This window comes from Gossypium arboreum, chromosome 1, assembly GCF_025698485.1.
Source record: "Gossypium arboreum isolate Shixiya-1 chromosome 1, ASM2569848v2, whole genome shotgun sequence".
Taxonomy (NCBI): domain Eukaryota; kingdom Viridiplantae; phylum Streptophyta; class Magnoliopsida; order Malvales; family Malvaceae; genus Gossypium; species Gossypium arboreum.
The window spans coordinates 9371413-9443501 of NC_069070.1; the positions used below are offsets into that span (position 1 = coordinate 9371413).

Sequence of the window (72089 nt, forward strand, 5' to 3'; positions counted from 1 at the left end):
CACATCATGCAATGAAGTGTCTCTGTCACTTGGAGTGATCTTAGACAGATAAACAAACTCTTTCAAAGGCTTACTTTGGGTCGTTAAATATGGTTAAACTATTAGAATCTGGATTGATAATTGGTTTGAACTTGGTGCACCTAGGCATATTATTTTAGGACCAATTATACCAGGTGAGGATGAGAAAACTTTCCGACAAGTTAAAGAAGATAGGAACAAAAGTTGTCACCCAGCTCTTCATCAAACTTCCCATTGAGGTCCTAAATCGATTCTTGAGCACTCTTTCACTAAGTCATGCATTCGATTGGGATCAATTTGTTAGTCTAGATCAAAGAATGAAGTCTCTATTCTTTCTAGTTGTTATGATTTTGCGGATGAAAAGAGACCATTTGCTTGTGAAAACAGCAGGCTTCTTTGGTCAACCATTTGGAAGATTTATCTCCTCTCTCCCCTTTCTTCCAAGTTGAAAATCTTTATGTGGAAATGCAATATTAGCATTCTCTCCACCAATCCTATCTAGTCAAGGTACGGTGGTGGATCTTTCATGCTCTTTCTGTAACAATCATGAGGAAAACATTGATCATATACTTTGTGGATGTCCAATTAACTATCTCTGGTGGAGTAGACTTCATCATGAAGGGAATATCCACATTTCTAATGATGTTGAATGGAAAAGTTGACTCTACAAATGGTTCTTTTGATGGAGAATGGAAACGTTGCAACCAAGTGAACAAGATGGACTAGAAGAAGGCGAAGAGGAAGACTGAAGCAAATTCGAAAACACTAAACGCAGTGACAGGTTGTGATTGGTAAGGTGGAGAAAAGGAAATGTGATTGACTATAAGGCTAAGCAAAGAAAATAAGTTAAGAGAACCTTAGAGAGGACTTTGAGATCTAGAATTCTAAAGTCCTTAAAGTCCTTTCACCAGTTGTGAAAGGCTCCTATTTATAATGTCTCAAAATGAGAGTTAAAAAATTGGTAATAAATAGGAATAATGGAATAAATTTTAGTTACAATGGAATTAATGGTTAATATGGGATGATGAAGAGTTTTTGTTGGTAATAGTGATGGTAAATAGTGAAGAAGAGCTCACTATATTTCAGAAAGAAGGGAGAAGCACTTAGTGTTATAGGAAAAGGTAAAGAGGAAAGCCTCTTAACTATTTTTATATCTGATCCACCAAGTCAAACTCTTTGGAACATCCCAAGAGTGCAAATAACCTAAGAACCTTGTCATATTCTTGTTCGAAAAATCTGGTTTAAAAAACGTTTTTTAAAATAATTTATACTATTATAATAATACAAACCGTGATTTTCTCAAGTTTACTCTTCGATAATCTTCTCTTTTCTCTTCTGTGTCGATGCCTCTGGTTCTTTGCTAGCTACATAAATTAAAATATTTTATACTATTAATACAACACTAATTTATATTAAATAATTAAATTTCTATTCAACTTCTACCTTAATTTCAATTTGATCCTAACTAAATTTACTTACTTTTCTATCTCAATTCATACCTTATTTCTACTCAATTTTCTACCAAATTCAACTTAACTATCTAATGTTCACCATAAAACCCTAATTTCAAATTTATTTCAATTTATTCCCTCTAACACAGGACTTATAGCTTACTTTACATGCAACAGCCTAATTTTCAGTGGTGTCGGAACAGTGATTCGAGATCACTAAATCCGAAAAATGAGTAGGAAATATTATTAATTTAGTGAGTATAAGTTAAATGTGAAGTTAGGAAAAATTTTAAAATAGTGAATAGTGTACTAAAAATAAATATTAAAATAATTAGAATCGAGAACGAGGTATCGAGACCTCGGGAATTTTAAATCGAGCCATAAATATTTTAAATTTTTAAAATATGTTAGTATTAAAGTTTCGTGAAGAAATTTTAAAGTTCTGATAGTTAATCGAACAAAAAGGACTAAATTGTATCAAATGCAAAATTATGGGGAATGATTAAATAGCTTAATTGATAAAAGAAAAAGGGTTTAAAAGGAAAATAGACCCAAGGTCTATTTGGGCTGGACGGCAAGGGCATGAAATCAGCAAGAAAACAAGGCGAATTAAGGGTAAAATTGGAAAATTGCAAAATTTACTTAATAAAGCTAGGACTAAAGTGGAATTATCTAGATTTCTCTTTATTTTTCTGCATTCTCATCAGCCAAAACACCATGGAAGAGTTCCCTTAAGCTGGTTTTTCATATTTTTACTTCAAGTAAGTTCAATTCTTGATTATTTCTTGAATTTTTTTTGTGTTTTTGTGACTTTTACAACTAGGTCCACTTGTTAAATTCATTAGTTTTTGATTCTGTGAAAGAAATTGAAAGTTTCTATGAATATTTTTTGGAATTATATGATTATTTGGCATGGAATTAGAGCTTTAAATTGTTTATATGCTGATTTTATTGAAATAATTGAATAGAAAGTGAATGTTTGGGACCTAATTGTAAAAGAGTTTGAAGTTAGAGTTTTATGTAGAAATTATGAATTTCAATAGTTATGAAATAACTTATAATGTCTAGGAAAAGTGTTAATTGAGAAAATTATCTTAATTGAGGGGTTAATTGAGCAAGAACTGAATTGTATGAATTGTGAAATTTGGGGCAAAATGGAAATCAACATTTTGCACTAAAACTGTTTTGGACAGCAGCAGTAGTCTAACTTTGAAAAATCACCAAAAATTTTAGAAATGGAATTAGAGGATGAATAAAACATGAAATTAAAGCTTATTAAGTCTAGTTTCTTATAGAATAAATTATGTAAGCAATGGAATTGTAAATCATGAGATATGATCAATTTTGTGAGACAAGGTCAGAATGATTTCGGGTTCCCCTGTTTTGACTTTGTAAAATCATAAAAAATTAGATAAAAATAATTAGGGGTGTAAATTTATATGTTTAGAATCCTTAATGAGTCTATTTTCAATAGAAACAAACAAGAACATCATTCGAATCCTGTACTAGGAGATAATTAATTTTTAGTGAAGAAGGGTCGGAACTATCAGACAGCAGAACAGGGGAGACTTCAATGAATAAACTGTATTAATTGGCCCAACCAAAAATTATGAAAATTTTATGGTAAGAAGATATGTGAATCTAGTTTTATGAAAAATTAGCGGATATTAATTTGAATTTTCGTAGCTTCAGATATAAATAATTTAGTGACTATGACACGGGTGGATAGCTTGAATATTCACATAAGTAATTAGTGAAAATTATGGATAAGGTTACTTACAAGTGTGTTATTTATACCAAGGATGTGGATGGAGAGGAGGAGGAGGAAAAATATATGAATGACTCGTGTATAAATTGATCACATGCCCGATTATAATCGATAAGTGTTGAATTAGAAACGATATAATGTTTTATTTGGAATATTTATTATGAAATTATGATTATCGCTATAATACAAAAATCGAACTTGTGAGTTTATATAACTAAATTTAGTGACCATTTGTTAATATTATTAAATTTCAATATTATTTTATGAATGGTGATTAATATTTATGTATGTTAATTGTTGAAAATAAGTAAATTATGTACAAAACTTATGAAATTGAACTGAGAATTTCGAAGGAACGGAACGCAGGAAATGAGTACGATCTTTCAGTGAAAAAGATGAATTGACGGTAAATTACCCAAGTAAACAGAGATTCAGCATTTGTTGCGAATTCGTGTTTGCTTTCCGCTTAGCTCTTATGAGCTTCGTTAACTCATATGAGTTTCGATTAACCCTTTTGGGGTTTCATTCACTCGATAAGCTTGATTAGCCTTTGGGCTTCCGTTTAGCACTTATGTGCTTCAGTTAGCCTTCGGGCTTCCGTTTAGCACTTATGTGCTTCAGCTAGACTTCGGGCTTCAGTTTAGCACTTATGTGCTTCAACTAGACTTCGGGCTTCAGATCACGATGTACTCAAATCCGTAAGCCGTTCCTTGAATGGACAAGTTGGTAAGTCATAAATGTAACGTGTGGAAAAAAAGAAATGTAAGTAATGTTATCATTATTATTGTTGAGCTCAATTATGTGATTTTGTCATTCAGAGATTGTGTTTGACAGGATATGTTAGTAAATTATGAGTATGTGAATCAAAGTGACAGAATTTAAACACCTAATGAGGATGAGCTCATTCACACGAATTTGTCATTTGAAATTGTGATTAATAGGAAGAAACAGTGAATTGCATGCTTATCAATGGTTACACATAATTATCTAAAAAACAAGAAAAATGATGGTTATTGATATATGGAAACGTGAGACATTGATATATGAATGTGGAATATATTTGATAAATGTGTTCATTTTTAATTATGGAATTATGTACCTCATGTGTGCTATTTGCATAAAGATGATATTTCAAATACTTTGGTGAGTAAAGCTTAAATATGAAATAGTATGAAATCGAGACAAGTTGTTATGAAAATATATTTAAATTATCTGTAAGTGTTTTGTACTCCTTGGTAATGCCTCATACTCTATTCCGGCGACGGATACGGGTAGGGGGTGTTACATTACAATTTAATCCTTTTATCAATTTTAACTAGAAATTCTATCAATTAAACCCTTAATTCATCAATTTGTTCAACATGAATTATGTTAAAAAACCTAAGAACTTTCAAAATCTTAATATAAATTCAACAAAACTTTGTTCTAAAGCTTATAAAACATCAAAATTAAAAGAAAATGGCTTAATTGACTTACCAAATAAAAGCTTAAAGCCTCAAACCCTAGTTTTTCCTTCTATTTTTCTTTCTTTCTTTTTCCTTCCCTATTTGAATAATCTATGTTTCTTTTCTTCTTTGTTTCTTTTATTCTTTTACTTTATTTCTTTTATGTATTAGTTAATAAAATTAATAATAATAATAATAATAATAATAATAATAATATAACAATATTTAATAATATTATTATAAATATCTTTTACTTATTATTTAAGAAAATATATAAATATTTTACAAGTGTATAAATACAAACATTACTCATGTATTTTATCATCACCATACATTTGTCACTATTTGATTTAATTTATAATATAATATCATAATTTTAATTAATATAAATTATATTATATAATAAAATAATAATATTCATTATAATTATTAAGATATTTATATAATTAAATCATAAAAATCTAAGATTTTTATGAAGTAATTGCCATTTAAATTCTTAAATAGGCTTAATTCCCTATTTGGGCCCTTTTATTTTCTATTAATCTATAATTCAATTTTTACCCCTTATTCAATTTAATCATTTTTACTATTTACTCTTACTTAGACTAAATTCACCTAATCAAGACCTAATTAAACATATCACTAGGCTCATAGATATTTCTAGTAATTATTTATGAACCCATTTCGCTAAGACAGAGGCCCGATAATGTACTTTTCTGATGCCCGTGAATTTTGGGTCATTACATTATGTTGAAAAATTCTGGTTTAAAAAATGGTTTTCTATCTAAGTAAAAAGTTAAAATTTTGAAAACTAATTCAGTTTGTGATATTTATAGCAATAAACTTTTTTTCAAAAAAGAGTACCTATGCTTTGACCGGGACAGATTCTAGACGTTCCCGACTTTCAACCGAACGATCTTCTCTACTATTCTCGTACCACAAACTTCTTTGAGTGTAGGCTCAAACCAATTGAATCGAAACACATAACTAGAAAAAAAAAAGTTTTTTCTCTTTTATTTAAGGTGAAAACGAAAATTCTCTCTTTTTAATAAAAACTAGTAGAATTGTCATTCTGGAAAAATATATTTGATAGTTGAGAATAAATTTTCTCTATTTTAAGGTAGAGTAACAATCTCTTAAAGTTATGTTAATAGTTCTTCTGATGCCATCTATTTATAAGAAGAGAAGGCAAAACCATTGTTGAGTTGTAGTGATTTATTTCAAATAGAAAATCAACTTCCTACTTAGAGTAGGAGTGGGGTGGACAGCACACTCTCGTATTCCTACTAGGGTTATCACCCCTTACATGTTATATGAGGGGCTTGGGGCCTCTCTCACATCGGATCCAATTACGAGTACTTCCTAGGCTTTTTGACCCAGTACTCTGTAATGTGATCCAACCCGATTCGATTTTTCTATTTCTCAAAATAAACGTTAATATTCTATATTAAACAATTTTCTCATTCCTATTTTACCCTAGTAAAAATTTGACGATTTTACGCTTAGTAAAATTTTGAGAAAATATGTTCAATATTTCATAACTCAACATGTTCACTATGACCGAATGGTTTATTTTCATTTTCGGGCTTCAAACCAGCTCAAAAATATAAACTGATTATTCCAATCATTTTTAAGCAATCCATATAGAATAACAAATGGATCATTTCCATTTTCATTTTTGGAAACCTAAATTGATTTCCAAATATTCCATTTCCATTTTGGGAAAAACCATAATCATTCATGAATGTTTTCTATTTCTCTATTTCTATTCATTCTATTCATTTCTATTCAAACTCACAATTCATTTCTAGTTTCAACGAGCTAGTGGAGGGACAGATTGGACATATGTAATTAGGGATCAAATGATTTATAATTAAGTTTCGGCTTTTTGCTTATTAATTATAAACACATTTAGTCACGAATTCATTCTATTATAGTATCATGATTGAGCTATCCCAAAAAACATACAATTACTATCTATGTCTCTATTTTTTGGGAGTTATCCACTCTGTTGCCCAATATAAGACATCTCCCCAATTGGACTTGATAGATACATATTTGTCTTTCAATCGGTTTTCTCATTTTCTATTAGACTAAGGACATGTTTAGGTTCGTCTACTAATACAAGCCGTCTTTTCGTATTATGATCTAGCCACGTAATACCGCTTAGTATTAGTTAAATATTAGACAACCAATGAGCACCATTTGCTTCCATTTTGCTTTTCGTGCAAAAACCTTGTGAGGACAATATACAAAGTATTAATGCAATTAATGAATAATTTTATTAACCAATAAGTTCAAAAAATTATAAGTGTAATTAGAAAAAAATACTACACTTAGGGCACCAAATCCAACAGTGTCAAGTCTAAGATATGAGATTTGAAAATTGAGTCTGTTGTTTATATAGATTGAAATGCTAGAATAAGTACCATGTTGATTAGTCCCATGTGGACGTGATATAATTAATGATTGGTCTATTGAGGATGAGATGTGATTAATGATTAGCTTAGTAAGCGTTGTTCTTTAGTACCTTGCTAAGATATAGTGTAAAAAATCCTTAAAGGTATAGTAGTCTCAAAAAAAGATGATGGCAATGAATTTTGTATATTTTATTATTACTGGTTAATGATTGAGTAATATAACTTGTGAATGCATTGGTACTAAATGTACTTGAATCATGCTATATGATAGTTGAATGTGTATAGACTTGATAAGTGTTGATTTGAATGATGAAAGTGTGGTGCATATTATATAAATCATAGCTGTAACAACCCAATTTCAATGGTGTTGGAAACAGTGGTTTCAGGACCATAATTCTGATGAGTGAGTTATCATTTTAATATTTATTTAATGTCTACGAGATTATTTTAAGGTCATATTAAAGTTTCGTTAAGAAATTTTGAAGTTTAAATTATTAATTAGATAAAAAGGACTAAATTGAAAAATATGCAAAAGATGGATTCTAGTAATTAAATGGATTAAATGGCTTTAGAATTATAAACTGAAGGATGTATTTGGTAAATATACCATATTGTATGTTAGTGGATTGCATGGATAGGTTTTGTTGTAAATAAAGTGAATTTTAAAGGTGAAATTTGTGATTAAATAAAACAAGTAAAAGTTGTTAATTACAGATGAATTAAAACATCATTTTCATCATTTTGATAGCCCTAAAAGCGATTAGCTGTTTTTAAAAGAGGGGAAGCTTTCAATCATGGAGTTTCTTCATGCATGGTAGGTTTCTAAGCCTTGTTTTTAGTTTTTGAGCTTGTATTAGCTTAATCTAGCTAGCCCGTGGGTTAATTTGCAAAATTGTTAAAGGTTCAGGGACTTAACATGATTATTTTTTAATGTTTTTTCATGTTATTCGATAGATTATTAACTTTAGTTGTTAAACAAACATGTTTTGTTAAGTGATTTTTGGTGAAATTGTATTTAAGGATCTATTTGTGAAAATAGTAAAATTTCATGGTAAAATTATGAAATGATAATTTAAGTAGGTTGGTATGAGTCCCTAAGCAATTTGGCTAGCTTATATGGAGGGTTAAAGTAGTTAAATTTCAAATTACGAGCTCAAGGACTAAATTATGAAAAGTTAAAATATTGGGGGTAATTTCATAATTTTACATAAATATGAATTATGGATTGAATTGAATACTTGAAGTACTTAATTGAATGAAATTATCTATTTAGATAAAAATAAACAACAAACGGACTTAAATCAAGGAAAGACGAAAGCTTCAGATTAGTTTCAAATTCTATTTCTTCGACCATAATTGTTGAGGTAAGTTCGTATAAATTATGATCATATTAATGATAGAGAAATTGATTATTTGCTATATTGTGTTAATATAAACGGACTTGAAATTGCATATGTATCGATGTTTTGAGTAATTGACGGATAACGAATCTCGTTTGAACCTCAAGAATTCTTAGGATACGAATGACATGCCATTAGGGATTTCATGTTTCAGGTACTGGTCTTGAATGTCCTACTGATGGCTAAGGTCCTGCATTCATTGCGGATTCTCTATAGCTCGTGTGAGCAGCATTGTGTAGCTAATATTTCGACCTACAGCTCGGTAGTTTTTGAGTATTTTGGCCAATGTTATAGATGGCATGTATAGGACTTTGTGTAATGGTAGTTCTTGAATGTGTTAATGGTCAATTTGGTATGTATTTGCTTTTGATGTTTATGTTTGGTTTAATGTACTTTAATGCTGTAACACCCTGAAAATTTCTACAGTAAGATATTATCCTTAATATAGTAAAATAAGAAAATAAAGTGACAATAAGAGGAAAATTGAGTTATGTCACTGGGAAGTATATTATGACATATTGATTCAAGAAAGGACTAAATTGTAAAAGTGAGAAAAGTTTTGTGGCCCAAGAGTAAATACTCAAAATTTAAGGGATTAAAGTGTAAATATGAAAAGTTAAAGGACTAATAGTGCAAATATTTTAAGGGTGGAATGATCTATAAACTAAGAAAAATTGATAAATTAGAACCAAATTGAATAGGTGAAAAATTATGAGGGACTAAATTGTAATTTTACCAAATTAAGTGATGGCTCTAGAATGGAATTTTAAAAGATCAAAAAGGGCAAAATGGTCAACTAGAAGAGACAGAAATCTAGAAAGTAATGATGATGTTGGTGATATTTTATAATTATTTAATTATTATTTATTTAATATTTTAATAAAATATTTTATTATTTTATTTAGTCTATATATATGTATGTGTGTGGAAAACACACACACACACACACACACACACACACACACACACACTATCCATCATCTTTCCCATGCAAACTAACGTGAGAAGAAGAGAGCAAGAAAGAAAGTTTTACTTTCTTTACAATTTGGTCCTTTCACCAAAAATCCACCATTTTCACCTAGAAATCAAAAGAATTTCCATAGCCATCAAGAGAGAAAGATCACAAGGAGACTATGGGAAGCTAGAATATCAAGTTAGATTCAAGAAATAGAAGCTGAAGGAGAGAGAAAATCAAGTTAAAGATTGGAAACAGTAAGACAAGGTAAGAACATCAAGATTTCCATGTATTTTTAAGTTTGATATTATTGAAAAAGCATGGAAATGAAGCTAAAGTAGAATTTTTTCTATGTTCTTGATATGCTAGTGAAGAGAAAATAAGAGAAAGTGATAAGAAATAGTGTAGAGAAAAAAAATAAGGGTGTTATAAACATGGTAATTAACATCTTACAGTAAAACAGTTTTGGATAACAGCAGTAGGCTAACTTTGAAAAATTACCATAAATTGTGTAAATCGAATTAGAGAATGAAAAAAAAATAAATTAAATATTATTTAGTCTAGTTTCTTATAGAAGAAACACTGTAAGCAATGGAACCGTGAATTGTGAGATATAATAAATTTAGTGAGACAAGGTCATAATGATTTTGGGTTCCCCTGTTCTGAATTTGAAAAATTATAAAAAAATTGAGAAAAATAATTAAGTTCTTAAAGTTATATGTTTAAAATCCTAAATGAGTCTATTTTCAATAGAAACAAACGAGAATATCATCTGAATCTTGTACAATGAGATAATTAATTTTTAGTAAAGGAGGGTTGGAACTGTCAGACAGCAGAACAAGGGTGACTTTAAAGAATAAACTGTATTTATTGGCTAAACCAAAAATTCTGAAAATTTTATGGTAAGAAGATACGTAAGTCTAGTTTCATATAAAATTAGCAGATCTTAATTTCGAGTTATGCAACTCAAGATATAAATAATTTAGTGACTATGACGCAAATGGATAGTTTTGAATATACATATAAGTAAATAGTGAAATTATTGATAATGTTGCTTATAGCTAGAGGTGTGCATGGGCCGGGCAGGGCCGGGCCCATAAAAAATTTCGGCCTGTTTTCAAGGCCAGGGCCCGGCCCGGCCCGAAATATCGGCCTAGAAATTTGTCCAAGCCTGGCCCGAGAAAAAATGCTAGGCCCGAGCCCGTCCCGGCCTGGCCCGACCATATTAAAAAAAATTTGCTTTTTTTTATTAAATAAAAAACTTTAAAATATAATAAATCAAATACATTTAAAACATAAAACAAATATTAAAACAAAAACAAATAAAAAATAAGACTAAAATAATTCTTAAAATAATACATAAATTAAAAATAAAATAAAAAGTAATTATATTAAAATTGAAAAATTGAAACAAATTAACATTAAATTAAGAACTAAATTATATTAATAACAAAAGTTTTACAATATTAAAATAACATTAAAAACAACAAAAGAGTAAAGTAAAATACTAAAGTTACTTAAAATTAAAAATAAATTTTTTAAAATAATTTAATATTAAAATCAAGGCGGTAGGGCAGGCCAGCCAAAAATCTTACCGAGGCTGACCCATTTTCTAAACGGGCCTCGTTTTTTGTCCAAGCCTATTTTTCGGGCCTATATTTTTACCCAAACCCTCCCATTTTTCGGGTGGGCCTTCGAGCCGGACCGGGCCACGCGGCCCATGCACACCTCTACTTATAGCATGTTATATAAATAAAGGATGTGGAATGGAGAGTAGGGAGGAGGAAAATATGTATGAATATTCAGCTAGTATGACTAATTTGCATGTTTTAGGCTCAGGAATTAAATTGAATAAAAGTAAAACTTTATGGGCAATTTTGTAAAAATGTTAAAAATGACCAATTTGCATGAAATGGATTATTTTATTATTTTAAATTGCAAAATTGAATGAAATTATTAATTTAGTTCAAGATCGGGGAAAAACATGTTTTAAGGATTAAATTGAAAAGTGTTGAAATTATGGAAAATTCTGATATTTTATAGAATTCATGGGTTGTTATCAATTTGTATAAGAATAACGGCTGGAAATAAGGATTAAATTGCAAGAATTTTATTTTTTTGAGCCTAAGGATGAAATTGTCATTAATTAAAAGTTTAGGGGTAAATGGTAATTTTGTTTAGAACATTAATTGAATGTATTAGAACATGAAATAAATGAAAACGACGATCAAATTTATTTATAAAGATCCGGATGACTCGAATATGAGACTTGAACATGGAAAAGAAAAGATATCGGATTAATGAAATTATAAAGATAAACAAGCAACGAGGTAAGTTAGTGTAACTTGAATTGTATTTTTAAATGCATGAAATATCGATATAATCAATTACCTGATTTATGTTTATGAAAAAATGGCAAGAGAATGATATTTATCATGACATGTAAATATGTGATTATCTTTGATACGTTAATATAAGGAAATTAAGTATATTGAGACAAGTAATAAATTCAAGTAAAAAATGTCGAGAAAAATAAGTACGTTTAAGGGACAATATGTTTAATTTTAATTGGTTCCAAATATGAAAGTTAGATGAAATAAAATATCTGATAAATAAATTGGTAACTCCGGTAATGCTCCGTAACTCTATTCCGGTGACGGATTTGGGTTAGGGGCGTTACAAATGCCTTACCAAGTTAGGTCATTTTGGCTACTCTTAAGTGCTTGTATATAAGATCCTTTTGAATGACATATTGGTTAGATGAAATAGGATGTTGGAAATGGTATGTTTATAAGAGTTTGAATGATGCTCAGGTCAATTGAATGTGTGCACAAATGGGATGAATGGTTAGGTGTGTTTTGGCCTTAAAATGACTTATTTTTAGGGTCAAGTTATGGATCACACGGCCTGAGAATGGGCTGTCACATGGTCGTGTGTCATTTGTAAATTTTTAGTGTATTAAGTTAGTGAGTTACACGGCCGTGTGTTTCAAGTCAGAGAGTTACACGGTCTGGCACACAACACGACTTGCGACACGACCGTGTGATCTAACTTAATAAGTTACATGGGTGGAGATATGGGCTGGGACACAATCGTGTGTCCCTTTTTTCGATTTTTACACGGCTTGGGCCATTTCACACGGTCTGGCCACATGGTTGTGTGACCCCTATTTTCAAATTTTGCAACTTTCTCCCAAATCTTCTATTTTGTTTCAAATTAGTCCTGAATTGCTTCTAAGATATTTTTAGGGCCTCGAAGGCTCGATTTAGGGACCAAATGCATATGTTTGATAGGTTTTTAATGAGATTAATTTATTTAATGTTATGATGTTAAATGTTGTTTCAATTGTTCGGTAATGCTTCGTAACCCTAATCTGATGACAGAGACGGATTAGGGGTGTTACAATAGCTATGAAACAATATTTGATAGACAGAGTCATGAGTTAATGTTTTTGTTTTTTTGAAAATAAGCATAAAAGAGTAAGTAAGTATAAAGAGTTTAAATGATTCTAATGACATTGTTATGTTGATATATTTAAACCCCATTAGTGGTAACTGTTGATGAATGTATATATGCTCATGACTAGAATTATGAATGTAAAGGGTATGTGACTAATATGTGTATAAAGATTTTTCATGATGCTTAGATGGATTATACATGATAACTTGAAATTAACTTTATTGAGTTATGTTAAATTACTGGATTGATAAAGGAAATTCGGAGGAATACCTCGACTTATAAAAAGTAGGACCATTTCGGAGTTAAGTATAGTGAATATGCTTTTGAATAGATAATATGTAGAAAATATAAGCCTAGTATTATGACTCATTCACCTTTGAGACTTGAGTAAGTAGTAGTAGAGACTTTCGAAAAATTTTGTTTAGAATTTAAACTCAAAAGTTGAATGAGGTGTTAACTGAAGTACTATGTGCTTGTATGTATGTATGTATGTATGTATGTATGTATGTATGTATGTATGTATGTATATTTATGTGAAATTGTTCCTTATGTTTTGAGAAATCTCGAAGGAATGAAAGAAAAAATAATGGTTCTAATATGTTCTCGTGATACGGTTGATCTAGAATTGGAAATGGATAATGATTGGTTTATATATATGCATTTCGAATTCAATCTGGGATACTTGAAACTCGCAAAGGTGAGAGAATGGTTGACTATAAATAGAGTGATTGATTGATTAGTCCGTAATAGAATTCATTAGTTAAAAATTGACATCTAATACTAATAGGTACTGTTTTAGCCAATTTTGGCCTGGCCAACAAAATAATAAAACCCAAATTAAAAGTCCAAAATAAATGGCCCATTATAGATTAAAACCAAAAACAAATCAAAACCCTATTAGCCTATTACCTAAACTAACCCTAATAGCCCACTATCTTTATTTTTTCAGCAGCCACCAACCCTAGATGCCAAAACCTTCAGCCGTCGCTCAGCCCCCACGCGTGCTGCCGAACCCTTGGCCTCCCCTCGGCCACCACGCCCTTCTATCGCCTCTTCCATTCGTCGCATGGCTCCTACAACAGAATAAAAAAAACAGCAGCAAGCAGGCACGCGATAGACAGAGAAATAAATGGCAAAATAACAAAAGGCATGAAGTGAACAGTTTTTAGATTGGCTTTAAAAGCTAATATCTTTTCTTTGTAATTTTTTTACAGACATTTACAAGCAAGATTAATCAAAAAGAACAGAAGTTTCGAAAGGTGGATTTTTTATCTATTTTCGTCTCTACCTCTTTCATTTTTTATTTTTTTTCACAACAAAAAATCTTTCAAAATAAAGAAGGAAGAAATAAACTTACCTGAGTAGCCTCACGTCCTCCATCGTCGTGGTTGTTTCACCGGCGCCGAGGGCCTCACAGCTTTTTAAGGCTTGGCTAAAAGGACCAAAGTCCTCTTTATTCGTCTTTTTGTCACAAATAAAGGACTAGACCTTTAGATCCGGTCTGAACGGGACTAAAAGAACCGTTTTGCGACTCACCGACCACCATCTACGGTGGAGGAGCGGCGGTCCGGCGAGGATGGGTATATTACCCTAGCCAAATGGGAAAATTAGAAAAGAGAGAGAGAGGGAAGGAATGCTCTCTCTTGTTTTTTTTTAAACACTAGGGAAAAATGAAACAAACAAAAATTTGGGGCCTTTTATCAGGCTACAAAACGGTGCCGTTTAGAAAATGGGGGGTCCGCATGTTTCCCTTAAATGGGAAATTACCCGCTTTGGTCTCTCACCCTTTTCCTGATATTCGATTTAGTCCCGATTTCTTTTTTTTTTCTTTTTAAATCTAGCCCGATTATTTTATCCCCTCTCTGATTTGGTCCCTGATCTGGGCTAATGAAACGCGGCGTATAGACTTGGGACATTACTCCAGTTGGTCCTCGCAAGTCTCAGCGCGTTTCAATTTAGTCACTGGTGGCCCCTTTTTTTATTATTTCAAATTTATACCCTGAAATTTTGATTTGTTTTCATCTATATCCTAAATTCATTTAATTTATTCTCTTTACATCTATCTTAATTTGTTTAATATACTGTTTGTTCATATCATTATTGTTTGTTGTAACTCACTTTAATATGTTGTTTATTCTAAATATTACTTTATCTCAACTTACTTTATGTATGTATTATTTATTTTATAATCCTTACTTATCATATTTGTATATATATATATACCATCTATTTCAAGTTTCGTATGTTTGCTATTATTTCAAAACTGCTTTGCTATATACTTATTTCAAATTATATTACGTTGTTTATTCTTTAGTTATTATGTATTATGTATATCTAATAATCCTTTATATATTATATCTAAATCGTTATTATAAAGTATATTTATATTGTCTATTTTTAATTCTTTTATGTATCATATATTCTAAACTTCTTATTAATTACTTTTAAATTAACTTATATATTATTTATTTTAAAACTATTCATATATGTCATTCTTTAATTTGCTTTGTGTATTATTGATTTTAAAATGCTTTATACATTATTTATTTTAAACTTGTTTTATGTATTATTCATTTTAAATTGTTTTATTGTTTACTTTAATTTCTTTTCCTATATTATCAATTTCAAATTTTTATATGTATTATCTATTTTTATATACCATTTATTTTTAAAATTTTTTATCGTTACTTATTTTAAATTTCTCACTACATAATATTCATTTTAAACTTATTTTTATTATTTGTCTTAAATCACCTTACATATCATTTATTTTAAACCCTTTTTATATAAGTCATTTTGAATTATTATATATATGTTAATCACTTTACATTTGCTTTTTATTTATTTATTTTAAACCCTTTTTATATATTATTTTGAATAGCTTATTATTTTTAAGTTTATAGAATGTTTGTTCTTAAACTTCTTTTGTATAGATCACTTATTTTGAATTTCCTTATGTTTTTATCTTAAACTCTTTATACATTATTTATTCTTTATATACATATATTTATGTTAAGTTGTTTTATATATACTATGTATGTTATTTTTAAAAAAATTATTTTTACGTATTACTTATTTTAGACTTTGCGTTAATGGTTTTAAATTATTTTTATTATTTACTTTAAGTTGCTTTTATAGTATTTATCTTAAACCTTTTTCACGTATATTTTATATTTAAGATCATCTTATTATTTGATTTAAGTTGTTTCATACTATTGCTTCATTTCTATATTTATTAAGCTTAATGTTAAATACTGTATGTTGTGGAATTATTGCTATTGCATGTATGTAAATTTGCTTACTCACATTCATATTATTGCCATGCGCTTGTGGAATATTTTATGCGTGGATCCTTGTTCTATGTCGCACTATACTTCATTTCATATCATTACCTCAAATTAGACCCCAATACATTTATCCAATAAATCAACTTATTTTAATTTAACAAATACACGTCGTTTAAATATTGTATTCGCTACTATTCAAAAACAAAATTTTCCAAATAAGGCAATGTTATGCATTTTGAAATATCGAGGAGTTGTGCCCTAACTTACGGGGTTTCGATTTTCTCGTTGTTTCTAAATAGTTAAATATCCTTTTCGAGTTTTAAAACACATGAAATTCTCATTTAAATTAAAAGACGACCTTGTGCTCGGGAATTCATGGTATTGTGTCCTAACTTACGGGATGTGATACTTCGATACCTCGAGAATAAGGAAATCTTTAAACAATCGATTCAAGCTAATTCAAGAATTTTAAAATCAATATTAATAGAAAAGATCGTATTTCAAATCCATTCCCGATTTTCCATTTTCGACATTAAGACACTAACTAATCAATTCGGTACCAATTTTTGGGCGTGTCGAGGGTGCTAATCCTTCCTCGCACGTAACCGACTCCTGATCCCGTTCCCTTGAGTTTCGTAGACCAAAAACACTGTTTTAGTAAACTAAAATGTTTTATTAAAACAAAGGTGATCCGATCACACCTAACAAAGATTGGTGGCGACTCCCGTTTTAATTTTCGTTTTCAAAATCAAGTCGATCCCGTTTTCAAAAAAATGGTTACGAAAGGTACAAGTCGTATGTTTGACTCCCAAATGGCCTAGGAAAATAATACAATCTCATACTCTTCTCTTTTTTTTTTTGGGAAATTTTAAAGACGAAATTTCGAATTGTAACGACCTAATTTTTGTTGGAGTCGAAAATTTGATTTGAAGTTGGAATTTTCTTAAATCAAGATAATCCGAGTATTAAACTGAAAAAATTACAAGTTAATTATGAAAATTAGTATAACATTTATAAGGTGATTTATTCAATTAATTAAAGAAATATTACTGGAACTAAATTGTATAATGGTTAAAATTAATTGAAAGTGAATTAAATTAAAATAGGGGTTTAAATGACAATTGAACCAAGGGCTAAATAATAATTTAACTATTAAGTATGTCAAGTGACCTTGGTGAATCTTGGTTGTTGATAAATGGTGGCCTTTAATTGAGATTTAATTAATTAATTTAATTAATATTAATTATAAAAAAAAAATCATCCTCATCCTTTCCTTCTCCACGAAAAGAAAGAAGAGATTGGCATCCTTGAAGGTTAGAAAGATTTCTATCTTGATTGTTGTCAAATTCTTAGTTTAGTAAGATACATAAACAAAGCCCACTTGTTAGAATATGGTAAGAGTTGCCATAGATGGAAGCTTTTAAAAAAAAAAAAAAGATATTAAAAGCTCGGAGAATGCATGTTGCTGTTAAGGTGGTTCATGGAAAATCATATTAGAAAAATAGTGGAAGGTATTGAAACAAGCATGAATTAATTTGGTTGATATAGTTAATTATATAGTGAATTGAAGCTTGATACCATGTAAAGTTAGTAATTGAAATTGATTTAAGTGAGAAATATGTTAGTTGATTAAGTTTAAGTTATATAATTAATTAATTGTGTGTATTATTAAGGATCAAATTATAAAATTGAAAGTTGTTAGAAATAATTGATTTGAATTAATAGTTTGAGGTCCCTAGAATATAAATAGAAAGCCATATATAAATTCGATTGGGTAATTTGTAAAATACAAGAATTTCATATATTAGTGATATAAAGGACTCAATTGAAAAGTATGTAAATAAGTTAAATAACTCTTGGTTTATGCTACTATAAATTATTTCTAAGTTCTTATTTCGTTGAATAGCTGGTTGGTACAGTCAAGCATAAAATATACTTGAAATCTTTGAAATTATTGAAAGTTATTGTGCATATATAAGATTTTATACAAATGCTGATAATTGCTAATATATGTGTAAATGCATAGAATGAATTGAACTCATAGTTGATGGTGACCTAAAGCATGATATCATGATAATGTGACTACATATTCTTTGACATATAGTATGTGATGCTTTTTCTTTTTACTAAAAGAACTTAAAGACAACAAGATTATATTTTCTTATCCGTTTTCAAGAAAGATGAAAATTTTCCTCCGATAAACCTCGAACATAAAGTGGAGGTTCTTTGATGACCATCAACTCATTCAAACCACCTCCAATTGCCTTATTTAAACAGTTAGCAATTTTGTTATTATATCTCTGGATGTGTCTGAATTTGATACACTGATGATACTATGAAAATGAATATTGATTCGTGATATGATGGCAAATATATTAAATTGAATATTGATAATAACTAATGATAAAAATGTTTTGTTAAATGATGTTAGACATAATTCGTAGGGGTGAGCATTCGATCGAATTAAGTGAAAAAATTTCAAGTTAATCGAGTTGGCAAGTCCTATTTTATCATCCTAACTCAATTTGAAATTATTTCGAATCGTGTAGAGTGAAATAAAATTCGAGTTAAGTCGAATCGAGTGAAATTATTCGAGTTAAATTAAAAAACTAAACATGTCAAATTAAATCTTGTTACAGTCTAAGCAAAATAAAAAAAAAAAAGATACTTTAGTGTGATAAATTTGAATCATTAATTAACTTACTTAGGTCCCAACATTATTATTTTAGAAAATTTCTAAAATTTTAACTTTCTTTATATATTTCTTAGAATTTTTATAATTTTTAAAAATATAAATTTTGAAATTTTTATAAAAATTTGTGAAATTGAGAAGAGATGTGCATTCCCTGAAAGTGCACCACGTAATGAAATATTTGTGAAATTGGAAAATATACGCAAGAATGAGTGGATTTGAATATGTGGAAACTTGTGAAAGTATAGGCCCAAAATAACCTGAGGGTGCTATGAAAATAATGGATGCTGTGATATCAAATGACATGATATATGTATTTTAATTCTTGACATGTGAAAATTATAATGTTATACACTTGTTTATTATTTACTTCATTAATTATTGAATTTGAGTATTTTATACTCAACGTATAAATTTGTTTTTTTCGTACGTAAATTTAGATTAAATTTTGTTAAAAGTAAAGGATTCATTAAGTATACAAGATTTGATAACTCAGCTTAGATCAATTTCTTTTAGCTATAGATAATTAATGTCATATTTCTAAGTTCAATCATAGGATTTAATGTCAATTTGGGGCCTTCTGATATGTATCGGTAAATTGATGGATTTTAAGGTGTCTTAAAGCTCAACTTAGAGATATGATTATTATAGCCAATTGCATGGTTTAACTTGCTTTATTATTTCCTACTTGCACAACTATTAGATGCACTTGATGCCATTTTTGTGAATGGTTTAGATGTATTTTTACATGTTAAAATGATATATGTTAATGTGATACTATGTTGGCCTAGGTTAAATTTGCATTTGGAACTCATGGATTGTCATAAAATGTGCATTTTAGGTAAATGGATCATTGTGTGTTGAGACACCAAGAATAAAATGACCATTTCGTACTTTTTTAAGTTTGGGGTCTCAAGATATACATTGTTAGGTCTTGAGGCAATGGCTATATATCTAGAGACAAGGGAACTTTGAAATTAAAATAGTTTTGTCCTGCTCCATGTCTCGAGACAATAACCCATTTGTCTCAAAACATCCAAACACTAATGTAAATAGTTAAAATAGGGGAAGCATGTCTCGAGGCATGAGCCCCTATGTATCAAGACATATTGTACAATTTTATTAGATTGAGTTTAGATTCAAATTTTAATTCCAATTTAGACCTCGTATAACCCTGAGACTTGGAAAATATGGTCATTTAACATATATAGTGCTTGTTTATGGATATGAATGATGATTGCTTTGACGTGGATGATAATTACTTGATAAATTTGAGAAAATCATTGTGTTAATCAGAATTACTTCAGTAACGTAATGTGACATCTTGTATTTAGATCTGATGATTGGATCGGATATGGGGTGTCACAATTATAACCAATTGTAATTGAGTAAACATCATTAGGGGTGTGACTCCAAATAATAACATTTTCTCTCTATTGTTACATATGAAAATTACCATAATTCTTTTTGCATCTTCCTTAGAGAAAAGGTGCCTAAACAAGTCTTCATCCCAAAAAGAGAATTGTATCTCGTAAGGCTATTTGCCACCACATCATTGGGAAGGATGCCTTTATAATCTAACTTTTTTCCATCAAGTTCCCCCCACTCTATTTGTCCATCCAAACTCTAGCTCATTGCCTATTACCAATGCACCTATAGAAACTTGGAGGCAAATCTTTAAGAGTAGCCATAAGACATTTCCAAACGTAAGAAGGTTTATCAAATTCTTTAAAAAAAACGTTTGATGGGAAGTACTTAACCGAAAGAACTTTAAATTAGAAAGTGTCCTTATGATGTAACAATCTCCAAATTTGATTGCCTAAAAGAGCCAAGTTAAACAACTCAACACCATAGAAGCCCAATCCTTCCATCTCCTTGGTTGATGGATCATTTCCCAAGCCAACATTGCCCAACCCATGTCTTTGCCATTGTTGGACCACCGATATCTACAAATAGCACCAACAATGTCATTAATAATGCAATTAAACAACATAAACGTACTTTAGGTATAAGAGGAAGATCTTGAAGGATAGTTTTTTAAAAATCTCTTTCCCCCTTTTTATAAGAGCTACTTAGATTAGTCTTGGCCTTTGAAAGATTAGTACTTAGATTAGTTTGCATTTGATCCATGATCATTTTTAAAAAAAATTCTTCTTGCTCTTACCAACCACCAATTAGAGTCCCAAGTGAGGCTCGATTCTTTCACCACTCAAATGTCTAAATTGTTACTCAAAATGCTTATTTGCCTTAATCTTTGTATTAGGACGAAAGTAGTGCAAAGACTTGTCCAAGTTTACTTTTTGGCCTGAGCTCCTTCTAAAAGCTTCCAACAAATGCTTTTTCGCCTCATCCTCACACCTTTTATCGTAGATGAACATGATACTATCATTTGCAAAAAGGGAGGTGATTCATCATTGGTTTGTTTTGGCTGACAAATATGCCTTTTACTTTAACCTCCTCTGATACCTTTAATAACATCGTTGACAATCTCTACATGCACAATAGAAACAAATATAAAGATAGAGTAAGATCAGAAGCGATTCTAGGGGGGCTGGCATGGGCCCCGGCCCTACTAAAATAAAAAATTGCCATTTAGGCTCTTTAATTTTTTTTAAAAATTTTAAACTAGTAAAGGTAAAATTACACTTTAGCCTCTAAAAATTATAAAGATATAGACTATAAAAAATTAAAATTTCGTTCGACCCCCTAAAAAATTATAAAAATTTGATTTAATCCTCTAAAAATTATAAAGATATAGACTATAAAAAATTAAAATTTCGTTCGACCCCCTAAAAAATTGTTTTGGCTTCGCCCCTAAGTAAGATATTGCCTAACTATACAAAAATACCAAGGTATATATACATCACAATATTTAAAAAAGATATTGACTTATTTGATTGAATTAGCAAAAAGATGCTGACTTAGGAATACAAATTTCGAAAAAGCAAAAGGTTTAAAAATATCAAATTGTAATAAAGAAAAGAGACGTACCAAAAGAAAAAAAATAAAGAAAAGAGAATAAATCTATAAAAGGAAAGCATAGTATAGGGACCTTATGTAAAAATTTACCAATCGTTTCCTATTCTATTTATTTGACTATTTATTTTTCCAACTTCCAGTTTTGGACATTTACAAGCAAAGGGGCCACAGTAGTAGCAGCAAATTCCAACATTTTTGCATTTCTGAATTTTCAATTGTTTAGATTTTAGATCTCCTTTTACCGCGAATTATCAAAACCCTAGCTGGATCCGCCATCGCCACCGTGACCATAGCCCCCTTTTATTCTCTCTCTTTCAGGTTCGATCCACGCTAATGCTCATTTTATCCTGCGAAATTTATTTTGCTAACCATTTAGGCATTTACCATTACGCTAGCATTGCTTGATTTATCTATGTGCAGAGGGGGAGGTGATCGAGTGATCTATAAAAATGCAACACATTCCGTCTACGGTCGAGGAACAGTTGTTTTTGAAAGCGATCAAGGAAGAAAGTCCGTGGGAGAATTTGCCTAAACGGCTTCAAGCCAATCTTAATTCTAAAGAAGAATGGCACAGAAAGTTAGTTTGGATTCTGATGCTCACTTTTTGTTTTATTTTATTTAATTATTTAAAACTACAGTTATTAGGATCATTTGATTTTTAACTTTGAAGAAGTTCATTGTCTTGTTTTAGAGGACGGTTTAGGATCAATTTGACAAACAGAGCATATTTTAACGGTTACTTTGAAGAGGAAATACTTATTTTATGCTTAATATATCGATATGCTTAAATAGGTTAAGTAACGGGGGCTTCTGTTAAATAGTTCAGTGAAGCTAAGTAGAAATTTGAGCAGGCATTGCTCTTCTATATACATTGCAAGAAAAACATAATTGCAACTCGCGCAGAATAGAACTTGTGCATCTATGGTTTGGTTAATTGCTTTTATAGATCTTCCGAGCATAAAGGTGTTACCATGTTAGTAAAGAACTTGTTTTGTAATATTCATCTGTAATTTGGATGCTTTCTGGTATTTCTTTAAATAAAATTAAATTGGTTTGGGATGCTGACATGAAGTACCTCTACAGAATCTTAATACATTGTTGTTATCTCAGTTTTCACTTGCTATTTTGCAAATATCACTTCATTTTCTGTGTTAAGCTTGCACATAATGGTTTTTGGTTGGTTCTAAAAAACATTTTTAGTTTAGCCCCAGGTTGAACTGAAGTGCATCCTTATTTATCCTGATTGGTCTTTAAATGCTCATTTATTTATGTGCTTTTGGGATTAGTTTTCTATAGCTGGATGTTACCCAATTTTCTTCTTTTCATAACTCCATTTAGGATCATTGAGCATTGTATCAAGAAAAGGCTCCAATGGAACACTTCTTTTGCTCGTAAAGTATGTAAAGAAGGCGAATATTATGAGGACATGATGCGTTACTTGCGAAGGAATCTAGCGGTTCGTGCTAAAGAATGTTTTTCGAACTTTTTTTATTTCACTTTGTATGATTTATTTGTTATGTTTTTGGAATTTTTTTTCATATGGTGTGTTATTCTTGTTTCTCAATGATAAAGGAATACGTTTTTCAACTCTTGGTTTCAAACTCGAATAAAATTACCCTTTTGAAGTAGAAGCAAAACTATCTGATGTGGTTTAGGGGAGAAAACTGCAGTAAATAAATGAAACAAATAGGAAATAAGATGGAACTCTAGAAAACTTAGGGTTATAGGAAACCTTAGTTTTTTCTATTAATTCGAAGAAAATAATAAGAATAATAATATGGCTGCAAATATTTAACAGCCTATTTATACTAAAACTCTAACAATCCTATTAACCTTCTAGCAGACTATTTAAACACTAAGAGTCCTATCCTAATCACATAGAGTCTTATCCCATTCACATAGCTCATTAAATATTTAATATAATACAAATAAAAGTAAATAATTAAACTAATTTAGATTCTCCTGCATCACAATCGTAGTAAGAAACTGCCTTTTAGTGCATTGGAGCAATATTAGCTACATTTCTTGTCATGCCGAATGGGTTTCATTGCTTGACTGCTTGAATACATAATAAAAACTGTTTGCCTAAGTTGCAGTTTGTACAAGGTGTTGCATGACTCTGTGGTTCGGATTTTCCCCCTGATACATTTCTAGTGGTTCTTTGCAGCTCACTTTTTGAATTTCTAATTGTAGTTATTCCCTTACCACCTTGCGGAGTATGTTTGCCGTGTCATGAGGGTCTCTCCTTTCCGATATTACTGTGATATGATATTTGAGGTTATGAAAAATGGTAATTGCTCCCTCCTATTTGGTTTTCTCCCACAACCTCCTTTTTATGTAGTGTTCCATTGATGATGGACAAAAAAAAGTTTGGTTTTCAAAGATTTCATTTCATAATAACCTTATCATGAAATTATTGAATCCCATTATTGAACTGATAATTCCTAAATTCCTATATTCTTATAGTTTATGTAAGGATGGGTCTATTTTTATTGGCATAGAAGTTTATTATGTGCAAAAAGACTGATCTCTAGGGTGCTAAGGGGGAAAGAGACAAGATGATGCAACTGTAAAACTGTCCTATATTGTTGTGTAATTGAGCTTTATTTACTAGGTAACTGGAAATTTATAGATAGCATCAACTGTTTAGTACAGATTTCTTGGGTGGTTGAAAGTTGAAACTTAAAGCCATGCACTGATTACTGATGAAACAGTAGCAACTTAAAATCTGGACATGAATTAATTGCTAGACAAAACGCTACTCATGATGAAATGATTGCTTGAAGAATTGATCAGCTAGAGATGATTTAAATAAATTACATATGTAGTTGTCTCTTCTCTTCTCTTTGCCTCCAATTTTTATCCTTGTAGAAAGTAGCACCTAATTAAGAATGATAGTGGCTATTCAGTTGACCACATGTTTTTGACAGCTCTTGAAAGATTCCTTGTAATCTCAAAGAAGAAAAATATTAATATATGGCAGTTTGCAGTGTTGATTAATGCAATCTGTCTATAGGTTTCTTTTTAAATTAAATTATATATTTAAATTCATGTCTAATATGTCAACCTTGATTTTTAGTGTATTGATTTACTATTTATAATATGTTTGATTTGTTCTTATTGAAGTTTTATTTGGTTGGTTGTCCAATCCTATGGTATCGAGTGTTTACATTTTGTTTTGTATACAAATATGTGTGCATTTGGGCCAATTTTGTGCAGCATTGTCCTTTCAGCAATGGTTACTACTTTATGGATCAATGTTGGCTACATATTTAGATAGGTACTGACCATTTTCAGGCATTTCTTATTGTTGACAGAGCAACCATATGACAGTATACCAAATTTCAGTGCTGCTGATGCCTTGAGACTTACTGGAATAGGAAGAAATGAATTTATTGATATCATGAACAAATGCCGGTCTAAGGTACTTGATCAGATTTTTTTCTTACAAATTAATGTGTTTAACAGTGTTCCAGTGAGCACCATTGTGATTGTTTCTGCTTTTCCTTGCTCCTTTATCATATGCATGCATAAGTGATCCAAGTCAAATTGCATGCACGGATACAATGATTAATTCTCATCATAAAGCTTTGATAATTTGGCAGTTGTAACATGAGTCATTCTTTATTCTTCTTTCTGTAGGCAGATTTGCAAATTAATTTTTTTGGGCCGCACTATTTCATTGCCTTTATGTTTAAAGCAAAACTAGATTAGAGAATAGAACTTGAACCTCTTTTGTTACTCTTTACTTGAAAGCAACTGAGGCAATAATAACATTATCTTAAGCAGTGAACTGCTGCATGATTAAGTAAAAAATAGAGTTGTTCTGCAAACTGTCCAAGCTCCAATAATTCCCCTGTATATTTGGTTGTAGTTACTTTTGATTAACTTTTCGTTATTTTGGTCAAGTTGAGAGAAACCATTCTAATAGAAAAAATAATTTAAGTTGCTTGTGCTTACCTTGTAAACTCTTGATGGTACCATTTACTCTACATTATGCAAACTGATCATACTTATAAATCCAGTATGGTACCTTTGTTATCATCTTACCTATTGTTTACTTCTCTGGAGCTATCCAGAAAATTATGTGGAAGCTCAACAAGTCGATTGCAAAAGAGTTGTTACCTACCCAACCTGTGGACTTCCCAATTGAACCTTGGTGGGGAATTTGTCTTGTTAACTTTACTCTAGAAGAGTTTAAGGTAAGGTTTCTGACGACCCTTTGTCTTATTATCTAAAGAGTGTCATTAGATTAGCTCGATATTGTACCCTGTTCAGATGCTTATACTTGTTTTTTTTTTTTGGTATAATTTGCATCCTCACAGTTCTTTGTTTCTTGTATAGAAACTTTCAGAAGAAGAAATGGCAACAATAGATAAAATCTGCAAAGAAGAAGCTAATGCATTTATCCTGTTTGATCCTGACATTGTAAAAGGTCTTTATCGACGGGGGTTGGTCTATTTTGATGTTCCTGTCTATCCAGATGACCGGTTTAAAGGTTAGCTTTTTGCTTTAAGACTTTATTATAAACTAGAAACTCTAAATTCATTGATCTTTACCTCTTCACTAAACTAATCAAAATTTCCCGTGCTTTCGGTTGCAACCAGTAAAAATAGATTTACTCTTCTGCTAATTACTCAAAGTTTATCATTTATGCATGAGCATTAGGAACAAACATGAGTATTTTCTTTTTGAATTAATATTCTCTGAAGCATGGAGTAGGTGACTGACCATTGAAGTTGGCTTTTCTTCTACAATCACAAACTATTTACATCAATTGTGAGAATCTTCTTCAACCCAAAAAAAAAAAAAAATCTTCGCTTTGAAACTGCATTTGGTTCAGGAAGATATACTTAGTGCCATTACTCCTTGTCTTTATAATTTAGGATTGCTCTGACAAGTCCTTTTAGCACCTTTTTCCCCAGCAGTTTTGATTTGATGTTAAAATCTCTTCGTGTTTGGTTTTCATTCTGGTATCTTTGTGAGTGTTAGCTGGTGCTAATTTGAAAACTGAAGTATGCATTGTTTGGGCCTGAAGATCTGAAGTATACTCAGTACTCTGTCTTATTTTATTGATTAACCTTATCGAAAAGGAATATCCTACCTAACTTTCAGGTTAAATTCTACATCCCCACCCCCCCCCCAAAAAAAAAAAAAAAAATTGTACAAGCAGAGCAGTCCTCATGTGCTTGTTCGCCCTTCTTCCTTAATCCTTACCATGGCAAGTATTTTTAAGATAATAAAGAAATTCCATTGGAATAGAAAGAAGGAAGAGACACCCTTGGCAAACCCTAACCACTTGAAAATTCATTTCCATATGTACTTCCATTCTGAGTCAATAGATAGATTATTTGACACATACTATTGCAGGATTAGCGGTGTTTATTTTTAATTTCTTTTTCTTTAAGATGCTCTGTCTAGTTAGTTGTTTACATAGCAAGCTCTCTAGTGTTTACTTTCTATGGATCTTCCTGTCGCTTAAATGTGTTCTGAATTTGGTGATTGAATGATAAGGTACTTGACCACCTATGTTTGAGTCCTTTTTGGGTTTGTAAATCAAGTTATTAATACTATTTTAATTCAGTTTCTAAGCTTGAAGGATTCATTTCAAACAAGGAGCAGTCCTATGAGGATCCTATTGAGGAGTAAGTTATTCTTTGATCTTTGGGTCATTTTCAATGTCCGTTATTAGCAGTGTAACTTGGAATTTTAATGCTAGTAGCTGCACTCGTCAGGTTGCTCTATGCAGTTTTTGTTGTATCAAGTGAGAATGCTACTGTTGCGGAACTGGCATCAACCTTACAAGCGGATCTTAGTCAACTGCAGGCTGCTGCATCTTTTGTTTGTCGCTTGGGATGGGCTACAAAAGTAATTGATCCTTCATCTGTGCTTCAAGAAAATACAAGCGTACCGCCTCATGGTGTCAGCCTTGCAGATGAAGAAGAAACTTCTCACCGTAGTTCAACCTCTGCAAATGTGTCCACCGATGGTGAGGCTGCTCAACAAGGAGATGTTTGGGGGACAGAAAACCATGGGCCTCGTTCTAGCGATACTAGGGTTGCTTTTGTTGTTGATGCTAATATAACATCTTATCTTATGATGGGCTCTGTTTCACCAGGTTAGTTTCTTTTTCTCTTTACCCTTTTGAATGTCTAGTTTATATGTCCCAGTCCCAGATATAATTTTTCTATTGGACATCGTAACCATAAATGCAGACTAAGAATGTTCTAAATAAACTCAATTTTCTAACCTTTATTGAAGGGTTATTGTATTTATTTATTTTTTGTTTTAAACAGCCCATCATCTATCTAGAGTAGAGAAGGTGCTCCAAGATAGGCCAAAAGAAACTAACTGTTATTCCATAGTGGTAGCATTAGGGGGAAGGAACTAGACATACTCCAGTGATTCTAGTTTGCATTGAAAATAAAACAGCCCAACATCTAGAGTAGAGAAGGTAATCCAAGCTAGGGTAATTCTAGTTTGCCTGTGATGATGTTTATTGAAACTAGTTTTCCTTTTTTAAATAACCCAACATCTATTTAGAGTAGAGAACGTGCTCCAAGCTAGGCCAAGAGGAACTAACTGTTATTCCATGGTGATGGCATTAGGGGGGAGGAATGGACACATTCCTGTTATTCTAGTTTTTATGTGATGATGATTAGACTAGTTACAGTATTTGTCTTTTATGTTTTTTAGTCATTCTAGATTGAATATGCTTACTGTTTCCTCTTCTTTGACGTAATTTGTATGCCCCCTTACTGGGTTTTTTGCAGGATTGAAATCTCACGCTGTGACGCTATATGAAGCTGGGAAATTAGGCCATGCTAGCATCGCGGATCTTTGCAAAGACTTGAGCACATTGGAGGGAGCAAAATTTGAGGGGGAGTTGCAGGAATTTGCTAACCATGCATTTAGTCTTCGTTGTGTCCTGGAGTGTCTACTATCAGGTGGTGTTGCCACTGATAATAGATTTGTGAAAATGGCTGATAGAATGGGAGTGTCAGCTTCAGGTTATGATGAGTCTACCATGATAGCCGACATTTCACTGATGGATGTATCAGATCAATCTGCTGCTAATGAAACTGAAGTAAACATTAACGGTACCGATAATTTAGAAACATCACAGGAAGATTCTGTTCTGGATGACTCTGTTGTACCTGAAACTGCTGGTGATGACAGATCTGTTACCATATCACAAGATGGCAAGCCCTCGAGTGAGGTTTCCAAGTCAGATCTGAATGTCCAGAATGATGAGAAAATGATACGGATGGAAGTGACTGACATGGGAAAAGGAACTTCGAGGAAGAAAAAGAAATACCGATTGGATATCCTCCGCTGTGAAAGCTTGGCTGCTTTGCCAAAGGCAACCTTAGATCGGTTATTTCTTCGTGACTATGATATTATTGTGTCTATGATTCCTCTTCCACATTCATCTGTTCTTCCACGAACAGGTCCTATTCATTTTGGTCCTCCCTCTCACTCATCTATGACACCATGGATGAAATTGGTGCTATATTCAACAGTGGCCAGTGGACCTGTATCAGTTGTTCTGATGAAAGGACAATGTCTACGCTTGTTGCCTGCACCATTAGCTGGTTGTGAGAAAGCCCTTGTATGGTCTTGGGATGATTCAACAATTGGAGGCTTAGGTGGAAAGTTTGAAGGAAATTTAGTTAAGGGAAGCGTACTTTTACACTGTTTGAATTCTCTTCTCAAATATTCTGCTGTAATAGTGCAGCCCTTCAGCAGATATGACCTCGATGGTTCTGGAAAAGTTGTTACACTTGACATACCCTTGCCCCTTAAGAATTCTGATGGCTCAGTTGCTCATGTGGGGGATGAGCTAGGACTATGTGTGGCCGAACGTTCAAAATTAAATGATCTATTAACTAATTTGGCTGACCAGATACAGTTGTGGACAGTCGGTTACATTCGAGTGCTAAGACTATTTAAAGAAAGAGATATGGATCATTTTGGCCCGGATAAAGAGATATATGAATGGGTTCCATTGACTGTTGAATTTGGGATGCCACTTTTCAACCCTAAGTTATGCAAGAGTATATGTGAAAGGATTGTCTCGTCTGAGTTACTTCAATCAGACTCACTTACTGAGCATCATGATTCAATGCAAAGCATACGTAGAATGTTGCGTGAGGTTTGTGCAGAGTATCAGGCAACAGGTCCTGCGGCAAAACTTTTGTACCAAAAGGAGCAGCAAAAGGATCATCCGAAGGACACAAAACAATCAAAGAAACTCATGAACTATGCTAGTGGGAAGTGGAACCCACTGCTAGATCCTTCTTCTCCCATTTCTGGGATGTCTAGTGAGCGTCAAAGATTAAAACTTGCCAGTCGCCAGCATTGTCGGACTGAAGTTTTGAGCTTTGATGGTAGCATTCTTAGGTCTGCCAAATCAGTATACTTGCCTTTTTTTTCTGTTGTAATGTTTTATTCTCATTTTAGTTTTTGGTTGTGCATTATTTATTCATATTGTTAAATGATATTTGCAGAGCATATGCCCTAGCCCCTGCATATGAAGCTGCCACAAGACCTGTTGAAGATTCCACCTCAGCAACCACAACAAAAGTTGATTCTGATGAAACTGACAGCAACGAAGTAATCCTTCCTGGCGTGAACCTTATTTTTGATGGTGCTGAGTTGCATCCCTTTGATATAGCTGCTTGCCTGCAGGCTCGCCAGCCAATTTCCTTAATCGCCGAGGCAGCTGCAGCCTCCTCATCTTTTGCAGTTAAATAGTTCTTATGAATATGAGAAGTGTGGATTGAATGTCTTGTCGGTATATTGACAAATGGAAGTTATTTTGTCCTTCATACTGCATTATTCTGGTTGTCTGCTTCATCTGCGTCATCTTTGATATCATTCTATGGATCTGAGCTGGCAGTTCCATTGAAGGTAATTATCATGGTCTTTTTCCCCTTGATAACATCATAAATATTTGTTTCATTGCTTTCATATGTTTCTAGTTATATTTTCAATTATCTGGTATATTAGCAGCCCCTTAGCTGTCTGAGGACTGCTATTGGTTTGGTGTAGAATGCGAAGCAGCTAATTGAGGGTTAACTCATTACCTTATAGTATCTACGGGGCTTCACTATAATAGTTTATATATTTAGGGTTTATTTGGTATTTTAAATTTATATCAGGGTTTAGGATCTTAGTTTTTATGTCTTGTTTTGAGTTCAATTCTTTTAGGATGAGCAATGACTTGCATGGAATCTTACATAAATCAATTAACTCTTTCTACCGTGATAGAGAATATAATGTTTTAGCGCTGTTGCTATTGTCAACTATTTGATGCTTAGATTTCGAATTTAAAACTGTGCCCCATCTGCTTCAGTTGATGTTATTGTAAGGCAGGGTAGTGTTATAAAGCCAATGAGGCCTTGGCTTAGTAGCAATGAAGAGGCCTTCCGAAACGTGAGATTCCAAGTTCAAATTCCACCATGTGTGGGTACAATTCAAATTTATTCTGGTGAACTAATTGTTGAGTTAATTATTCAATTTAGTGCTATTCAATTTAGTGCTTAAAATGATATATTCTAATAGTTGTTAAAAAAAAAAAAAAAACCACCCTTAAAGAGTGGCTCTTCGAAGGTTAAAAGGAAAACTAGGTATGAAGTTTAGGTGTATTTCCATTATACAAGTTTTCCCCATTTCCTTGACTATGAATCCTAGTGGCAGTGCGTAGCTTTTGCTGCCCTACATCAATGAAATAAGATCCAACAAGTGCCTGATTATTATTTTATGTTTACTGGCATAAATGCAGATACTATATCTACATTGCTTGAAGGCTGCTTCCAGATTGCTTTTTTTTTTTTTTGGGGGGGGTGGGGTAAGTGCATGTATTGTGAAAGAAAAGAGAATGCTTGTTTGTGATATCTGAGTTGATTACTTAAATGTAAACCCCTTTTTCATTGTTGCTTATTGGGTGCAGTAAGAGATAGAAACTATATTTTATATGATATACTTTACATATATATATATAAATATAGGAATACAATTTAAGTTTGTTTTCTGTATTGAGAATTGTAAACAGTTTCAGTTTTCTGTCAGTTAATACATTTCAATATTTTTATTTCAAAATTCTCTCTTGCTTTGAGCTTTATATGTCTCACGCTGAATCTTTCGTTTCTTTTTAATTTTTTTCTCTGTTTTAGATGTGTGAATATTTTCTTTTAAAAAGGAAAATGCATTTGCTTCTTTTTTTTTTTATGCTTTGGTTTTTTATGGTTTAAGTTTTGTGTAGCCTTTCGAATTTCCAGAAGAAAATTTAAGAAGAGAAGAGAGAAATTTCAGAAGGGAACAAGAAGAAGAATAGTGAATTCTCCAATTTCATAACTGTCTCGTTGTCCTTGTTCTCCTAATAAATGAGAGAATAACAACCCTTAACAGCCTGGCAATGGTTACTTAAAACGGTGCGTTTTGTGCGAAAAAACCCTTAACAGCCTGGCAACGGTTACTTAAAACGGTGCGTTTTGTGCAAACAAACTAAGCCAAAACGTGCTATTTCATTAAACGATTCCAACCCATCCTTTAACGTAGCGTTTCGTTATTACAATTAAAACAAAAATTAAAATGAATAATGAACATAACGGCCATGCAAAACCATGCAACCCACGTAAGTAATAGAAGCAAAAACGATCTATAACAAGTATCCCCAATCGGAAGAAGATCCTTGTCCTCAAGGATCAAAGTGCTGATAACAGCGAAGAAGATCATTCCAATCCTCTCAGCTCGAATCTTTGTGAAAAGTGTCTACTCGTGCAATAAGAACTTCAGTAGCAACAACATTACCCCTTTTGATCATCCGTCGATCCAAAATTCAAACTAGTTCCTTGAGGAGGGGACCATCAGCAGAAGTGATTGGAAGAAGGGACGAGGTCACCGCAATTCCAACATGTTTCTTGAGTTGGAAGACGTGGAACGTAGAATAAATTCAAGCAGCGACAGGTAAGGTTAACTTGTAAGCAACAGTGCCAACATGAGCTTCCACTGGAAAGGGTCCAAAATAGCGAGGACTCAGCTTCTGATTCTTAAACTTTTCAACAAGTGCTAGCGACAGGGCTACAGTTTCACATATACCAAGTCACCAACAGCAAATTCACGGTCAGAACGTTTCTGATCAACAATTTGTTTCATCTGATCTTGTTTAAATGAAAACGAAAGAGCTCATGAATACCTATCTGTTCAAAAGGCACTTATCCATCGCAGCAACTCAAGAGACCCCGACAAGATAAGGTAGATGGATGGGTGGCTCCTACCCATAGAAAGCTTTAAACGGGGTCATATATATGGCAGTCTGATAGGTGGTATTATACCACTATTCAGCCAAAGGAAGCCAAGTGGCCCACTCAGAGGGTTTCTCACCAAACGTATAGCACAAATAGACCTCCAAATATTTGTTCAGAGCCTCAGTTTGCGCATTGGTCTGTGGAGATAGGTTGTAGAAAGACACAATTGAGTACCTAAGTGTTTGAACAGTTCCTGCCAGAAGTTACTCAGGAAGACCTTGTCACGATCGAAAACGATCGACTTAGGAGGCCCATGAAGCTTGTAAATGTGCTGCAAAAACTCAAAGGCGACAGAAGCGACAATAAAGGAATGACTTAATGCAAGGAAGTGACCATATTTGGTCAAGCAATCCACCACCACGAATATAGTATTCTTCCCTTTGGAAAGTGGTAACCCCTCCACAAAGTCCAAACAAATATCAGCCCAGGCTTTCTCAGGTATCGGTAATGGTTGCAACAACCCAGGGTAAGTTGAATTGTCCCCCTTGTAAGTTTGACAAACCCACATTCACGGGTCCATCGGCGTACGTCCTTGGAAAGTGTTAGAACAAAAGTAGCAAAACAAAGCTAAAACAAAAGCAAAACAAAAATAACTAAAGCAAAAATCAAATGGAAAGAGTTTTAGTGAGATTATAACCAAACAACATTTTTCTTTTTCGTTAATTATTTGAAAATATATGTAAGTTACATAAAATTGGACAGTTACCTAATGATGTAACTGCTCCCACTAATGCATAACAAATACAATATTTGAATACACACAAAAGTAAGCTGACATATCATCTATTATATCAAAATTAAAATCAAAACTAATCCTACCAAAATTAATAACAAGTTACAAGTTACATGTCAACTTGAACAAGTTACAAATGGACCAAAATAAACAAAATGAATGAAACTAGCTGCTGCACTCGGTTCAACACCAATGCTGGTCTGCTTGATGAGCTGCTGCTGGTCACATGTTGCATTGCAGGCCAATGCTCAACACTCTTCCTTGGACTGTATGCAACAAACACCAATTTTGCTTCTTAAAACTTCAAACCTTGTAGCACCAAGTGACTTAGTCAAAATATCAGCCAATTGGTTTTCTGAGCTACAATGAACAAGACTAACTTCTTTTGATTACTCAACTTCACAAACAAAGTGAAATTTAATCTTAACATGTTTGGTTTTGCCACGAAAAACTGGATTTTTGGCTATGGCAACTGCTAATTGGTTATCAACCCTGATTTCAGTTGGTTGAGTCTGTTCTTCATTCAAGTCACATAGAAGCTTCCTAAGCCAAATGACTTTATTTACAGCTGCAGTAGCTGCAGTATACTCTGCTTCAGCTGTAGACTGAACAACAGTTTGTTGCTTCTTTGAGCTCCAGTTGAAAAATCCTGAGCCAAGAGTAAAGAAGTAACCAGAGGTGCTCTTCATGTCATTGACAGAGCCAACCCAATCACTGTCAGGGTAACCTATTAGCTTGAACTCATTTCGCTTTTCAAACTTGACTCCATAGCTCAAAGTTCCCTTGACATATCTGAGAATTCTTTTAGCAGCTTTAAAATGATTAACATCACAACAATGCATAAATCTTGAAAGAAGGCTGACTCTAAACATAATATCAGGCCTAATTGCTGTTAAGTAAAGCAAGCAACCTACTAGGCTTCGATATTCCTTCTCATCAACCCTCTCTTGATTCCCACTACTAGTCAGCTTATCTCTTTGAGCCATTGGTGTGCTGACTGTTTTATAATTTGTCATGCAAAATCTGTTGAGAATCTTCAAAGCAAAGGCATGTTGGCTGATGAAGATACCTTGATCAGATTGGTTCACTTTCATGCCAATGAAGTATGTCATAACTCCCAAATCTGTCATCTCAAACACTTCTTGCATTTGCACTTTGAATTCACTAATCAATTCATCTTTGCTTCCAGTCACAAGTAAATCATCCACATAGAGTGATACAATCAGCAAGGTCTCACCTTCTGACTTCTTCACATAAAGTGTAGATTCACTAACACTTTTCTCAAACCCGAGCATAGACAGGTATGTATCAACCTTGTCATACCAAGCTCTTGGTGCCTGCTTTAGGCCGTACAGAGCCTTTTTCAACTTATAAACTTTGTCCTCTTGTCCTAGGACTTTAAATCCATTAGGTTGCTCAATGAAAATCTCCTCCTTGAGAAAGCCATTAAGAAACGCTGACTTAACATCTAATTGGTGAACCTTCCATTGCTTTTGAGCAGCTAAGGCAAACAAAAGTTTAATTGTGTCTAGCCTTGCTACTGGTGCAAAAGTCTCCATGAAATCGATGCCATATTGCTGACTGTAGCCTTTCACCACAAGCCTTGCCTTGTGCTTGTTCAGTGAGCCATCAACATTATACTTGGCTCTAAATACCTACTTGACACTTATAACTTTCTTATGATCTAGTCTTTCTACGAATTCCCAAGTGTCATTCTTATGGATCATTTCTAATTTAGCTTCCATGGCCTTCTTCCAATGTTTGTCCCTGGTAGCTTCCTCAAAATCTAAAGGTTTAACTATTGCAACATCACATCTTTGGTAGATGTCAGCAATAGTTCTGGTGCCTCTCACAGGAGCATCATCAAAGTCTTCATTGCTAGTGTAACAGCCTAATTTTCAGTGGTGTCGGAACAGTGATTTGAGATCATTAAATCCGACGAATGAGTCAAAAATTTAATAAATTAATACCTACGAGGCAAGTGTGAATATAGAAGTATTTTTGAATTAGTGAAGTGAGTGATTTAAAAGAATTAATTAGGTAAATTGGGTCGAGAATGGGGTATCGAGACCTTGACTTCATAAACCGAGCCATAAATATTTTTAGAAATATTTATGGAGTGTTAGTGAGGTAGTATTAAAATTTCGTCAGAAAATTTTGACGTTTGGGTGGTTAATTAAATAAAAAGAAATAAATTGAAAAAGGTGTAAAAGTTGCAAAAAAGATTAAATAGCTCAATTGTCAAATAGGGAAGGACCTAAAGTGCAAATAAGTCCAAAGGAGATATTATGGGCGACAATAGCTGAGAAAAATCAGGAAAAGGGGTGAAATAAGGGCAAAATTGGAAAATTGCCAAAATTAGCTAAATAAAAATGGGACCAAATTGGAATATCTAGAATTCTCTTTATTTTTCTTTATTTTCATTAGCTGAAAAATAACCATGGAAGAGGGTTCAAGCTGGTTTCATTCTCTAGCTACATGTAAGTTTAATTCTTGCTTTCTCCTAGAAATTTCTATATTTTTGGACTTTTACAATTAGGTCCAACTTACTATTTCATTAGTTTTTGATTTCATGGTTAATTTTTAAAGTTTTTATGGATGAGTGCTGGAAGAATATGATGAATAAACATAGAATTGAATCTTTAATTTAGATATATGATAATTTTATCAAGTAAAATTGATGGAAATTGATTTTAGGACCAAATTGTGAAAATGTTTGGAATTAAAGTCTAGTGCTGAAATTATGATTTCCAAAGGTTGTAAAGTAGTTTAAAGTGATAGAATAAAGTGTTAACTGAAAAAAATCAGCTCAATTGAGAGGCTAATTGAGTAGGGACGAAATTGTTATTTATTAAAAGCTTAGGGGAAAAATGGTAATAAACAGCTTGCACTAAAACAATTTTGGACAGCAGCAGTAGACAAAATTTTAAAAATCACCATAAATTGTATAAATCAAATTAGAAGATGAACAAAACATGAAATTAAAGTTTATTGAGTCTAGTTTCTCATAGAAGAAACGATGTAAGCAATGGATTTGTAATTCATGAGATATAATGAATTTTGTGAGACAAGGTCAGAATGAATTCGGGTTCCCCTGTTCTGAATTTGAAAAATTATAAAAAATTTAAGAAAAATAATTATGGGCTTAAATTTATATGTCTAGAATTCTGAATGAGTCTATTTTCAATAGAAACAAACAGGAACATCATTAGAATTCTGTACTAGGAGATAATTAATTTTTAGTGAAGAAGGGTCGGAACTGTCAGACAGCAGAACAGGGGTGACGTTAAAGAATAAACTGTACTTATTGGTTAAACCAAAAATTCTGAAAAATTTTATAGTAAGAAGATATTGAGTCTAGTTTTAGGGAAAATTAGCGGATCTTAAACTTAGATATAAATAATTTAGTGACTATGACATGGGTGGATAGCTTGAATATTCATATAAGTAATTAGTGAAAATTATGGATAAGCTTACTTATAAGTGTGTTATTTATACCAAGGATGTGGATGGAGAGGAGGAGAAGGAAAATATATATATATATATATATATATATGAATAACTTGTGTATAAATTGATCACATGCCCGATTATAATCGATAAATGTTGAATTAGAAATGATATAATGTTTTATTTGGAATATCTATTATGAAATTATAATTATCGTTATAATACAAAAATCAAACTTGTGAGTTTGTATAACTAAATTTTAGTGACCATTTGTTAACTTTATGAATTTCATGATGTGTTATTTCATATGTATTGATGATAAAATCGTGAATAATGTAAAAGCATGAAAATTGAATAAATGATCAAATTGAGCACTTCAGTTCAGTGACAAGATGAATTGACGGAAAAGACAATGGTTGATCCATGGCAAAGTGTGAAACATAGGTATGGTATCATCCATACCGAGTTGTGAAATGTAGGTATGGTATTAACCATACCGAGTTGTGAAACGTAGGTATGGTATCATCCATACCGAGTTGTGAAACGTAAGTATGGTATTAACCATACCGAGTTGTGAAACGTAGGTATAGAATCATCCATACCGAGTTGTGAAACGTAGGTATGGTATTATCCATACTGAGTTAAGAACATAGGTATGACATTTACCATACCAAGTTGTGAAATGTAGGTATGGTATTTCAATAAGGAAAACCATACGGAGTTGTGAATCGTGGCACTGAGCAACGACGTATGAATATGGAATATGTTTAACAAATGTGTTCATTTATAATTATGGAATTATGTACCTCATGTGTGCTATTTGCATAAAGATGATATTTCAAATATTTGGTGAGTAAAGCTTAAATATGAAACAGTATGAAACCAAGACAAGTTGTTATGAAAATATATTTAAATTATCTGTAAGTGTTTTGTACTCCTCGATAATGCCTCGTACTCTATTTCGGCGATGGATACGGGTAGGGGATGTTACAGCTAGGCTTGTTTTCAACTAGTTCCAGGTTGTTGTCAGGTTGGTCTTCTTCAATCAGCCTTGCATCATCACCATTTCAGCTTGGTTCTCTTCTCAGCTGGGATGAGGGTGTAATAACCCAAAATTCACGGGCACTGAAAAAGTACATTATCGGGCCTCCGTCTTAGTAAATCGAGTTCGTAAATAATTATTAGGAATAATTATGAGTCTAGTAGTGTGTCTAATTAAGTTTTAATTAGGTGAGCTTAGCTTAATTAAGAGTAATTAAGAAAAAGAATTAAATTGAATAAAGGGCAAAGGTTCAATTATAGATCAATAGAGAATAAAAAGGACCAAACTGGCAACTGTACCAATTAGCATAGATAAGGTGGCATAAGCTGTTAAAGATCTAAGGCTTTTCTTAGATAATTGTATATTGATTAATTAATTAGTTATTATTACTATCATTTTATTTAAGTTATAAATTATATTAAATAATATTATATTTAGAATTAAATTAAGTAAAAACAAATGTTTGAAAAAGAAAATAAACATGTGTAATAATACATGAATATACACTTGTAACATGATTACATGTTTTCTTATTAATTAAGTAGAAGATATTTATATATTATATAATTAAATTATTATAATATATTATTAGTAACTAAAACAAATAAAAGAAATAGAATAAAGAAAAGAAACAAAAGAACAAAGAAAAGAAAATAGAAAGCAATCGAACAGGGGAAGGAAAGAAGAAAAAAAAAAAAGGGAGAAATAGGGTTTTTGAAGCTTGGAGTTTAATTGGTAAGCTCAACCAAGTCCTTTTTTTTTGAGGTTTTAAAAATATTAAAACAAGGTTTTGATGAAATTAAGTTGGTAGTTTAGAAGTTCTTAAGTTTCTAAAAAAAGTTTATATTGAATAAAATGATGAAATAGGGTTTAATTAAATGAAATTTAAGTTAGAATAGATAAAAGGATTGAAATGTAAAGTAAGCTATAATGTTAGAATTAAGTGACCCAAATTCTTATTTAAATAAAATACGATGGAAAATAAAATAAAAGTAAAATCCATATAGAACTAGACTTCTTTTATTTTATTTTAGAATAAGGTTTTAAACCTTATTAAACTCCATCTATTTTATATTGATTAGGATAAGGTGTTTCAATCCTACTAGAATATGGCTTTGCAAGCCTATAAATAGACATAGTCTATTCCTCTTGTATTAGAGTCAAATTTTTCGACATAGTGAATTTTCTTCTCCTCTGCCGTGGTTTTTCCGAAAGGGTTTCCACGTAAAATTTGTGTGTTCTTTATTTTATTTATTTTATTCTATTTTATTTTTCTCAAATTGGTATCAGAGCTTCCGGGTTATTCATCTCGATCACGGTAATGGCGTCTTTGAAGTATGAAATTCGATGTTGGATCGCAACACCGATTTGCGTTGTGGCAAATTAAGATGCAAGCGTTCTTGCACGATGGATCTAGAGGATGCCTGCTAGGATAGATAAGATGCCTTCGACATTAACAGATGAAGAGAAGAAGCGTAAGGATCGAAAGGCATTAACACAATTACATCTCGCATTTGTCCAACGAAATTTTGCGGGATGTGATGAAAGAGAAAACTACCACGCATTATGGAAGAGGCTAGAACAAATATGTATGTCGAAAACTCTAACAAGCAAGTTGCATATGAAGCAGCGTCTTTATGCTCATCGTTTGGAGGAAGGTGCGTCTGTACACGAACACTTAACAGTGTTTAAAGAAATTCTCTCAAACTTGGAGGCCATGGAGGTTCGAGATGATAAGGAAGATCTAGGGTTGATTCTACTTTGTTCGTTGCCCCCGTCTTATTCAACCTTTAGAGACACGATTTTATATAGCCGCGAGTCTCTCACAGTTGATGAGGTTTATGATTCTTTAACCTCGTATGATAAGATGAAGCATCTTGTGGTTAAACCCAACTCTCAGGGAGAGGGTCTCATTGTTCGTGGGAGACAAGACCGGAATGTTGATGATAATCGTGGTAGAACACAGGAACGGAATCCTCGTGGTAAATCTAAGGGTAGATCGAAATCTTCAAGCAGAGGTAAAACTTGCAACTTCGCAAGAAGAAAGGGCACATTAAATCTGAGTGCTATAAGCTACAAAATAAGATTAAAAGGGAGGTCTGCGAATCAAAAGGAAAACAACCGAAAATTCGGTGAAGTGATGTTGTAGAAGACTACGATGGTGAACTTCTAGTTGCTTCATCAATGATTCTAAAGTAAGCGAGTGGATACTTGATTCAGTTGCACCTTCCACATGAGTCCCAATCGGGATTGGTTTACAACTTATGAAACGATGATCTCAAGGTGTTGTTTTGATGGGAAATAATGCTTCATGTAAAATCGCGGTGTTGGAACAATTAAAGTTAAGATGTTTGATGGAGTTGTCGAACACTTAGTGACGTGCGGCATGTTCCGAATTGAAAAGAAATTTAATTTCGTTGAGTACTCTTGATTCAAAAGGGCATGATACACAACTGAAAGTGGGGTTTTAAAGATTTCAAAAGGGTCCTTGTTGTGATGAAAGGGCAAAGAAAGATTGCCAAGTTATATGTTTCTGAGGTTCTCTTCATCTCGGTGATCTGGTATCGCTTCCTCTTCCTTGTCGATGATGATATTACTAAACTTTGGCATATGCGCCTAGGGCATATGAGTGAGAATGGCATGGCGAATTAAGCAAAGAGGACTTCTTAATGGGCAAGGAATTTGCAAACCGAATTTCGTGAGCACCGTGTTTTGGGAAGCAAAAGAGAGTTCGATTCACTAGAGGAATCCATAACACGAAGGAAACGTTGGAGTATATCCATTCGATCTGTGGGGCCGTCCGAGTGCCTTCGAGAGGTGGAGCTAATTATATGCTAACCTTTATTGATGATTTTTCCGAAAAATTTGGGCGTTCTTCCCAAGCGTAAAAGCGATGTGTTTTCCACATTTAAGTCTTGGAAAATTATGATTGAAAAACAGACGGAAAAAGCAGATAAAATACCTCCGCATGCACAATGGCTTAGAGTTACGTTCGATGAGTTTAATAGATTGTGCAAGTCGGAAGGATCATGAGACACTTGATGATTCGTCATACTCCAAAGCAAAACGGCGTTGCGAGCGAATGAACGAGCGATCATGGAGAAGGTTCGATGTATGTTGTCAAATGCCAACTTACCGAAGTCATTTTGGGCGTAAGCGACCTCTCGCATGTTTTTGATCAACCGATCTCTATCCGTTGCCATTGAGAAAAGACTCCACAAGAGGTATGGTCCGTAATCCCGCTAATTATTACGATTTAAAGATTTTTGGGTGTCCTGCGTATGCTCATGTTGATAATGGAAAATTGGAACCGAGATCCATTAAATGCGTTTTCTTGGTTATAAAGTGGTGTAAAAGGCTATAAGTTATGGTGTCCTGAAAATAGAAAAGTTGTGATTAGCGGAGATGTTGTTTTGATGAAACGCTATGCTACCTAACTTATCTCTTAAAGACTCTTCCAATAAAGAAAACCAAAAGCGGTGGAGCATCGATTAATACGAATCAACTCCTCAAGCTAGTACAAAATTGAGAATAGAGTTGCTTCTTCACCGTAATACTCTATCGCCAAAAACAGGACAAGAAGAGAAATTAAACCTCCAAAGAAGTATGCCGAGGTTGATCTAGTTGCTTATGCTTTAAATGTAGTGAAGATATAGATGCGAATCAAGAGCCATTTAATTATTCTGAGGCGATTAGTCTGTGAAGACTCGAAAAGTGGATGTTTGCTATGCAAGAGGAGATGGAATCACTTCACAAAAAGAACATGGGATCTTGTAAAACTTCCTAAAGGTAAAAAGGTCATTCGTTGTAAATGGGTGTTTAAAAGAAAGAAGGGACTCCGGAGTTGAAGAACCGGATATAAAGCAAGGCTTGTTGCAAAGGGTTACTGATCAAATTCGAGTGGACTTCACAGATGTGTTCTCTCCAGGTTGTTAAGCATAGTTCGATTCGAGCTTTGCTTGGTATTGTGGCCATGCATGATTTGGAGCTTGAGCGTTAGATGTAAAAGCGCATTTTGCATGGAGAACTTGAGGAAGATATTTACATGCAACAACCGAGGGTTTTATAGTCTCGAAAAAGAGGACTATGTTTGCTTGCTGAAAAAGTCCCTTTACGGTTTGAAACAATCACCAAGACAAAGGGTACAAGAGGTTTGATTCCTTTATGACTTCTCATGATTTCAAAAGAAGTAGTTTTGACAGTTGTGTCTACTTTAAGAAAAACAGTGATGGTTCTTTTGTGTATCTACTTCTTTATGTTGATGACATATTGATAGCGAAGAAAAGATAAAAGAGAGATAAGAAAGGTTAAAGCCCAACTAAGTGAAGAATTTGAGATGAAAGATTTAGGACCAGCAAAGAAGATACTTGGTATGGAGATTCTCAAAGATAGAAAAGCAAGTAAATTGTACCTAAGTCGGAAGGGTACATTGAGAAAGTTCTTTGCGAGTTCAATATGCAGAGTGCTAAGCTCATTAGTACTCCTTTAGCGCCCATTTCGGACTTTCATCGGCCTTATCTCCTCAATCGATAATGAGATTGAGTACATGTCACATGTTCCATACTCTAGTGCAGAGGGATCTCTCATGTATGCTATGGTTTGTTCACGTCCGATTTATCATATGCGATCGGTCAAGATTAGCGAGATACATGGCGAATCTGGTAAAGAACACCGGAAAGCGATTCGATGGATTTTAAGATACTTACGAGGCACTACTAATGTTTGCTTACGTTTGGAAGAACTAAAGATGGAGTTATAGGGTATGTTGATGCTGATTTTGCTGGAGACCTTGATAGAAGAAGATCTCTCACAGTTACGTCTTTACAATCGGAGGTTGTGCAATTAGTTGAAAGCCACTTTGCAAACTACGATCGCTTTGTCTAGCAATCAAGTGAGTACATGGCGATTACTGAGGCTTGTAAAGAAGCTATTTGGTTGAAGGGACTATTTAGTGAACTCAATGAAGACCTTCAAATCAAGACGATATTTTGTGACAATCAGTGCCATCTTTCTTACAAAAGATCAAATGTTTCATGAGAGAACAAAACACATTGATATTCGGTATCATTTTGTTCGTGATATTATTGCTCGTGGTGATATTGTTGTGAGCAAAATTAGCACTCATGAAAATCCTGCAGATATGATGACTAAGTCACTTCCTATAACCAAGTTTGAGCATTGTTTAGACTTGGTTGGTGTTCATTGTTGAAGTTAAACCCTTAAGGGTTTTTGGAAGAGGTGAAGAACTTGTTTATTGAAAGTTCGCGATGAAGAACTTGTTCATTGAGAATTTGTGTCAAGGTGGAGATTGTTAGAATTAAGTGACCCAAATTCTTATTTAAATAAAATACGATGGAAAATAAAATAAAAGTAAAATCCATATAGAACTAGACTTCTTTTATTTTATTTTAGAATAAGGTTTTTAAACCTTATTAAACTCCATCTATTTTATATTGATTAGGATAAGGTGTTTCAATCCTACTAGAATATGGCTTTGCAAGCCTATAAATAGACATAGTCTATTCCTCTTGTATTAGAGTCAAATTTTTCGACATAGTGAATTTTCTTCTCCTCTGCCCGTGGTTTTTTCCCGAAAGGGTTTCCACGTAAAATTTGTGTGTTCTTTATTTTATTTATTTTATTCTATTTTATTTTTCACATATAAGTTTCGTGTTTTAGGGACTAAAGTGAGGAAAATTCAAAATTAGGAAAATATGTTGAAAATTTAATAGTTAAATTTGAGTTTAAATGAAATTTGAATAGAAATAAAGTGTGAATTGGTGTTGTAAATTTGGTTATTAACATTTTACACCAAAATAGTTTTGGGCAGTAGTAGTGTTTTGAATTTGAAAATTCACCAAAAATTATAGAAATAAAACTAGAGAATGAAAAAAATATGGAATTAAATTTTATTGAGTCTAGTTTTTCATAGAAGAAACGGTGTAAGCAACGAAATTGTAGATCATGAGATATTATAAGTTTTGTGAGATAAGTTCAGAATAAATTTTGGGTTCCCCTGTTCTTACTTTGAAAAATCATTAAAAATAGTATAAAAATAATTATGGGTTGGAATTTATATGTTTAAAATATCTAATGAACTTATTTTCAAGATAAACAAACGGGAACATCGTCCGAATCTTGTACAAGGAGATAATTAATTTTTAGTGAAGAATGGTCGGAACTATTTGACAGCAGAACAGGGGCAACTTTAAAGAATAAACTGTACTTATTGGCTAAACCAAAAATTCTAAAAATTTTATGGTAAAAAGACATGTGAGTCTAGTTTCAGGAAAAATTAGCGGATCTTAATTTGGAGTTTCTTAGCTCAATATATAAATGATTTAGTAACAATGACTCAAGTAGACAGCTTTGAATGAACATATAAGTAAATAGTGGAATTATATGTACAAAAAAAATATGTTAAATTTGTATGTTTAGGCTCATGGATTAAATTGAATTGTGTTGTATTGATGATTATAAATTATTATTATTTTCGTAGTTAACAAAGAATCCAAGACATCGGCGCACAAAGGAAAGGAGAAAGCTATCGAGGATTAAAACGAGAAATTCAAGGTTTGTATTACTATAATTCAAATTACTTTTTTATTAAATGTTTTATATAAATTCTATATTTAATAAGTGAGTTATAAGATAAGTATTGATATTTGAGTTGAATGAGAATTGAATTGAATGGTGAATGTGTATGTATAATTGAATTGTAAATTGATTTGAATGTGAAATTGTAATTGAAAAGTGATCTTGGATTGGAAATGAAAGTGAATTGAGAATTGAAATACCCTATTAACTAGTTGGGCTGAGTCGGATATAATTGGCATGCCATAGGATCTAGAAGTGTACGGGATTTGTCGGCTTTACCGATCAGGCACTTTATGTGTCGTATTTCAGGCACCTCGTGTGCCATATCAGGCACCTCGTGTGTCGTTTTAGGCACTTTATGTGTCGTGTACTGATCAGGTACTATGTACCGTTTTAGGCACAATGTGCTGTACTGGTGTGTTTGGGTTGGAATCCGTGTATCCGTCAAAGTCCGGGTTTGTTAATAGGGTGAACAACTGAAATGAGAAATTTAAAATAAATTGATTAATTATATTATTGAAATATTGAAAGAAATGAGAAAGTTGAATTATGGATTGAAATTGAGATTGAAAATGAAAGGCATGAACTTAATGTTCATGTAGTGGTTGAAATTGTTACATGTGATATGTGATGGAAATTGAAGAATAGCTAAAATTGTATTGTTATTATTAATTAATGAAAGTTTAAGAATGATTTGATATTTGAGAAATTGGATAGTTACATGTTTGGTAATTATAATTCTTTATTGCTATTATAATTTGAATTATGGTAATACCACTTGAGTATGGAATACTCAGCGTGTGTTGTTTCCGCTTGCAGTTAATAGGAGTCGATGTCCGGTCCAACATCCGAACGATCCCGACTCTAGCAAAAGATTTTTGGTGATGTTTTCTTTTCTTAATTGAAAGTGGCATGTACTAGGTGTTGTATAGGTTACATAGATATGCTTGTAATGTTGGTTGTAAGAATGGTATACCATATTTTGTTATTAGTTTGATAAAATGGTAAAGATTATATTATATAATTTGGTATTAAGTTAGAATGAAAATGAATGAAGTTATTAGTTAATTTTGATTAATATTATGAATGTTTAGTTATTAAATTATTATGTTAATGAATTGGTTATGATTTAGGTGTATTTAGGTTTAAATTGTTTTTGATTGTGCCATTGGTTTTGGATTAGTTGGTTTCTGGTTTGAACTTGAAGGGGGTTTTATGTAAAAATAAGAAGAAATGTTGTCGAAATTTTAATAAAAAAAATTTAAATTGAATGAATGAAGTCAATTACAAATAAAAATATAATTTATATGAATTTATGATTATACTATAATATGTTTGTTAAATAATTAATTGTTTAATTTTTTTTATTAAGAATTATCTATAATTTGTCTGATTTGTCTGGTAATGCCCTGTAACCCTGTTCCAGCGACATTTTAGGGTTGAAGGGTATTACAGAGGGCATAGCAAACACAGCCAAATAAACAGTTGGCTTGAGTCCATGCCAGGCTTCAAAAGGAGTGTTGTCCTTAACAGCATGGGTTGGCAGCTTATTGAGCAGGTATACTGAGGTATTGACAGCCTTAGCCCAAAACTTGCTTGGCAGCTTGCTCTAAAATAACTGACATCTGGCCATATCAAGCATAGTTCTATTCTTCTTCTCACATATTCCATTTTGCTGAGGAGTATAGATAGTTGTGAGCTGATGATGAATCCCAGCTTGCTCACATAATTTTTGAAACCTTTCAGATAAGTATTCAATGCCATTATCAGTTCTCAAAGCTTTGATCTTGCAACCTGACTAATTCTCAGCTAGCCTTGAATTTGCTAAAGGCTTCAAACATTTCAGACTTTTTCTTCAAGAAATAAACCCAACAAAACCTGGTCAAGTCATCTATGAACAACACAAAATACTAGCTGTCATTCAATGAAGGAGTCTTCATTGGCCCACAGACATCAGAATAAACCAATTCAAGTTTGTTTCGAGCTCTCCAAGCCATGTTGGCTGGAAAAGTTAACCTGGTTTGCTTACCAAGCTGGCAAACCTCACAAATAGTGTCTTTGGCTTCAATTTTGGATATGTCATCAACTAAATTCAGCTTGTGCAGCAAATTAAGTGATCTAAAATTGACATGGCCTAGTCTCCTATGCCAAAGACTATTATTATCAACAAGGCTAGTGTAAGCCTTCTTTTCAAGTTGGTTCAAATCAAGCATAAAACTCCTATCAGTCATTGCTACTGTGACCAGTTCCTGACCATATGTGTCTTCAACAATACAAAAGCCATTCTTAAAAACCAGTGAGTACCCTTTTTTTACTAGCTGTCCAACACTAAGTAGATTCTGATCTATATCAGGTACATAAAGTACATCAGAAATCACTTTATTATCTAAACAAGTGTTGATCACCACATTGTCTTTACCTTTCACTTCAATTAGGTCCCCATTGTCAATTCTGATTTTTTAGGCAAAGCTTCTATTGAAGTCCTTGAACAACCTTTCATTAGCTGTCATATGGTGTGTACAGCCACTATCTACTAGCCAATCACACTTGATTTTGCTTGAGGTTGCAAAACAAGAGGCTGTGAAAACATGCTCCTCTTGAGCTTGAAGGTCTTCAGCAGCCTGAGCTTGCATTTGCTGCTGACCTTGTCCCTTCCTTTGTTCTTACACACCTTCTCAACATGACTAAATTGTTTGCAGCTTCTGCACTAGATGTCTGGTCTATACCAACAGTATTTCTCCAAATGTGTACTCCTTTTGCAGTGAATGCATAGTGGAAATCTTTTCCTGCCTCCATCCCTTCTTGGTTTCTCCCTTTTATCGAGCCAATGTTTCTTCCTTTTCTGACTTGAACTTGAGCCTTCTTTTTCCTTTCCTTGGAAAGCTCCTTCAAGATGCTCTTCTTGCCTATTGGCCCTCCTTTGCTCAAGTGTATACAAGAAGTTTATCAGCTCAGATAATGAAATAGCTGACAAATCTCTCGAGTCCTCAAGTGATGAAATTTTACTCAAACTTTTCAGGTAGAGTGGTTACGACCTTCTCAACAACTCTGCTCTCTCTGAAGTCTTCTCCAAGGAGCTTTATACTGTTGACAGTGGCCATGATCCTATCTGAGTATTGCCTTATAGTCTCAGACTCTTTCATCTTCAAGTTTTCAAAATCTCTCCTGAGATTAATCAATTGTTGCTGCCTTGTTTTGTCTGAACCCATGAACTCCTCCTTTAACTTCTCCCGTGCTTGCTTAGGCGAGTTACAGGCCATTATCTTGGTAAAGATAACTTCAGACACCCCATTCTGTAAGCAAGCCAATGCTTTATGCTTCTTGGTACTCTTTTCACTATGCTGCCTGATTTGAGCAATAGTGGGATTGGCCCTCAATGGAGATGGTTCAGTATCATTCTCTACTACATTCCACAAATCGTGTGCCTGGAGATATGTCCTCATTTTTACCACCCAAATATGATAATTTTCTCCAGTGAGCATTGGTTGTGGAGGTGGAGTAAAACTCATTTTGCTAAAACGAACTCAACAGCTTCAATTTATTTCTTCTCAAGCTTTTGTTTTCTCAATAAAGCAACCAACAACAGTGGCCCTCAAAGATGATAGGCTCTAATTACCATTTGTTAAAACAAATGCAGCAAAACAAAGCTAAAACAAAAGCAAAACAAAAAGAACTGAAGCAAAAATGAAATGGAAAGAGTTTTAATGAGATGATAACCGAACAACATCATCCTTTTTCATTGATAATTTGAAAACATATGTAAGTTACATAAAATTGGACAGTTATCTAATGATGTAACTGCTCCCACTAATGCATAACAAATACAATCTTTGAATTACATACAAAAGTAAGCTGACATATCAACTTTACATCAAAATTCAAATCAAAACTAATCCTACCAACTTTAATAATAAGTTACAAGTTACATGTCAACTTCAACAAGTTACAAATGGACTAAAATAGACAAAATGAATGAAACTAGCTGCTGCACTCGGTTCAGCAAAAAATGTTGGTCTGCTTGATGAGCTGTTGCTGGTCACTTGTTGCATTGCAGGCCAATGCTCAACAGAAAGACTTTTCCAATACACAATATTAGACAGGCGATGACAAGTGGCCTGCACCCCTAAATGGCCTCCAGTGTTGCACTAATGGAAAATGTCAAATCATGTCTTGCGAAGAGTGGGATTACTACCCACAACAAGTTGTCCTTTCCGGCGACGGAGTGCACCATCCTAAGTATAGTGAGGATGGGAGTGAGATTTTCGGGCGAGATCTTGGCAAAGCTGTTGTACTCGAGAGTCCTTAACATAAGACTCTAAAATTTGAGCCCATATATCGAACCATGTTAAGGTGAGTTTGACCAATACACTGGAACAGCAAAGCTTCCTGCATATAGGGTCTGCGAGACAAGGCATCCGCGACAGTATTATGGAACCCCTTTCTATAGGCAATCGAAAAATCATAGCCTAGCATTTTAGTGACCCACTTTTGCTGATAGGGAGTAATGGCTTGTTGGTTAGTGAGAAATTTGAGGCTTTGATGATCGGTTTTAATCAAAAAATGGTGACCTATAATATCAAGATGCCATTTTTTAACGACCATAATCACAGCCATCATTTCCTTGTCATTTATGGACAAAACCTGGTGTTTGATACCAAGGGCCTTACTGAAGAAAGCTACAGGTCAACCGTCTTGTTGCAAAACAACACCCACCCTTTGTCCACAGGCATCGATTTCTATACAAAATTCTTTTGTAAAATCAGGAAGGATCAACACCGGTGCCTGACAAATAGCTTACTTAAGTTGTTGGAAGGCTAAATGAGCAGCATATGTCCACTACCAAGGAACCCCTTTCTTAAGAAGACGTGTAAGAGAAGTAACCATAATGGCATAACCTTTGATAAAACGTCGATAATAGCTAAATAGGCCAAGGAAGCCGCGCAGATCCCGTACAGACTGAGGAACAGGCCACGTGAGCACCCCATCCACCTTAGACTTATCCATATTAACAGTACTTGAAGCAATTACATGACTTAAGCACTCCACCTGTGTAGTCTCAAAACTGCACTTGGACTGCTTAGCAAATAGCTGAATCTCTTCAATCACTGGACTGGGAAAACTATCTTTGATGGTGAGCTGGTTAATTTGCTTGTGGTAAACACATATTCGCCAGCTTCCATCTTTTTTCTTGACCATAACAATAGTAGAAGCAAAAGGGATATTGTTGTCCTAAATCACTCTTGCCTGCAACATTTCTTGAACTAATTTCTCAATTTCAGCTTTTTGGATAGCAGGATATCGATAAGGTTTCACCTTCACAACCTTGCACTCATCCTGTAAAGGAATATGATGATCATGTGGCCACTGCGAAGGAAGACCAATAGGAGCTTAAAATACGTCATCAACTTGCAACAACAAACTTTACAAATCGAGTTGATTAATGCGAGTTACCAATCGCATAGTCTAATGGCCTTAAGTACCTTGTAGTGTATGCAGGGAAAGAACTGGAGAAGGAGACATCTTGGACTCGTCCATAACCAACTGGTCAAGACAGCCCATAAACTTATCACTATTTATCATTGGAAACGAATCCCCAATGTCATCCAAAGGATTAATTACCAACTAATAAAGTTGTGCCTTATTACACCTGTGACTGGGAGTATACTTAGTAAAACACTAGAAAAGAGACCCTTCTTCGTTCAATCATCCATTTCATCCTGAAAAAGGGACTTGGATGGAAGTTTAGAACTAGCAATAGACCCTCTCCCGGTAGTTGGTAGACCAACATATGAACCAAGAGACTTAGGCCCCTGAAAACTCGGTTTAGAATAACCTGTACCTGCACTATAAGAACTAGGAAAATTGTTTTCAGATTCCCTAATCCTTCACTGATCACTATACTTCTTCAAGGATTTCCCTTCAAAATGGTCTCTACCTGTTGTGCTACTAGATAACCATCAACAAATTTGAGGGTTTAAACAACTTAAGGTATTGACTAACATCCGGATGCAAATTGCTAATAAAGATGCTTAAAGCATGTCGTTTAGAAAGTTGGATCTAGTTTAGAAGACTTACAAAGCGATCATGGAATTTATCCACAGTTCCTTATTGCTTCAAGGAAACCAACTCCTCCATAGAATCCTGATAAACATTCGATCCAAACCAAGCCTGCAAACCTCGAACATAGCCTTCCCAAAGAAGTTTATGCAACCTCCAGTTCCTTTGCGTGAAAAAATGATGCCAGTCCAACGCCTTACCGTCCAGATGCAACATAACTGTCCAGACCTTATCATGATCTGTAGTGCCTTTTGCTTCAAAGAACTGCTATAACTTGGACCATCAACCACGGAAATCCTCACCATTGAAATGGTGACACTCCCATTTGAGCTGATTGATCTTAGGTTCATTAGTCGGGAACTGCGAAAACAGAGTTATAGGTTCTAGTTTTGACTTTCGGGACTGGGCCAATGATTTACGAGGAGGAAATCTAAGAGGTGACTCTCCTAAAAGACCTTTCCCTTTGCCCTGACCCGAGCTAAAGCTTCCCACTCCAAGATGTTGAGTCTGGCCTAAGAATTGCTCAAGTAGTGAATATAGTTCAGCCTGCATGTCTCCCTTAAATCCATCCTGAAACTCCTTAAATCGTGTAGCTATTTTAGCATTAATGTTAACTCGAAGCTGAGACAGTTCCTGCTGAAGTTGACTAATCTCTTTCTGCAATCTGATAGTAACTCCACCAGTATCCATAGATCGTGTTGGCGCTCTAATATCCTTGTTGCGTTTCGAATTTCCAAAAGAAAATTTAAGAAGAGAAGAGAGAAAGTTTAGAAAGGAATAAGAAGAAGAAGAACTGTGAATTCTCCAATTTCATAATTGTCTCATGTCCTTGTTCTCCACCTAATAAATGAGAGAATAACAGCCCTTAACAGCTTGGCAACGATTACTTAAAACGGTGCAGTTTGTGCGAACAAATTAAGCCAAAATGTGTCATTTCATTAAATGATTCCAACCCATCCTAGCGGCATTTTTAGCGGCGTTTTATCAAAAAACACCTCAAAAATTGTAAAACACAGAACAATAGTGGCGTTTTACCAAAAACGCCGCTAAAAACGGAGCAATACCGGCGTTTTTTGTTAAAACGCCACTAAAAACAGAGAAATAGCGGCGTTTTTGGCAAAACGCCGTTAAAAAACAAAGCATTAGCGGCGCTTTTGGTAAAACGCTGCTAAAAGCCGGAGCATTAGCGGCGCTTTTGGTAAAACGCCGCTAAAAGCCATATAACCCCTAAAATCTTAAACCCCAAAAATATCATAAACACTAATCTATAACCCTTAAAAGAATAAACCTTTAAACCTTAAAAACCCTAAACACTAAATTATATCCCTTAAAACCCTAAACCCTCCCACCGCCAAGATTCACCCCTCCCACGGGCCTTCCAGTCAATATCTCGTAATCTCATCTATCATTTTCCCCGTTTTCCCGTAATTATTTTTGGTATATGACCAATTAGTTTTTAATTTATATGTTAAATATTTTCTTATATAATTGTGAAAGAGATAGTATTAATTTTAAAATATTGAATTAATTATCATTATAGTTTAGGGTTTACGTTATATGGTTAAGGGTTTAATGTTTATGAGTTACTATTTTAAGGTTTAGGGATTATGGTTTAAGTGTGGTTTAAGGGTTGGGGTTTAAGGTTTAGGTGTAAGGGGTCAGGGGTTAAGGGGTCAGGGGTTAAGGGTTAAGGGTTAAAGGTTCATGATTCAGGGTTCATGTTTTAATATTTATGGTTTAGGGATTAAGAGTTTAGGGTTTAAATTAATTAGTTTTTTTAGGGTTTACGTTATATGGTTAAGGGTTTAATGTTTATGAGTTACTATTTTAAGGTTTAGGGATTATGGTTTAAGTGTGGTTTAAGGGTTGGGGTTTAAGGTTTAGGTGTAAGGGTTCAGGGGTTAAGGGTTAAGGGTTAAAGGTTCATGATTCAGGGTTCATGTTTTAATATTTATGGTTTAGGGATTAAGAGTTTAGGGTTTAAATTAATTAGTTTTTTAATTTATATGATAAATATTTTCTTATATAATTATAAAAGAGAGTATTAATTTTAAAATGTTGAGTTAATTATATTTATAGTTTTCAGGTGTTTAGGGATAAATATGGGGATCGGGGTGCAATTGTATATATAAACTTTAATTTAATCTAGTTCTTATAAATTATTAACACAATTATTGAGATAACATCATTTTATATTTATATATTGCATACATAAATATTTATATTTATTCAATATAAAAATATATTGATGTATTTATTTTTAAAATCTCTATGATTAAATCAAAATAAAAACTTAAAATTTAATATTTAAAATTAAAATTTTAGTCCATATTTCAGTTAAAAAGTTCAATATTCAAAATTTAAAAAATCCAAAAATGATAATCTCAACACAAAAATTTGAAAGAAAAAATAGAAAAAATATGTTAAAATAAATTAAAATTAAAATTGAGCAATAGTGGCGTTTTAGGTAAAAGCAGTAAAAATTGAGCTATAGTGGCGTTTTTAGTGAAAACATACAAAAATCTAAAATTACCGCCTTTTTTAGAAAAGCATACAAAAGGCCATTATTTTTTATTAAAAAAAGGCAAAATCTCGCTCACCCAATTTGGTTACCCGCTCGTTAACCAAGTCCCCCAAATACAAGTTTGTACTTATTTCTTTTTCCCATTTTAAGTATTCGGATTGCATTTGCTTTAGATAAAATCGCAACGCCAAAATTTACAGAGAATATAAGTTGAGAGAGAATTAGTCGGAGTTAGAGAGAGTGAAACAAAATGAGTATCAGCTGCGCGTTGAAGGTGGTTGCGATTGTGCTTCTGTTGGTTCTTTTCGCATTAGGTAAGTTTCTTATCCAATTATATTCTTTCGGTTATTAATTATCCTGCGTCATAATTTCCAGATCTAATCGATTGTTGAAACGTCTATTGTCTTCTAATTTAATATTTTTAAAAAAATTGTAGCAGTTCAGCTTTCTTTCGTTTTAATTAATTACTGATTTTATTTTGGTACACTTCTCGAATTCAGAGGGAAGCCTTGGTTTATTTAGGGTTAGCAATATTGGTTGGTTCATGTCTGTTATCTCTGAATAAACAGAGTAAGGTTTCTTCATGAAATCAAATGAAATGCAGAGTTGAAATAGAGTAAGGTTTTTCATTTTTCCGTTTCATTTGGTAACCTTAGTTATTTTTATGTACAGATAATCAACTGTTATTTTTTGTTTCTAACTTCTTGGTCAGTTTAATCATTGCTTGTGATCTTATTAACTATTTCATTCTCACCTTTTCATAGTATAAGCCTCCATCATGTGAATTCCAGGCTCATAAAGGTGATAGAGTAAAAGTACACTATCGGGTAATGTTTCTATAGCTCCATCTCGATGTTAAGTTTTATATCATATTTCTTGACCTTTAAAATATTAATGAAGAATATTTAATTGTGCCTATTTCTCCTGCACTTTTCTTCTAAAATTTAGGTCATTCTTTACGATTCTGTTAGTAACAAATGAGGAGCTAAACATTTTTTTATATTTTGATATGTCAGATTGGTTTCGAATTTATAGCATGTTCCTTCGTTGGATTTTGGAAATAGAAGTTTGGTTTAAGCAATTTTCTGTACTTTATTATAGTAAGAGGCCATCAACTTGTACTAATTTTATGGGCGTTACTTATTGGGATATAATATATATGTATGTAGACTTATGCCAGTTTCAAATATTATTTTGCTTGTGCCATTATTAGATTTCTAATTCATTGTATAAAAGGGTGTATAAGAAGGGGAAAAAAGAAGAAGAAAAGAAAATGATTTGGTGTGAATTTTTGTGGTCAATAACATATTGGCTTCTAAACTTTTATGGTTAAAATTAATTGTTTACTACCAAAGAGGTGTGAGTTTCTTGGTTTACATAAATTTTCACCCCTTTTTACAGGGGAAGCTCACTGATGGGAAGGTTTTCGATTCCAGTTTTGAAAGAGGTGATCCCATTGAGTTTGAGCTTGGTAGTGGACAAGTAATCAAAGGTTAGTTGCCCTTAACAACTAATCCCATTGATGATTTCTATCTAGGCTGGTTTTGATTTTTGCCTTCTTTCATCTTTGAGCATTCAAATTTATTGTCTTATGTCTTGATTTTGTTTGATGCAATTTTGCAAATTAAATGGACTGTTTTGGTGCAATCCACTACCCTCGTAGCACCCCTCTAGTATATTTACTTGAAATTGACCTTTCATTTCTATCTAGGTACATGGAATTGATTTCTCGACACACTATTTATATGTTGTATATATAGATGTGGCGGATCTTATCTGAAAAGCTAAAGATGGGGGCCTTGATACATGAAACATATATCTTTTGGAACACTCATGAGCCTATCCATGACAAGTGATACTTCTTTTTTCTCTTCTTATAATCTTTAAATAACCAGCACTAATTTGCCACTGTCAACCCTATTATAATTTAGTTATATTAATAAAATATTACTTGTATTAAGACAGTTTTTTTTATTATCATTAATATTTGAAAATAGGGATCAAATTTACTTTTTCCAGCAACTAATTCCATCATTCTTCGTTATCACTACATTAAAGCAGTAAGTGTTGTTTCAGGTTAAACTTTACATACACTTCTTGCTTTGATTTTTTCTAAATTTAGAATCTCATATCCATTTTCTTTAATTACTTGAGTAAGTTTTGTTAGTTTATAATTTTGTTTGAAAGAACATTTCAAGAATTAGTGAATGGAACTTCAAATATTTGTTTGTGAATTTTGTTAATAGGCTTAATATTCTTTGTTCATTGTTATGTTAAGAATCCCCTCCATGCTTGTTCCTCTGTAGCATGGTTTTTGTATGTAATGATGAGTTAGTTCCATTGTTTATGGTGTTCAAAATATAGGGAATCTAGGGTTAAGAATATGTATTTTTCTTCTTCAATCTCCCCCTTGTTTTAAAGGGTTTTAATTTAGATAGGAAAATGAAATAAATTTGCTTTATGAAAATGATGGGTTTTGGATCCACTTTGTCTTTTTGCAAGCTGCATCTAGCAGCTAGCCGAAGTTAGTTCCCCATCTCCCTATTCTTTATCATGGGTTTTCAAATATCTAAGCTCACATTTTAAGGTTTGTAAGAAAGTCATCATTTTTTAGTTTTATGTGAATCAATCATTTATAAAAAAGGGGAAAAAAATCTGTTTCTCACAATGCCAGCAAGAATCAACCTCATCTGTTGCAACTTCTCTTACGTACCTCAAAACTCTTCCAAGTTCAAAACTTTAATCCGAGCTAGAAACCTTAGCCAACAAAGTCCTTTACTTTCCAAAAGATCCTGTTAATTTTTGCTGTTAATAGTGTTCATTATTATTTACTAATAACCTGCTGATTGGATCTATTTATGGTGTTAAGAGTAATGTTTGTTAGCTTATATAATATAGGATTGAGAAAAAAAATTGTTGCTGTATTGAGATTTTTGTTTGATCTGATTGGTTGTGTTTTTTTAATCATTTTGGATTTTTATTCATCATTCATCCAGTAGTAAATATTCTCGGAAGATTTGAATTTCATGTGTTTGAACAGATTCTATTACTTCATCCTAGAGTCAAAAAGCATTTTGGTGGGACAAGTTGTTGGGATGGAGACATTTGCCTTTGTGGCGTCTCTTTACTTGAACTAACTCAAACTTCTAATCTTATGTTTATATAAACTTTTTCACTTTAGCCAACTTCTATGCCCTGATTTGTATAGCTATGTATGTTTTTCATGAATGGTTGATTTTATGTTACAAGTTGTTTTCAGGCTTTCCGCCAGAGTGATGGCAGGTGGCGCTTTAGTTCTAATAATCCTGAATCTAATGCCTTTGTCTTTGGTAAAGATTTTTCTAGATTCTAAAACTTGTTTTTTTGAAGACAATGTTCAGCACAACCACCATTTAGCATTTTTCTCCTATCACTGATGTTATGTCTTTGATAAAGTTGTTTACCTTCTTTTAATATCCATTGTTCAATCCAGTTGTGAGATTGTTATTTGTTAACCATGTTATACTCTTGTAGGAATAGCACTTGAAACACTTGCAGGAGTTGTTTCATTAGCATCTCTTGAACTTGACCAATCTTTGGTAAGTAGCTTATGATGCTTACTTTAGTCTGGTAAAGTTTTGACCACTTTATGGATCTGAATTGTTAATCAGATCTAAATGTATCATTCTCCTGTTAAACTTCATGTGTTGTATTTTCTTTTTTGGGGTAGTTACTTGCTGGCTTTTAGCTGTATGGGTTTTGAAGTTTTTGAATTGAAATTGATTATTTTTTCCCTTAGTGCGTACATACATACAAGCATATATTTAATGGTTAACTTCATTTTCTAGCCATATCATGTGTGATATCTATCTCATAGCTGTTGCCCAATCTTAATCAATGTTTCTTTAAGGGAATATAAACATTCAATTATTTTGGGTAATTATCTTGTTGACAAAAGAAGTGGACTGTTAATTGTCCTTGTGACGATGAGGGTTTCTTCGAAACTCTAGTGAGGAAAAGCGGATTTTTCTTCTTGTGCGCATAGACCTTTTTACGTAGTGATTAGCACTTCCTTAGAACTCTTTAGGCCATCCGGTTAAATTCCATAAATCATATTAAGCTCAAGAGGGATAATGTTTTAGATTTGCGAATAATAGACTACCCATCAAATGAACTTATGATAATCAGCATTTCTATAAATTTTATAATGTTTTCAGTTCTTTACTTCAATTAGTCATATGATGGTGTCTTTTGATATTGAATAATCTCTGCTCAAGTGAGCAAGTTCGGTTTTCATTGTTTTTGTTGCTTATCATCGTCACCATTGTTAGTTTGGGCATTCCATCAAATTTGTTTGCTTATTGTTGCCGGATCGGCCTCTCTAAATAGTGATGTAGGCAAAATTTTGTTAGTTGCCTTTGTTATTGAATGAAAACTATTTCTTGATTATTACAGGTTGTTCTGTTGGTTTAACAAAGACAAGGTTAGTTTGTTCTGAAGTTTCTAATGCCTGATTTATTTTATTACTGATTTATTTTTAAATTTCAATATAGTAATAATATATTATTTTTAAATATTATCTCAACTTAAGGGATTGCATTGGAAGCTTTAGATATTGAAAGGGGACAGCCATCCACCCCATACCTTTCCTTTCTTCTTCATAAAAAAAGCTCAGATTCCATTTTTTTGTTAATGTTAAAAGTCATCTATGAAGTTTTAGTACATTTATAAATTTTTAAGCGTAAATTGCTTGTAGTGGTAGAGTCAGAATATTTTTGGTCGAAATTAAATTATATATTTATTATTGATACAAGCTAGCACAGATGAACAAATTTCTCAACTTAGAGCGGAGGCGATGGCGAGGCGGCGGTGGCAATGAGGGAGGTGGAGCGAGCAAAAATACAATGAACTCCATTCTGACTTGATCTATGATGACTATGTTCCAGCAATTTCAAAATCCGCCATCTTAAACATTTGTTTTCTTGTAACTTTTAACATTATTTTAAGAATATTTTGAATATTCATTTACAATTTATATAATATATTTTTCGTATAATTTAGTATTATTTAAATTTGCGGGTTTTGGTTGGATTTCATGGTATATTTGTTGTTTTTGGTTGAATTTATTGTAGGAGGGTTGGATATAGGTGCAAAAACACATGTTGCAAAGCTGGGCAAATTCGCGGCGTTTTTTAAAAAAGCGCTGCAAATAGTCCTGGTCTTTAGCGGCGTTTTTTAAAAAAGCGCCGCGAAAGGTCTCGATCTTTAGCGGCGTTTTTTAAAAAAGCGCCGCGAAAGGTCCCGATCTTTAGCGGCGTTTTTTAAAAAAGCGCCGCTAAAAGTCCCGGTCTTTAACGGCGTTTTTAAATTAGTGCCGCTAAAAGTCCCGGTCTTTAGCTGCGTTTTTATAAAAGCGCCGCGAAAGGTCCCGGTCTTTAGTAGCGTTTTTTAAAAATGCGCCGCTAAAAGTCTTGGTCTTTAGCGGCATTTTTTTCGAAAAAACGCCACTAATTTTTGCGGCGTTGCATATAGCGACGTTTTTGCAAAAAAAAATGCCGCTAAAAGTTTATTTTCCTGTAGTGGCAGCGTTTCGTTATTATAATTAAAACAAAAATGAACAATGAACACAACAGCCATGCAAAACCATGCAACCCATGTAAGTAACAGGAGCAAAAACTATCCATAACATTTTGTGAATAATCTTTGGAAGGAAAGGACGAGAGAAGAGGTAGAACGTAATGAACTTGAACATGTTTGCTTTTGATAAAATCTCTAAATTTTGATTTAAAATGAAATGTGGTTTATGAATCTTGATTTGATGTAATCATACATAAAATTTTTATTTTTGTTTGATAATACATATCAAAAATTAATTTTGAGTTACTTGTGCAAAAAAAAAAATACATACATATAATATCAATAACAATATTAGTAATTTTGAAAATTAAATTAGATCAAAATTTAATATACGAAATTAGATCTAGGTTCAAAATGTAATTTTTAAAATTATTCATTATTATATTGACTCAACTTTAGTTTCAAATAACCCAAAATGATGCGTTACTCTTTAGCTATGGATTCTTGATGACATTAAATTTCATACGTGATCCATTTCCAAATTAAACCTTTTCAAGGTTGAAATGCAAGAAATCAATGTAAGGCAATTTTTCATTTTAATAAGAGCTTAGAAATTCCAGAAAAATAAGCATAGAAAAGGAAGAAGAAAATCGGAGAGGAGAGAAATTTCAGGAGGTTGAAAATACTGTTTTCATTCATAACTTTTACCCCTTCCTCAATAGTTTAGAAGGGCAAAATAACGGTTTCAAATTAGTTTGACAACTGATAGTGACAGCTGTGTTCATAATTCGTTCTATTCCAATTAAGAAATAAGGATGCAAAACGCATCATTTTGACTCATTAAAATAGTATTGTTTCATTAGACCAAAACCCTATAAAAATTGCACTGTTTGAAGAAATAACAAATCAAAGTCACAAACATAACAAAAATTCAATTTCATGACTGTTGAAACTTTTCACCCATATAAATTACCTCCATTTCCAAAGGATCCTTGTCCACAAGAATCAAACTGGGGATAAAGCTGTTGGAACTTGTGAAAGTCTTCCCAAGTAGCATCCTCAAGGAACGGTGTTTGCCCATTCAACCAGTATTTCTGTAGCAACATGACTTCTTTGCTTTACCATTCTTCGATCTAATATATTTGAATTGGTACGTTCTAAAGAGTGTCATTTGACCCAACTAAAGGCAAATGCTGCTGTGTGAGAATAAGACCAACATGTTTCTTAAGCTGAGAAACATGAAATGTATGATGAATTTGAGAGCCTTCAAGTAATATCAACTTGTAAATAATTTCCCCCACTCATGCTGCCACCCGGAAGGGTCCAAAATATCGAGGGGAAAGCTTCTGGTTCGAATGCTTCCTCAATGACTATTGGCAATGTAACAGCCTAATTTTTAGTGGTATCGGGAATAGAGATTTGAGATCACTAAACCCAACGGGTGAGTTAAAAATTTAATAAATTAATACCTATGAGTCAAATGTGAATATAAAAGCATTTTTGAATTAGTGAATTTGGTGATTTAAAAGAATTAATTAGGTAAATTGGGTCGAGAATGAGGTATCGAGACCTCAACTTCATAAGTCGAGCCATAAATACTTTTAGAAATATTTATGGAGTGTTGGTGAGGTAGTAATAAAATTTAGTCAGAAAATTTTGACGTTTGGGTGGTTAATTAAATAAAAAGGACTAAATTGAAAAGGGCGTAAAAGTGGCTAAAAGGATTAAATAGCTCAATTCTCAAATGAGCAAGGACCCAAAGTACAAATAAGCCCAAAGGAGATATTTTGGGCGGCAATAGCTGAGAAAAATCAGGAAATGGGTGAAATAAGGGCAAAATTGGAAAATTGACAAATTTGGTTAAATAAAAATGGGACTAAATTGGAATATCTAGAATTCTCTTCATTTCTCTTCATATTCATCAACTGAAAAACAGCCATGGAGGAGGGTTCAAGTTGGTTTTCATACTCTAGCTTCATGTAAGTTCAATTCTTGCTTTCTCCTTGAAATTTTTATGTTTTTGGACTTTTACAATTGGGTCCAACTTACTGTTTCATTAGTTTTTAATTCCATGTCTAATTTTTGAAGTTGTTATGGATGAGTGCTGGAAGTATATGATGATTTGGCATGGAATTAGAGCTTTAAATTGTTTATATTCTGATTTTATTGAAAGAATTGAATAGAAAGTGAATGTTTGGGACCTAATTCTAAAAGAGTTTGAAGTTAGAGTTTTATGTGGAAATTATGAATTTCAATAGTTATGAAATAACTTATAATGTCTAGAAAAAATATTAATTAAGAAAATTATCTTAATTGAGGGGTTAATTGAGTAAGGACTTAATTGTATGAATTGTGAAATTTGGGGTAAAATGGAAATCAACATTTTGCACTAAAACTGTTTTGGGCAGCAGCAATAGTTTAACTTTGAAAAATCACTAAAAATTTTAGAAATCGAATTAGAGGATGAATAAAATATGAAATTAAAGCTTATTGAGTCTAGTTTCCTATAAAAGAAATTATGTAAGCAATGGAATTGTAAATCATGAGAGACAGTAACTTTTGTGAGACAAGGTCAGAATGATTTCGGGTTTCCCTGTTCTGAATTTGGAAAATCATAAAAAATTGGATAAAAATAATTAGAGGCTAAAATTTATGTGTTTAGAATCCTGAATGAGTCTATTTTTAAGAGAAACAAACGAGGACATCATTCGAATCTTTTACGAGAAGATAATTAATTTTTAGTGAAGAAGGATCGGAACTATCAGACAGCAGAACAGGGGAGACTTCAATGAATAAACTGTATTAATTGGCCTAACTAAAAATTATGAAATTTTTATGGTAAGAAGACATATGAGTCTAGTTTCTGGGAAAATTTATGGATCTTAATTTGGAGTTCTTTAGCTCAAGATAAAAATAATTTAGTGACTATGACACAGATGGACAGCTTGAATATTCACATAAGTAGATGGTGAAAATTATGGATAATGTTACCTACAAGTGTGTTGTTTATACTAAGGATGTGGATGGAGAGGAGGAGGAGGAAAATATACAAAAATATATGAATGACTCGTGTATAAATTGATCACATGCCCGATTATAATCGATAAGTGTTGGATTAGAAATGATATAATGTTTTATTTGGTATATTTATTATGAAATTATGATTATCGTTATAATACAAAAATTGAACTTCGAGTTTATATGGCTAAATTTTAGTGATTATTTGTTAATTTTATGAATTTCATGATGTGTTATTTCATATGTATTGATGATAAAATCGTGAATAATGTAAAAGCATGAAAATTGAATAAATGATCAAATTGAGCATTTCAGTTCAGTGACAAGATGAATTGAAGAAAAAGACCATGGTTGGACCATGGCAACAAGTGAGAAGTGATATCTTCGGCTACACTTATCTGATCAATGACAAATGACAAGTGAAAAGTGGTAGCTTCACTACGATCGATGAAAAGTGGTAGCTTCGCTACGATCAATGAAAAGTGGTAGTTAAGCTACGATCGAGAAAAAGTGGTAGCCGGCTACGATCGATGAAAATGGTAGCTCCGGCTACCTGATCAATAAATAGTGGTAGCTTCGGCTACAAGTGACAAGTGACAAGTGATTTCCGTAGAAGACCATATCTGGGATATGGCATCGGTGTGATATATGCTACTGTATAATGCCATATCTGGGATATGGCATCAATGAGATATGTGATTCGTGTAAGACCATAGCTGGGCTATGGCATCGATATATGAATATGTGTAAGACCATAGCCGGGCTATGGCATCATTATGTGAAGATGTGTAAGACCATAGTTGAACTATGGAATCGAAAAAACAAAGTACTTAATTCCATAAGACGTTCACTAATTTGACAAAGTTTGGCAAGTGTTACATGAAATTATGTGATACAAGGAAGTACGAGTTGATAAGATACGAGTATAGAACTTGGTTGATAAATGAATTCATTTGTGATTATATAATTATTCATCTTGAATGTACTGTCCATATGTATTGATAATTCAAATGTTTTAATGAATAAAATTTCGATATGGAATAAATTAAACACGAGACAAATAATTATGAAATTGAACTCGGAATTCATGAAAATGACGGTTATTGATATATGGAGACATGAGACATTGATATATGAATATGGAAAATGTTTGATAAATGTGTTTATTCATAATTATAGAATTATATACCTCATGTGTACTATTTGCATAAAGATGATATTTCAAATACTTTGGTTATTTAAGCTTAAATATGAAATAGTCGAAATCAAGATAAGTTGTTATGAAAATATATTTAGATTACAGAGATATGGCTGATATATGTTGTATAATTACATAACATGAAATTGTGTATATATATGAGAAATTGAATGAGAATTAAGCCCATACACGTTTCTTGTAATTTATATGAAGTGTACGACTGACAAGGGTGATGAAGTTATAAACAGAGAGTTACACGGGTTGAAAACACGAGCGTGTGACTCTCTAAAGTGTGAAAATTTTCTAAGTGTTGCAAAAGTTTCATATGTTTACGGTTTGGTCTCGAACCACCCTGAATGTATGTTTTGGGCCCCGTAGGCCCATATAAGGGATGTTAAACATATGTATGAAAGTTTTTAATTTAGAAAAAATTTTATGGCTGATTTTTTTACATGATTGATCATATTAAGTTTGGTAATGCCTCGTACCCTATTCTAGGCTCGGAATACGGGTAGGGGGTGTTACAGGCAATATGGTTGCAATTTTAAGTAAACATAATCACCAACTCGAAACACCATTTTCACTCTTCTTGCAGCCTACTAATTGTTTCATACGGTTTCGTGCTCTTTTAAGGTGAAACTTAAAAAGCTGCCTGGTTGTTTCTCTTTGCTGGAAGCTATGATCCACTACTGCCACTGTAGAGTTGCCAACTAAGTACGGTAGGTGGTGAGGGGGATCTTGCCCATACAAGTCCTCATAGGGAGTCGTTCGAATGGCTGAATGGTAGGCAGTGTTGTACTACCATTCAAAAACGAGCGACTAGAAGGACTAATCTTGAGGCATTTCTCCAATCATGCAACGCTAATAAGCTTCTAGGCAATGGTTAAGCACTTCAATTTGGCCATCCGTTTGGGGATAGTAGTCTATAGACATGTGGATATAAGTGCTAAGGTGTTTGAAAAGCTCCCTCCAAAACTCGCTAACAAAGACCCGATCCTTATCTGAGACAATGGTACAGGGATGACCATGTAATTTGTAAATATGATCTAAATAGACTTGGGCCACTGTATATAACACCCTCATACCCAACCCGGTTTCCAAGTCAAGGTATCAGGATGTCACATTCGTTGCTGAAGCAGCTACTGAAAATTTTAGATCAATGTATCATATTATTTAATTAATATAGCTCATTAACTCATTTCAGTAATAATTGAATTTATGATAGAACTAATTATAAGTTAAATGAGCTCATTAAAACAACAACAATTGATCATAGGCCAAATTGTATAGTTCATAAAAATTTTTGAACTGTCGTCACAAAGTTGAGGTTTCCACGTAGTGACATGGCGAACTTATCATCGTGACGTCGTCTCTATTTTTCTACAAGTTCCACACTTTATTTTTATTTATTTATTTATATCATTATCTGAACCGTATTCAGATGTCATAACCGCCACTTCATTTTACATATCATCCACTTACATCTATTTCTAATCTCAAGTTCTAATAAAAACATGATATTCAATCAAAGATAACAAAGTTTATAAAATTAACATAAATATTAAAGTTTTACAAATAAGACCATTGGAGGACTTGCACTTTCAAAGTAGTTTACCCATTTTATGTATATTTCATATTTATTTCTAAATTGTGCCAATCAATTTAATTCTTCATAAAATTTTATCAAGAATTCAATAATACATCAATTAACAATTATTCACTTATTATTTTATCAATTCATTTAAACATATTCACATGTATTAATAATTCCATCACTTACGACCATTTTGAAATATTTCAAATCCATCTGCTATATATATATATATATATTCATTTATTTTTCCTCCTCCTCTCCATTATCTTTTATGCATATATTTATTAGAATCTTTAGCTTTTAGTATATAACATACTTATATGTAACATTGCCTATAATTTTACTATTTACTTATATGTTCATATCAAAGTTGTCCACTTGAGCCATAATCACTAAATTATTTGTATCTTGAGTTATAGAATTGAAATTAATATCCGCTTGATGTTTTTGAAACTAGACTCAAATATATTTTTACTATAAAAATTTCAGATTTTATAATTTAGCCAATTAGTACAATAAATTATTCAAATTTGTCTCTGTTCTATTGCTTGACAGCTTCGACCTTTCTTTACTAAAAATTAATTATCTCTTAGTATGGGGTTTGGATGATTTTTTTTGTTTGTTTCTATTGAAATTAGACTCATTAATAATTTAAACTAATAATCATTTTTTTACAATTTTTTATGATTTTTCAAATTTAGAACAGGGGAACCCAAATCCACTCTGACCTTGTTTCACGAAAATTATTATATCTCAAACTATAAAATCTTGTTTCTTTCGCCGTTTCTTCCATACGAAACTAAACTCAATAAGCTTTAATTCTATGTTTAATTCAATCTCTAACTAAATTTCTATAATTTTAGGTGAATTTTCAAAGTTAAGTCACTGCTACTGTCCAAACTGTTTTAATGAAAATATTTTCTTTTCTAAGGTTCTTTGCACTATCTTTCATTCAATCACACATAATTGTCATACTTTTGATTACTATACAATTTAGTCACTTATGTTTATGTGTAGATTACATATTTATTTCTTAATCTTAGTACCTTTCACCATACAAATCACATTCTCTCTTACCAATTTAGTGTTTTAAGTCTCTACTCTTCATCAAATACTTTCTATTTTTAGTATTTAGAGTAAATACATATTTCATACATCTCACTCAAAACATCTTTAACTCAATCTATTGAAATACAAGTAGGTTTAGTATGAAACTTACCTCATTTGTCAAGAATTCCTTCATTTCTTCTTCATTTCCATGTATTTCTCATCTTCACCACTTTCCTTCCTTTTTCTTCTCATTTTCTCCACTTTCATCTACTATTTTCTTGCTTCTAAATTGATGAACATATTCTCTAGAATCTATACTTCATCTTCTCTCTTTAATATCTAAGGAAATTATTAAAAATTTTGGGTACAAATGTAGGTTTTCATGATAAATGACTAAATTGTAAAGAAAAGAAAACTTCCTTTCTCACCCTTTCACTCACATTGGAAGGATGATAAATTTCCTTCTTCCTTCCTTTCTTTTCATACTACCATTCTCTAAATAAAATAATAATAAATATTTAAGTAAAACATTAAAATATAATATTTAACTAATTAATTACAAAAAATCACCAAAATATCATCAACATCATCATTACATTCTAGAATTCTCCCTCTTACTAATTGACCATTTTACCCTTTATGATCTTTCAAAATTTCATCCTTAAATCATCACTTAATTTAGTAAAATTACGATTTAATCCCTCACAATTCTTCACCTATTCAATTTGCTCCCTACATGAATTCCATATCTTAGTATATTGGATTATTTTCACTTTTGGTCCTTCAATTTTTTTATTTTTACACTTCGATCCCCTAAATTTTGAATATTTACACTTGAAAAAAAACTTTTCACATATTTACGATTTAGTCCCTTCCTTAATACATCATGTCATGCTTCTTGATTTAACTCTCTTTTGATATATTTCAACTTTCATTTTCTTTGATCTTATACCTTATTTCGATAAGATTTCATCTCATATTATTTACGACCAATGGAGTTTTGAGGATGTTACACTGTAATTGCTAAAAATGGGTAAGTGAGAGCCACAAAGTGGTTGTACTTAGTCAGTTGATTGACCATAATTAGAATATTGCCTTTCCCTTTTGAGTTAGGGAGGCCCTCGATAAAATCTAAACTCATTGCAAACCATGCTCAATCGGGTATAGCTGAGGGCTGAAATAGGCTAGGAGAAACAACCTGGTCAGACTTGCAAGCTTGGCAAATAGGGCACTCCTTCACCTATTGCTTAACATCATTAAAAAGGCATTTCCAATAGAGTAAACTGGTTATGTGATATTTTCTAGTATGGACTCCAAAATGCCCTCCAACTACCCCCATGGAAATTGTTGAAAAGGTCCTTCCTAAGAGTGTCACAATTTCCCATTAAAATTTTGCCTTTCCTTCTCACAACTTGGCAATCCTACTAATAATTAAGATGAATGTGTGGTTGCTGCTAAACCTCTAAGCAGAACTGGTGTAGTTTAGGTTCTACTAGTGAGGAAGTTAAAATTCTAGACCACATTTCAGACCAAATGATACTGCCAGTACATTACAGGAATTGCCCTTCTTCTATTTGTGGTTTTCAAGACATCTACTATAATGTTTTGAGTTTCTCTCCTGTAGGTCACCAAGTAATCGTAGCCAAGAATTTTGGCAACCCATTTTTATTGGTAAGAGGTAATAGCCTGGCCATCAGTCAAAAAATTCAAACTCTGTTGATTTGTCCGTATGTGAAACCTTCTTCCGACAAGGTAAGGGTGCCACTTTTTAACTACTAACAGTACGACCCACATCTTTTTGTCATATATGGACAAGGCTTGATGCTTAATCCCCAAGGTTTTACTAAAATAAGTTAGAGATCGTCCCTTCTGTTGCAAGACTGCCCCAATACCTTGACCATCGGCATCTGTGTCAATGCAAAATTCAGTGTTGAAATTAGGCAAGGCTAGAATAAGTGCTTGACACATTGCTGACTTAAGTTGTTGGAAAGCTGCTTCAACTTCAGAAGACTAATGCCACTTGACGTCTTTTTTTTTTTGGTTAGGGGACGAGCTACAATGCCATAGTTCTTTATAAGCTATCTATAATAACAAAGAGTCCAAGAAACCCTCGAAGCTCCTTACGACAAGTAGGGGTTCGCCAAGTAAATATTGTTTCCACCCTAGTGGCATCCATGGCCACTGATCCTCTGGAAATGATTTGGCTCAGGTATTCAATTTCAATTGTGCCAAGAGCGCATTTGGACCTCTTAGCATATAACTGATTTTGCCTTAGGAGTTGAAGGATTGTTTGAAGATGCTTCAAATATAATGGCCAATTGTCCGAGTACACAAGAATGTTATTAAAAAAATACTAAGACAAACTTCCTCAAGAAAGGCCTGAAGATAGAGTTCATCAATAATTGAATGCTGAAGGGGGCATTGGTTAAGCCAAAAGGCATAGCCAGAAATTCATAATGGCCTTCGTGGGTTCTAAAAGCAGTTTTGTGAATGTCTTTATCTCACATGCGAATCTAATGGTACCTAGATCGTAAATCAAGCTTGGAAACATAGGTAACAGTCCCTAGTTCATCAAGTAATTCTTCTACAACAGGAATAGGGAAAGCATCATTGATGGTATGTTGATTTAGTTGCCTATAGTCCACACAAAGACACCAACTACCATCTTTTTTTTTTTTACCATAACAATGAGTGATACAAAGGGGCTATAATTGTCTCGATGACCCAAACTTCAAACATTTCCTTTATGAGCCTTTCTATTTCACTCTTCTGTACAATAGGATATCAATACGGCTTGACCTTCACTACCACATTTTCATCATTGAGGGGAATACAGTGTTTTTGCAATATGTAAAGTGAAAGTTCCTTTGAAGACTGGCATACATCTTTAAATTCTGCCAATACCAATTGCAGATCCTCACTATCAACCAAGCTTGACATATGTAAGAGGGTAAACTTGCTCGATGTGATGAACAATGGCTAAGGACTCTGACTAGTCTAATGCACCATCTTGGTACTTTGAGTACCACTCATCATCTAATAGTTCTTGGAAGTATTCCCTACAAAGTACATCATTGATCATTGTATTCAAACTGCATAGTAAGAGAACTGAGATCCCAAACTATGGACCCCAAAATAGTTAACCATTGAATACCGAGAACCAAGTCACATCCTTTGAGAGCTAAGACTAAGTACAATCTGCTGACCTTGTGCCTACTACTGTACAAATACCCTGAGTAGACATGATACCCCCATCAATAATAATGACTTGCAACCTAATAGAGAGTTCCACAGGAAGGTTTGACTGTCGAGTCAACTTGGCATCCGGAATCCACTAGTATAATACATTGGAATTCCTTATTTGTACAACCACCCTCATGGTTCTTGGTCCTTGAGACCCTTGTAGGGCATGCAAAGACACAGTCAATGGTGTACAAGTCTCCTCCTCCTAGTCATTAGGCTCAAGTTGATCCGAACAGTCTTGATACTCATCAGATTGAAAACTCTTGACTTCACTTTCCACATCAGATTGAGGCTCTACAACCAACTGATACAATTGAGACTTAGCACATTTATGGCTAGGAGTGTACTTAACTGCACACCAAAAGCACAACCCCTTCTCTCTCCTATCTTCCATCTCACTTTGAGAAAGAGACTTAATAAGTCCCTTGTGACCACTTATAGCAGATATAGGTCCACCCTATCCTACAGTAAATCCAATCGATGGCAGCATTTTAGGTGTAGAAAACAAGGTTAAGGGTTTGCTAGTACTTGACTAAAGGTACTTCTTTGATTGTTAGTTATGTAGCATAATATTGTCCACTTGTCAAGCAGCGAAGAAGCCCTCTACTAATGATATAGGCTTGAAGAGCTGCAAATATTGGTCCATGTCAAGTTACTAAGAGCATAATTTTTAGGCAAATGTAATTAGTTCAACAAGCTTATAAAGGCAACACGGTATCATGGTACTAGTCAACAGTACCCTGTTGCTTGAGTGAAACTAGCTCTGCCATGGGGTCCAAAAATGAACTAGACCCAAATCTCTCTTTCAAGCCTTGTGCATATACATATTAGGTAAGTATATGAAGGCCCCCTATGAGCAAAAAAAAATGGTGCCAATCTAAAGCCTTACCTTGACATGATCCAAGAAGACTCTTTCAGCCTCAAAGAATTGCTCCGTTTTCAACCACCAGCCCTTGAAGTCGGTCCATCAAAACGTGGTCAGTCAAACTTGAATGGCTTTGTTAGTGTCTCAATACTACTCATTCGTGAAGTAGCTCATGTGTAAATCAGCTTAGGTGCTGGAGAAACTGCCAAGGTGTCTTTAGGAGGGAACCTTGGTGGTCGTGTGCCTCGAATGCCTTTCCCTTTGTCTGGTGTTGACCCAAAAACTGCCATTAGATGGTTGGCCAAAATATCTCTCGAACAAAGATTGCAACTCACTATTAATCTCACCCTTGAACTCTTCTCTAATCTCTTTCAATTGTGTCTCAAACTTACCATCCATTTGAGAAAAATCAGTTTGAAGCTGGGCGATCACCTTCTGTAATGACCCATTTCTTTCTGCAATCGAGTGGTGATACCCTCATTAGTCATGAAGGATCAATGGCTATGATAACTTTGATACGAGCTTAAAAATTCCAAAAAAAAAAAGCGTAGAAAAGGAAAAAGAAAATCAAAGAGAGCAGAGAAATTTCAGGAGGTTGAGAATACTATTTTCATCCATAACTTCCTAACCCTTCGTCAACAACTTTAAAGGGATAAATAACAGTTTCAAATTAGTTTGACAACTAGTAGTGACAATTGTGTACATAATTTGCTTCATTTCAATTAAGAAACACGAATGCAAAACACAGCGTTTCAATTAATTAAAACAGCATCGTTTCACTAGTCTAAACCTTGTAAAAAAATGCACGGTTTGAAGAAATAAAAATCAAAGTAACAAATAATACAAAAAATCAATTTCATGACCGTTGAAACTTTTCTTCCGTACTACATTTCAACAAATATTGATCATAATCCACTTAGATTTAAGCATAAAAAACATTTCGAAAGAAAGGAACAAAATTCAAAGCTTAGCTCAATTAGTTTGGATTCAAATATCAACATTTATACGAGTCCTTTGCTTATATCCCTAAATTACAATCTCTTTTGTAACCTAAAAGAAAAAAAGAAAAACTCATCGGTAGCAGTTGTTGCCATCAAAAAATTCAAGAATGAAACACTAGGTGCCAAATATATTTAACAAAATCAATGAAAATATCAAAATACCCTTATCACTACAAAATTGGGGAAAATAAAAATCGAAGATATCACTTGTCAGACATTGGATGTATCCAATGTGAACCAATCATTCCTTGTCTTTCAATTTCATATACTTCAAAACAAATAATCTGTACCCTTAAAATGAGGAAATGGTGATATTGCATATCTCATATCTTCAAAAAGCCTCCAACTCTGGCGTCTGAAAATCATAGAAACTTTCATCTCGAATCACAACTGTATTTGCGAAAAATGTGTTAAAACCAACAAAAGCAAAGAAAAAACTTGGGAAAACTTTAAAGTTAATGACATGCTATAAACAGGCAAACAACATAAAAATAGGTTCAGAGTTTTACGAGAATTTTCATTATGAACATGAGAAATGATGGTTGACGATAACAAATCAAAATGGACAGTTGCAATACATGTATGTAAATACGACATGTAGTTATTATTAGTGCTCAAATGCTCTCAACATGTCCATAACTAGAAAATAAATTATTCTAAACCACAAATCACCAAAATGAAAATAAGCGTTCAGCATCCAGCCTGCCAACATAAATATTAACATTTCATATTCTCGAAAATAGATCATTAACTTCATGGTATAGGTTGAAACTTACATCAGCAAATCCGTGTAGGAACGGAGGCAGAAGTCGGTAGTGTCCCTCAACTGAACCCGAGTCTTTTATCAGCAGGCTTAAGAATTTGGAAAGAACACATTAGGCTTTCATCAACACTCATCATTGCACCAGCATTATCAAATTCGCCACAGTAGTTGGGAGCGGAAAATATTGTAACAAGCTGTCTGTCAGCAAAGAA

The 72089-nt window shown here is 33.1% G+C and overlaps 4 protein-coding genes across 9 annotated transcripts in view; 2 read left to right on the forward strand and 2 right to left on the reverse strand.

Annotated features, from left to right (window-relative positions):
* The first annotated feature begins 21941 nt into the window (after positions 1-21941).
* On the forward strand, positions 21942-31978 carry LOC108483477 (uncharacterized). Of its 3 annotated transcripts, XR_008281652.1 has the most exons (12): positions 21942-22192; positions 22295-22451; positions 23213-23330; positions 24068-24164; positions 25192-25298; positions 25954-26076; positions 26219-26372; positions 27459-27519; positions 27610-27992; positions 28648-30277; positions 30385-30787; positions 31662-31978. XR_008281652.1 is itself a non-coding variant. In XM_017786907.2 (11 exons), exons 2-11 carry the CDS (start codon positions 22324-22326, stop codon positions 30629-30631), a joined length of 3048 nt encoding a protein of 1015 aa, XP_017642396.1. In that variant the 5' UTR covers positions 21942-22192; positions 22295-22323; the 3' UTR covers positions 30632-31978. The 3 variants fall into 3 exon arrangements, 2 of the variants coding, with proteins under 2 accessions (XP_017642396.1, XP_052883097.1); XM_017786907.2 differs by having other exon boundaries at positions 30385-31978; XM_053027137.1 differs by lacking the exons at positions 21942-22192; positions 22295-22451; positions 24068-24164; positions 31662-31978 and having other exon boundaries at positions 23237-23330; positions 30385-30992.
* A 14940-nt stretch (positions 31979-46918) lies between these two features.
* Positions 46919-48451, reverse strand: LOC128279399 (uncharacterized). Its single transcript, XM_053018193.1, has 3 exons — positions 48021-48451; positions 47653-47931; positions 46919-47459 (listed from the first exon to the last, which is right to left on the reverse strand). The coding sequence occupies exons 1-3, from the start codon at positions 48449-48451 to the stop codon at positions 46919-46921; spliced, it is 1251 nt and encodes a 416-aa protein (XP_052874153.1).
* A 5388-nt stretch (positions 48452-53839) lies between these two features.
* LOC128279400 (peptidyl-prolyl cis-trans isomerase FKBP15-1-like) lies at positions 53840-57316 on the forward strand. The gene is made up of 7 exons (XM_053018195.1): positions 53840-53903; positions 54262-54296; positions 54354-54416; positions 54991-55071; positions 56849-56918; positions 57103-57167; positions 57299-57316. The coding sequence occupies exons 1-7, from the start codon at positions 53840-53842 to the stop codon at positions 57314-57316; spliced, it is 396 nt and encodes a 131-aa protein (XP_052874155.1).
* A 12569-nt stretch (positions 57317-69885) lies between these two features.
* LOC108480369 (serine/threonine-protein phosphatase PP1 isozyme 2) overlaps positions 69886-72089 on the reverse strand; it is a 4948-nt gene continuing 2744 nt past the window's right edge. Inside the window, exons 2-5 of one of the 4 annotated variants that reach the window (XR_001870609.2) lie at positions 71891-72089; positions 71405-71504; positions 70506-70568; positions 69886-70378 (exon numbers count right to left, since the gene is read on the reverse strand). The exon at positions 71891-72089 is cut by the window's right edge and continues 581 nt beyond it. Coding sequence is in view for 2 of the 4 variants with exons in the window: in XM_053027145.1 (XP_052883105.1) it covers positions 71937-72089 (153 nt within the window). In the remaining 2 variants the exon portion in view is untranslated. Of the gene's footprint in view, positions 70569-71080; positions 71505-71890 lie in introns of those variants that run through there. The other 3 variants (XR_001870608.2, XM_053027145.1, XM_017783348.2) reach the window with 3 other exon arrangements.

What these genes read in the sequence shown, in the direction of transcription:
- LOC108483477 (XM_017786907.2), top strand. Translation starts at nt 22,324, where the DNA reads ATGCAACACATTCCGTCTACGGTCGAGGAACAGTTGTTTTTGAAAGCG. An exon ending in ATTTGAGGTTATGAAAAATG is followed by an intron (nt 24,165 to 25,191) that starts GTAATTGCTCCC and finishes TATTGTTGACAG; the next exon opens with AGCAACCATATGACAGTATA. An exon ending in GATGGGCTCTGTTTCACCAG is followed by an intron (nt 27,993 to 28,647) that starts GTTAGTTTCTTT and finishes GGTTTTTTGCAG; the next exon opens with GATTGAAATCTCACGCTGTG.
- LOC128279400 (XM_053018195.1), top strand. Translation starts at nt 53,840, where the DNA reads ATGAGTATCAGCTGCGCGTTGAAGGTGGTTGCGATTGTGCTTCTGTTG. An exon ending in TTGAGCTTGGTAGTGGACAA is followed by an intron (nt 55,072 to 56,848) that starts GTAATCAAAGGT and finishes AGTTGTTTTCAG; the next exon opens with GCTTTCCGCCAGAGTGATGG. An exon ending in ATCTAATGCCTTTGTCTTTG is followed by an intron (nt 56,919 to 57,102) that starts GTAAAGATTTTT and finishes ATACTCTTGTAG; the next exon opens with GAATAGCACTTGAAACACTT.
- LOC128279399 (XM_053018193.1), bottom strand. Translation starts at nt 48,451, where the DNA reads ATGAGGACATATCTCCAGGCACACGATTTGTGGAATGTAGTAGAGAAT. An exon ending in GTAACCACTCTACCTGAAAA is followed by an intron (nt 47,932 to 48,020) that starts GTTTGAGTAAAA and finishes TATACACTTGAG; the next exon opens with CAAAGGAGGGCCAATAGGCA. An exon ending in AGAACAAAGGAAGGGACAAG is followed by an intron (nt 47,460 to 47,652) that starts GTCAGCAGCAAA and finishes CTAAAAAATCAG; the next exon opens with AATTGACAATGGGGACCTAA.